Source organism: Salvia splendens, chromosome 15 (genome assembly GCF_004379255.2).
Source record: "Salvia splendens isolate huo1 chromosome 15, SspV2, whole genome shotgun sequence".
Classification (NCBI taxonomy): domain Eukaryota; kingdom Viridiplantae; phylum Streptophyta; class Magnoliopsida; order Lamiales; family Lamiaceae; genus Salvia; species Salvia splendens.
In genome coordinates this window covers 34,349,895-34,421,983 of record NC_056046.1, presented here as the reverse complement: position 1 = coordinate 34,421,983, position 72,089 = coordinate 34,349,895, and the positions used below count along the sequence as shown (strand labels likewise).

At 40.1% G+C, this 72,089-nt stretch overlaps 2 protein-coding genes across 2 annotated transcripts; both read left to right on the top strand.

Moving 5' to 3' along the window:
• Positions 1-15,122: 15,122 nt before the first annotated feature.
• Positions 15,123-16,931, top strand: LOC121766448 (probable 2-oxoglutarate-dependent dioxygenase AOP1). Its single transcript, XM_042162731.1, has 3 exons — positions 15,123-15,547; positions 15,875-16,205; positions 16,439-16,931. The coding sequence occupies exons 1-3, from the start codon at positions 15,186-15,188 to the stop codon at positions 16,685-16,687; spliced, it is 942 nt and encodes a 313-aa protein (XP_042018665.1). The 5' UTR covers positions 15,123-15,185; the 3' UTR covers positions 16,688-16,931.
• A 15,567-nt stretch (positions 16,932-32,498) lies between these two features.
• Positions 32,499-52,376, top strand: LOC121767081 (norbelladine synthase-like). Its single transcript, XM_042163282.1, has 3 exons — positions 32,499-32,831; positions 32,912-33,010; positions 52,207-52,376. Exons 1-3 carry the CDS (start codon positions 32,648-32,650, stop codon positions 52,374-52,376), a joined length of 453 nt encoding a protein of 150 aa, XP_042019216.1. The 5' UTR covers positions 32,499-32,647.
• The last annotated feature ends 19,713 nt before the right edge of the window (positions 52,377-72,089 follow it).

Genomic DNA, 72,089 nt, shown 5'->3' with positions numbered 1-72,089 from the left:
TATCCATTATTTCATTACATAAGATAAATTTCTAACTTAAGGTACGGGTGTTACATTCTACCCACCTTAACAGAAATTTCGTCCCGAAATTTACTCATTTCCAACGAAAAGTTCCGGGTACTTCTCCTTCATTTTATCCTCGAGTTCCCAAGTAGCCTCCTCGTGGCCATGGTGTTTCCAAAGTACTTTCACGGACGCGATCGATTTATTCCTCAACTCTTGCACCTTCCTGTCCAGAATAGCTTCGGGCTTCTCCTCATAACTCAAGTCAGGATTCAAAACCATTTCCTCTTGATGAACCACGTGTTTGGGATCGAACACGTACTTTCGTAATTGTGACACGTGAAAAACATTGTGCACCGTCCCAAAACTCGGTGGTAATGCCAACCTATACGCTACGGGTCCCACCTTCTCAAGGATTTCATAAGGCCCTACGTATCGAGGCTTCAACTTTCCCTTTACACCGAACCTCGTTATCCCCTTCGACGGAGATACCTTCAAAAACACCTTATCTCCCGTATTGAACTGTAAATCCGTACGCCGGACATCAGCATACGACTTCTGTCGGTCCTGAGCTTCCTTTATCCTTTGTCGAATTTGTCGCACGATCTCTATCATCTCCTCGACCGAATCCGGCCCGAGTATTCTTCTTTCACCCACCTCATCCCAGTAAAGTGGTGATCTACACTTCCTCCCATACAATGCTTCATACGGGGCCATATTTATCGTCGCCTGGAAACTATTGTTATAGGCGAACTCGATCAACGGTAGTACAACTTCCCAATTTTCCCCTCGGTCAAGAACCACGGCTCTCAACATGTCCTCGAGAGTTTGAATCGTTCTCTCGGACTGTCCATCGGTTTGTGGATGGAAGGCAGTACTAAAATTCAGTCGTGTTCCAAGCTCTCGTTGCAGACTTATCCAAAACCTTGAAGTAAACCTTGTATCCCAGTCTGACGTGATTGTTACTGGCACTCCATGTAGCCGAATGATTTCTTTCACATAAATCCGAGCTAGCTTGTCGGATCCATGTGTTATAGGGATAGGTATAAAATGCGCACTCTTGGTGAGGCGGTCTATAATCACCCAAATGGCCGTATTCCCTTGTCGGGTCTTTGGTAGTCCTGTCACAAAATCCATGGCGATATGTTCCCATTTCCACTCCGGAATCTCCAACGGTTGCAACTTCCCATAGGGTCGTTGATGTAGAGCCTTTACTTGTTGACACGCCAAACATCTCTCTACAAACGAAGCTATGTCCCTCTTCATTCCATCCCACCAAAATGATCCTTTCAAGTCCTGGTACATCTTTGTACTTCCAGGATGAGCGGTGTATGGAGTCTCGTGTGCCTCGGTCAAAATTTCATTTCGGAGTCCATCGTCACTAGGCACGCACAGTCTCCCCTCGTAGGTAAGAGCATTATCAGCTTCTTCTCTAAACTTTTCTTGTTCGCCCTTCCTCACCCTCAGTCGAATTTTCTCCAGATTTTCGTCATTCCGTTGCCCTTCTATTATCCTTGTCCGCAGGTCAGATGCAAGTACCAAGGTGGCAATCTTTCCCTTCACAGTCTCCGGAGCTCTTACCACCTCCAATTGCATCTTGCTAAAATCGCGAATCAACTCCGCTTCCTGAGTGAGAAAAGTAGCCAACTGCGGTTGAGCCTTCCGGCTCAAAGCATCCGCCACTACGTTTGCTTTACCCGGATGATAGTTGATACCACAGTCATAATCCTTGACTAGCTCGAGCCATCTGCGTTGCCTCATGTTCAAATCTTTCTGCTCAAAGAAGTATTTCAGACTCTTGTGGTCGGTAAAAATCTCACACCGAACTCCATAGAGATGGTGCCTCCAAATCTTCAATGCGTGCACAACAGCCGCTAGTTCTAAGTCATGAGTAGGGTAGTTCAACTCGTGTGGTCTCAACTGCCGCGAAGCATAGGCAATCACCTTACCATTCTGCATGAGAACACACCCCAGTCCAATCTTCGATGCATCAGTGTAAACCACATAGTCTACTCCCGGTTCCGGCACTGCTAGAACAGGTGCGGTGGTCAATTTCTCTTTCAACAACTGGAAGCTAGCCTCACACTCCGGTGTCCAATTGACCTTGGTCCCCTTATTTAATTGTTGAGTCATTGGCCTTGCTATTTTAGAAAATCCTTCAATAAATCTTCGGTAGTATCCTGCCAATCCAAGGAAACTCCGAATCTCGTTTGGGGTCTTTGGCGCCTTCCACTGTTGTACGGCCTCCACCTTTGCGGGGTCAACTCGAATCCCTTCGGCTGTCACAACATGCCCCAGAAAATTCACTTCCTTTAGCCAGAATTCACACTTACTGAACTTGGCGTATAGCTTCTCTGTTCTGAGTGTTTCCAGCGTGATCCTTAGATGCTCCTCATGCTCCTTTTCATCCTTCGAGTAAACCAATACATCATCTATGAACACCAGGACGAACTTGTCCAAGTATGGATGGAATACTCGATTCATTAAGTCCATAAATACCGCCGGTGCATTCGTCAGTCCAAACGGCATTACTACAAACTCATAATGCCCGTACCTCGTTCGGAATGCCGTCTTGGGTATATCCTCCCTTCGTACCCTCAATTGATGATATCCCGATCTTAAATCCATCTTCGAAAATACTCCTGCTCCCCTGAGTTGATCGAACAGGTCGTCTATTCTCGGCAGAGGGTACTTGTTCTTGAGAGTCAACTTGTTCAATTCCCGATAGTCTATGCACATTCTCAGCGTCCCGTCTTTCTTCTTCACAAACAACACAGGTGCTCCCCACGGTGATACACTCGGTCGGATAAAACCCAAGTCCAGTAGTTCTTGTAACTGGATTTTGAGTTCTTCCAACTCCTTCGGTGCCATCCTATATGGTGCCTTCGATACCGGTGCGGCTCCCGGTTCCAGATCGATAGTAAACTCCAACTGTCGGTCAGGCGGAGGGCCTGCCAACGCGTCGGGAAATACGTCGGGAAACTCACGTACCACTGCCACATCTTCAACCTTCCTCTCTTTCTTGTCATGTCCTTGCAGATACACAAGATAGGCCGGACGCCCCTTTCTAATCATCGTGGTTGCTTGAAGTGCCGATATCACACAAGTTCGTTGATTCATCGAAACTCCGTGGAAGGTAAAGGGCTCCTTCCCCGGGGTTTGTAACGAGATTTGTCTCTCTTGACATCGGATAGTGGCATAGTTTTCAGCTAGCCAGTCCATTCCCAGAATAATGTCGACATTATCCATCGGCATAACGTGCAAGTTGTGCGCCACTAAACTAAGTTCTCCCACCGTGAGTTCTATGTTCGAGCAAGATTGTGAAATTTCTACAAGGCCTCCTACCGGTGAGTTCACATTCATCTTATGTTCAAGTTCATCAACAGGCAGTCTTAAAGCATTCACGCAGGAGTGCGATATAAAAGAGTGCGACGCACCCGTATCAAACAGAACAGCAACAGGCATGTCAAGTAACGTTCCCATACCTGCCAGATTTTCTTGTTTTGGCTCTCCCTGTGGGGCTTTCGCTTGCTTGCGTCCCAAGGCATAGGCCCTAGCTTGAGTCGGATATGGCTGACGACGCTGCTGCTGCTGCTGATGTGATGTAGGATTTCCTCGAGGTCCATTCGGCATTCCCCCACCTCCAGTATGGTTATTGCTCGAGCACTCCCTGGCGAAGTGTCCGACTCCACCACACTTGTAGCACACGTTGGTCCCGACTCTGCACTCTCCCATGTGGTTCTTCTGACATTTGGCACAAGGAGGTGCTCTCTGACGGAAATCTCCACTTTGGAATGGAGCAGCTTGCTTCCCTTTTCCCTGGGAAGAGTTTGGGGTACCCTGGAACCTCTTGTTGTCGAAGGGTGCGCGGTTCCCGTCCCATTTCCTCTTATCCCGGAAATTCTGCTGTGAGGTCGGCGGTGTTGGGGTAGTGGGTGTAACCGTCTTTTCCCGTGGCATCGCTTCCTCCACGTCCAATGCACGAGATAAAGACTCGGCATACGAGAGTCTACCACGGCACGCCAACGCCATCCTGATTTCGTGCCTCAGACCGGCACAAAACTTCTCCGCCATCTTCTCGTCGGTGTTTACTTGCTCGGGTGCATATCGAGACATGTCACATAGGGCACGGTCATATTCTCTCACAGTCATCCGCCCTTGCTTTAAATTGTAGAACTCGGCCTCCTTTGCCTTACGGTAGCTCCTTGGAATGTACTTGTCATACAGTTCCTCCTTGAAGTCTTCCCACGTCAGAGTGTCCAACTGTTCCTGCGTCATTGTCCGTTGCTTCGTCTCCCACCAGAATTCTGCGGATCCGGTGAGCTGATAAGTCACGCACGATAGGCGCTCCTGGTCAGTGCACCTCAAGAACTTAAAGATGCGTTCTATGGCCCGAATCCAGGTCTCGGCCTTGGTTGGATCTCCCATTCCATCGAACACGGGAGGACGTTCCTTTCGGAACTCTTTCTCGATGTTCCGTTCCGGCTGTGGCGGTGGTGGAGGTGGTGGTGGTTGTCCTTCGGGACCCACACTGCTTTGGGTCTCGTTGCTTGCCCCATTCTCGTGGTGAACTGCGGCACGTCGGGGAGGCATTCTGTTCAACACATGCGTTAGTACGAAATCCAACTTTTACCATCACCACATCACACAACCTTTCCAAAGCGATAACACAACCTTCCATACACAACGAGGTAAAAACGAACACAACGATAAAACAACGAAAACTTCATTATCTTAAAACCAACAAGTACGTGTTTCCACAAGGTCTTTGAAACAGGGAAGGAAAACAAACGTCAAAGAAACTACTACATAGTTCGTCAAAACAAAACATACGAAACTAACAAAACAGCAAAAGAACACTACTCCTCGGGAGCTCTCTCATAATTCGCCCCTTCCTCGCTATCAAATGTCTAAGAAACTCTGTTATTTTCGTTATTGCCGAACTCTGCTATCGTTTACTTTGAGACTTGGGTTTTTGTTGAAACGTTGACCGGTTTAAATGAAACTTCATCCTTGTTTATTAAGTCGTATTGCCTTGGATTGTATGTTTTCCCCCTTCTTCCCCGCTTCTTAAATCCCCCACGAGTCACGATTTCCAGTGCTTTCTATCCCTAGGAAGTGCGGTCGTGACAGAGTGCTCCCCACGGTGATACACTCGGTCGGATAAAACCCAAGTCCAGTAGTTCTTGTAACTGGATTTTGAGTTCTTCCAACTCCTTCGGTGCCATCCTATATGGTGCCTTCGATACCGGTGCGGCTCCCGGTTCCAGATCGATAGTAAACTCCAACTGTCGGTCAGGCGGAGGGCCTGCCAACGCGTAGGGAAATACATCGGGAAACTCACGTACCACTGCCACATCTTCAACCTTCCTCTCTTTCTTGTCATGTCCTTGCAGATACACAAGATAGGCCGGACGCCCCTTTCTAATCATCGTGGTTGCTTGAAGTGCCGATATCACACAAGTTCGTTGATTCATCGAAACTCCGTGGAAGGTAGAGGGCTCCTTCCCCGGGGTTTGTAACGAGATTTGTCTCTCTTGACATCGGATAGTGGCATAGTTTTCAGCTAGCCAGTCCATTCCCAGAATAATGTCGACATTATCCATCGGCATAACGTGCAAGTTGTGCGCCACTAAACTAAGTTCTCCCACCGTGAGTTCTATGTTCGAGCAAGATTGTGAAATTTCTACAAGGCCTCCTACCGGTGAGTTCACATTCATCTTATGTTCAAGTTCATCAACAGGCAGTCTTAAAGCATTCACGCAGGAGTGCGATATAAAAGAGTGCGACGCACCCGTATCAAACAGAACAGCAACAGGCATGTCAAGTAACATTCCCATACCTGCCAGATTTTCTTGTTTTGGCTCTCCCTGTGGGGCTTTCGCTTGCTTGCGTCCCAAGGCATAGGCCCTAGCTTGAGTCGGATATGGCTGACGACGCTGCTGCTGCTGCTGAGGTGATGTAGGATTTCCTCGAGGTCCATTCGGCATTCCCCCACCTCCAGTATTGTTATTGCTCGAGCACTCCCTGGCGAAGTGTCCGACTCCACCACACTTGTAGCACACGTTGGTCCCGACTCTGCACTCTCCCATGTGGTTCTTCTGACATTTGGCACAAGGAGGTGCTCTCTGACGGAAATCTCCACTTTGGAATGGAGCAGCTTGCTTCCCTTTTCCCTGGGAAGAGTTTGGGGTACCCTGGAACCTCTTGTTGTCGAAGGGTGCGCGGTTCCCGTCCCATTTCCTCTTATCCCGGAAATTCTGCTGTGAGGTCGGCGGTGTTGGGGTAGTGGGTGTAACCGTCTTTTCCCGTGGCATCGCTTCCTCCACGTCCAATGCACGAGATAAAGACTCGGCATACGAGAGTCTACCACGGCACGCCAACGCCATCCTGATTTCGTGCCTCAGACCGGCACAAAACTTCTCCGCCATCTTCTCGTCGGTGTTTACTTGCTCGGGTGCATATCGAGACATGTCACATAGGGCACGGTCATATTCTCTCACAGTCATCCGCCCTTGCTTTAAATTGTAGAACTCGGCCTCCTTTGCCTTACGGTAGCTCCTTGGAATGTACTTGTCATACAGTTCCTCCTTGAAGTCTTCCCACGTCAGAGTGTCCAACTGTTCCTGCGTCATTGTCCGTTGCTTCGTCTCCCACCAGAATTCTGCGGATCCGGTGAGCTGATAAGTCACGCACGATAGGCGCTCCTGGTCAGTGCACCTCAAGAACTTAAAGATGCGTTATATGGCCCGAATCCAGGTCTCGGCCTTGGTTGGATCTCCCATTCCATCGAACACGGGAGGACGTTCCTTTCGGAACTCTTTCTCGATGTTCCGTTCCGGCTGTGGCGGTGGTGGAGGTGGTGGTGGTTGTCCTTCGGGACCCACACTGCTTTGGGTCTCGTTGCTTGCCCCATTCTCGTGGTGAACTGCGGCACGTCGGGGAGGCATTCTGTTCAACACATGCGTTAGTACGAAATCCAAATTTTACCATCACCACATCACACAACCTTTCCAAAGCGATAACACAACCTTCCATACACAACGAGGTAAAAACGAACACAACGATAAAACAACGAAAACTTCATTATCTTAAAACCAACAAGTACGTGTTTCCACAAGGTCTTTGAAACAGGGAAGGAAAACAAACGTCAAAGAAACTACTACATAGTTCGTCAAAACAAAACATACGAAACTAACAAAACAGCAAAAGAACACTACTCCTCGGGAGCTCTCTCATAATTCGCCCCTTCCTCGCTATCAACTTCAACCTCTCTCGCAAGGGGCTCTTCTTCGGGGTCTTCCTCATCCTCCATGGGATCCTCCTCGTCTTCAAGGGGATCTTCTTCCTCTTCCTCATCACTCTCCCGCACATCAGTAGCGTCGTTGATATGCTCATCGACCACAAGAACTTCCGTCGCGGGAGGTGCGGAGGTGCGCATCCCAAGCCTTCTCCTCTTAGGGCAGTTTGGTTGGGGCGTCTCACTCTCGTACCGACCCCCGCTGTAGGGACTGCGGCTCGATGAAGACGCCTCTTTCCTTGGAGGAGCATAGGGTGGCGGTCCATCACGAGCATCGACCAGTGCTTCCAGGAGAACCTTCACAAAACCATGCATGTCCCCTTGCATGCTGTAGTCGGGAAGCTTATGCCAGACGTATGACCGTGAAACCTCGTCGGCCCACCTATTCCAAGGTGCCGGTAGTCCATCAATCAATCTCTTGATTCCCTCATAGTGCCTCACTCCACAGCCATGGGCATCCCGCCATAAGGTCAAGTAATCGGCGACATAAGATATCAAAGGGGCCCTCGCGTCCCTCTCGAAGCCGCGGTACATCTCCACCGCCCGCAATCCATTCTTGACGTACCTTCCCCTTAGCGGTGCGTGGATCGTGATCGCCATCTACATAAAAGTAAGTCCCCTTAGTAACCACTCGTAGAAAAGAGTAAAGCAAGGTAGAGAAAGATAGAACGCATAAAGAACGTCATACGTACTACCGTGCATATACCTGTCGATTTCCATAAGGAAAAGTCGTAACAATTCTTTTTTCTTTTTTTTTTCTTTTTTTTTTCCTCTAAGGATAGATGTTTCGTATTTTATAAACGTGGTACTTTTGCAACTTCGTCTATCCTTCCATCTATCACAATCGCATTTCACAAGGTTATCCTTGTCTCGACATTTCATCGTCCTTTGGAATTCGCACCCTTTCGCACCCCATTCATTCTATCACTTCTATTATGCTTCGTTTCAACTTTTGCCTTCTTTCGTGTTGAGCGCGGTGAGACGGAGTGTTGAGTGTTAAGCGAATACTCTTTTAGTCTAGCGAAACGAGTCTAGACTAGATTGAATAAACGACTCTCGGTCCAGAGCGGAAGGAAAAACACGGCTCTGATACCACTCTGTCACGACCGCACTTCCTAGGGATAGAAAGCACGGGAAATCGTGACTCGTGGGGGATTTAAGAAGCGGGGAAGAAGGGGGAAAACATACAATTCAAGGCAATACGACTTAACAAACAAGGATGAAGTTTCATTTAAACCGGTCAACGTTTCAACAAAAACCCAAGTCTCAAAGTAAACGATAGCAGAGTTCGGCAATAACGAAAATAACAGAGTTTCTTAGACATTTGATAGCGGAAGCAATTTGAGAGTATAGTTACTACTACGTATGAAGACATAATAATAACCGGACCAGTTCTTTAAATCATCACTCAACATTCTCCGCCTCCCGACCTCGCTCAACCTGCACATAGGGAAAACATATGCAGGGGCTGAGTACTTGGTGCACCCAGTGAACTCACGCCCGAAAAACATTCATCGTTAAGATATGTCAAGCCATCATCGCGTGAATCCCGGGTTTTACTTTAAGAAGAACCGGGAAGCACAAAAATATTCAATTCCATAAAAAGTGTCCGCGCGGACTAACATCATCCCCCATCATATACCATATCTGAACCATCATGTGAAACGAGACTGTGGCCACAATCTCGATCACTGGACCGGCCGACCTAGGGGACGGCTCACGATCCCCATCAGTGCACTAGTCTAAGTAGGGCGTAGCCCTAGTTAGACCCGAATTCGTTAACCATCAAAGTCTAGTAGAGTATTATTCTAGTAGACAATCAGACAGGCAGTTTCAAAGCATAAACACGGCATGACATACTTTATAGAAACATCCTTATAACACCATAAACATATCAATTCAAGAATAAACATTTAAGAATAAAGCCCACCTCAAAAGCTTAAGATTTCCGTAAAAATTCCTCGTTCCGACTTTTAGCGTGCGTGCGAACCACCTTTTCGGAAAACACATAAAATCATATCAATTCCCGATAACAACGATAATTAGAATGCATGCACTCTAATTAAATTCTTTTAAAATTCTTTTTCTCGATTTCCGCGCACTTTCGGTTATTCGGCGGCCGCCAAGGCGGCGCGTGCGACGCCGGTCGGCCGCTTACGCTCGTTCTATCCTTCGTTGGCTCCTCGCATTTTCCATAACGTCGAAAATAATTTCTAAAAATTATTTAAGCGCTTACTTAAATTTTCCGTAATTATTTACCCTTAAAAAGAATTATCTCGAACCTCGGTAAAATATTCACTCGATAAAAAGAACTTACGGAAAATTAATTAAATAATTTCTCCCGATTAAATTTTAATTAACGGCCCAAGAGAATTAATTTCTTAGCCACTTTATTCCTCAAGATAATTAATTAGGAAGCCCATCGCTTAAAAGGAGAGTCCACGATTAAAAAAAGTCTTCCAATTTAATTATAAGGCCCTACTAAAAGATTTAAATCAAGGCCCAAATTAAAAAAACACATGGCCCAAAAAGCATGGCCCAACTTTCATCATCTTCTCCAACACACACTCTCTCTCTCTCTTCTTTCTCTCTCACCGTCGCCCTCTCTTTCTCTCGGCAAACACACACAGCCGACCACCACCACTGTCGTCGCCGTCGTTCTCCCTCCGGCTCGCCACCGTCGCGGCTGGAGCCGCCTGCCGCCACAGCTGGAGCCGCCGAGGAAGCCGCTGCCTTCGCTGCTCGCCGGCGGAAGCTGCTGCCGCGGAGGACACTCCACGTCGCCGCTGCCGTGCGGCTGGGGCTGCTGCCTCGCCGTCGCGTCACCAGCCGTGGTTGTCTACCGTCGCAAATGGAGATGCCAGCCGTCGGGGAGACGTCGAGCGGCTGTCCGCCGCTGCCCGTCGCCGGCGGTGGCCTCTCCTCCTCCGAAACCACCCCGAAACGTCCCGCAACACACGTTATGGTTATAAAGTTTCGTTCTTTCCTAGATTCGATTATGCGCGGCGATCGTTCGATTATTTCTACGTCGGTTTCTACTTAGTTGATTATGGAAGAAGGTCAAGCTATATGCATACAAAGCTAATAATAACTCATGCATTGAGATGGAGATGGATTATACCTCCTAAAAGAAAAGGTTGGACTTGATGGTGAATGAACAAAGATGTGAAATTTCCTCCTCTTGCTTCCTCTCTCGGCTTCTCTCTCTCGCCACTTTTCCTTCTCTCTTCTTCTTCTCCCTTTTTTTTCTTTGCAAAGTGAAAGTGAGAGGGTGGCTTAGAGGGTGGATATTGATGGGGAAGTGGGGAAAACCGATCGATCATGGGGAAAAATGAAAACCGTCGGCCATGAAGCAAGAAGGAAGAAGAAAATAAAGAAAAAGGAAAAGAAAAGGAAAAGACTTGGGCTTGGTCCAATAAAAAAAATACTTGGGCTTCCACAATTAAATTCCAATTGGGCTAAAGAAATAGAATACGAGCCCAAATTAGTGAAACCACTACTTGGTGGATTTAAAGAGTATTTAGACTCCAAGATTAATTTATTTTTTTAATTGGACTTCGAATTTATTTTGAAAAGTCCAAAATAAATTCATACATTATAATTTTGTATTTTTCCTTCGTTCATTAAAAATTCACGGGTCTTCATTATATTAGGTTTTGCTATCTCGTTCCCCAAAAATACCAATTAAAGTACGAGAAATCATACAAAATTAATATTTGGTGTTGTTCCAAATATAATATCCGTTCATCCGTTCCTCGCTTACGCGCGTCGTTGCCCATATATTTCCTTCCATTTAATACATTCGTCTTGCTAATGAATAGCAATTTCATCATCGATCTTTCAACGAGACCTTAAACGAGTCTCCATCGTTCATACTTAAAATAACATAAACACATTCTTTTTTCCACGTTAAACACATAAAACCATATTCTTTTCATATCACACCTATCGAGAGGCATAACATTTTAAAATAATTTTATCCATTATTTCATTACATAAGATAAATTTCTAACTTAAGGTACGGGTGTTACAAAAATAATACCAAGATATAACCTAATATTGAGTTGTGAGATTATTTTAGTCATAGGGGTTAGGTATGACTAATTATCTCATGATCCATCTACGATTGAGTTGTGGGATTGAATCTCATGAACCAAACACACTACAAATTTAATCTTAGATACAATCTTGCAAACCGAACAGAGCATAACCACAACCAAGATCTATAAACAGCCCTATAAAATGGAAATTATACCATAACCACAACCAAAATCATTTGAGTTTTACTACAAGAAGAGAGCTACCTAGGATTTTATTCATAAAAATGAGTTGTGTAAGCATGAAGCTCCCTTTGATTGATTTGAGCAACGTAGGAGAAAATTATTGATTATCAAATATTTTTGTAAAAAAATTATGTATTTTAAATAATATTTTTACTAAATAGTACGATAAATTAAAAAAATCTATATTTAGAGAATTAAATCATTTATATTCCTTTAATTTTAATTGTAGTAATGGATGATTTTCGAATAATATAAATTATTTGAGGGAATGTAATTTAAACAAGATTAAACTTAAAGTACAAATTATTAAAATAGTATAGAGTTGGTTATTGTAATTCCGATCTATGTTGACAAGTATTCATGCTTACCCATCCCTACCAAACAAGGACGGAGATAGCCTAGGCAAAGCCGCCGCTTCAGCGGGGGCTTGGCCGGTGCCATCCTCGTAGATTTCGGTTACAATGTTTTTATGCTTTATATTACAGAGATAGAAGCAATTGATGAAAGAAGATGATGGAGAAAGAGAGGGGAGAGGGGATATGATTATGACCTTGGGAATAGAGTTCCCGTTTATCACCATTTTTTTGTTTTGTGGGTTTAGGAAAATAGGATAATTTAAAAATCAACATAGTTTAACTCAGTTTTTAGCCAGCAATAAATTTGTTTTATTTAAGCACCAATTTTTTTATTAGTTAAATTAAATCCAATATATTTACATGGATATATTTTCAACCAAAAAGTATAATTTAAGAGTAACGATAAATTAACAAAAATTGTATATACAAAATATCCTTCAAATTGAAATTTGGATAAGACTAATTTAATTGATTTGGAAGCATCCTTAATTACATATATCTATGACTAATTTAACTCTATTCTTATTAATTTATATTGTTTAAAAAATATGTATTAATTGAATTTATTATTAAAAATATTCACCTTAATAAGTATTTTAATAAATAAGTATTTGTTCATTTTATTTAAACTATCACAATGATGTGAAGATAAATATATTGTTCCTTTTTCTACAAAGTAAAAATTAATCTAAATACTCTTTTATTTGTAAATTCTATTTAATTACGTAATATATATTTTTAAAAACATTGGTATTTTTCTATTAATTTCAACTTTTATATTCGCAAGTATTTACATATTAGTTAATCTTCCAAAGGGGAATAAATTATTTGTTTACAAAATAAATAAAAAAACGTGTCAGTTAACTTCTTTAATATATATGATTTGTCATAAACATTTTTTATATTTTTCAAATAATTTTTTTCTAATAATTCTTTATTTTATATAGAGTAATATATATACATTGCTAAGATATCATATATTGAAATCTTATGTAATTAAGAAACTATAAATATTACTTAATCGTATAATATAGGTCATTCGATGATGGTAGATTGTTAGACTCAAGCACATATAATACAATCTTCTAATGCATAGCTATTGGTGAATAAATTGATAAGATCATGAAAAATTAAACTTATACGATAAATCACTATATTTTCAAACTATTGAATTATTTTAATATTAATTCCTTAATTAATTTTGTAGTGCGTTAAAAAATATCACAATAAGGATGGGCCGATGATAGCAACATGTGGCACCTAACATGTGTTATACCTTTATACGTATAACTACCAGATATATTGATACAGTATATTGAAATTAAATAAATGAATTTTAGACTCATATTATAAAATTATTTTATAATTAATACTATTTCGATGATAGAAGGTCGTCGCACTCAACGACCACCGATGTCAGTGACATTCTTCACATGTATTAGCAACTAATATTTTCAAAAAATATAGTATTAGATAATTACTTTATTAATATAATTTCAATTTTCAACAATAGTATAAATGATCATGTTTTGATTTTTTTTTATGTTTCTCCATGTACTATACTATACATAAATTATTTGAAATACCAAGCTTCAAATTATATTCCAAATCACAAAATTTAGTAGTTGAAAAAAATGAAATAAAATATAATGTACATGAGAGATCCAAATAAAAAATGATATAATTTAATTAGTTATTAGAATATAAGGATAATTAAAAAAATTGATGAAAAATTAGTTTATACTACTAAATTGTTTTATGGATGAAAAACGTTAAATAATTGAAAGAAAGGGTAAAAAATATAATGCACTAGCAAAATTAATATATAAATAATTTTATAATATAATTTATTATCATATTATTTTTAAATTTTAAATTTGATTTAATAAATTTAATTTAATTATTAGTATATTCACAGTCTTTTTTTTATTATGTTTTTTGTATTTCTTTTAACATGTTCCCATATTTTATTTGTTAAAGCTAGAAAAAACTTAATGTAAAATATTTGTGTGAAATTTTGAAAATAAAACATTATTGTTAGAAAAAAAATATACGTTTATTCTTTTTGAGTTTTGGGTATTATATTCATTCTTGAATTAACATGAGGGGTTATAATGTAAAACTAAAGTACAATTAAAATCGGTAAGTTCCTTAATATTTGCATATGAGAAAATGACAAAAATACCCTCAATTTGTATATACAAATTTGTTAACTATCACTATTCATAATTTAATGGTGGAAAAATGATTAGTACTAATAAACAAGACTTGAGTGCTTTAAATTATTAATAAGTCTATTAGTTTAGGAATAAATTAATATTTGTTATTCTAACTACAAAAACGTTTAAACAATCAAATAGTACTACTTAAAGTTTTATTTTTATTTGTATAATAATATATTTTTTTATTAATCAATTTATTTATTATTTGTCCATAATTATTCAGTCTCATATTTCATTTTTGGTTTGTCTGCCAACACATATTCATTTATCTTTTACTAATTTTTAAAATAGGTCTCACATTCCACTTCTATTTTATTACTCCCTCCATCCACGAAAAATAGGACACATTATGAATGACACATGTTTTAATGTGGAATTGGTAAAGTAAGAGAGAAGAAAAAAGTAAGAGATAAGTAGTGTTAGTGGAATGTGGAGTCCATATTAATAGTAAGAGATAAGGGAAAAAGTAAGAGAGAAGTTGTTAAAAACTTTCCTTTTTTAGATGTGCTCTTTCGTGGACAACCAAAAATGACAAATGTGCTCTATTTTTTGTGGACGGAGGGAGTATAAGTTTATACTCCATATAAGTGGGATAAGTAATATCAAATGGATGAAATACCATGTTAGTATAAAATTAATATTAACAACTCAATTTGCGGACTCTTAGGACATCAAGATATCACTATCTGTGTTTCTTCGGATTCTCAAATCGAACAATCCTATATACACCGTTGCGGACCACTAGTACCATTAGAGAAGGCTAGTCACTACCACAGATTCAAGAGCATCGCGTGTTTTGCCAAATTTATTGTTAATTTTCAGCTCATTTCCATTTCTAGTTCAGTCCCTGCTACCAAATGAGCTTTTAATGCATATTAACCCGCCAAACTAGTTCATTTCGTGATCTATAAACAGACCGATAAAATGGAAATTATACCACAACCACAACCAAGATCATTTGAGTTTTCCTACAAGAAGAGAGTTACCTAGGTTTTTATTCATAAAAATTAGTTGTGTAAGCATGAAGCTCCCTTTGATTGATTTGAGCAACCTAGGAGAAAATGATTCTCCAAGGTGGGAATCAACTAAAATCCAAATTCGAGAAGCCCTTCAAGAATATGGGTGTTTTGAAGCTAACTTCAATAACAATATTCCTCTTGAGTTGAGGAAATCAGTTGGTGAAGGGATTCGACAACTTTTCGATCTCCCTTTAGCCATCAAACTACTTAACAAAAATCCACACAAACCTTTACATAGCTATGTTGGCCGAAACGATACCGATGGACTCGTAGAAAGTGTAGCCATTGATGGCGCCCTCTCGTCTCACGTAGTCGACACCTTCGCCAACCTCATGTGGCCTAATCAAGGCAATCCCACTTTCAGGTTTAATCCCTTTTTTGTTTAATTTATTAATGTTACCATTTTGATGACCATTTTTAATATATGAGGATATACTAAAAAGGTTAATGTTGCTAACTTTTGATGAATTGACTATTGAGATTCATATAATAGTTTCTCTTATGATACTTATGTACTAGTGTTCTACATAGTTTCAATTTCACATTAATTTTTGTTGAATATTGTTTGTGTTATTTGCAAACATCAATTGGGCTGCATTATATTTTAAGTTTTCATCTAACATTAAATTTTGACTAAAAAAAATGTGCATTAAGACATACTATTTCCTTCTTGATTGTACTATTGTAACAGCAAAGATATACTGTTATATTGTGAGAAAATGTCTGAACTGGACAAGATTGTGAGGCGGATAGTGTTGGAGAGTTTTGGACTGGAAAAATACATAGACGAACACTTCAACTCCACGGATTACGTCTGTCGTATCAACAAGTACGAGGCGCCTCGAACGCCTCACTCAATGCTCGGATTATTTTCCCATACAGACAAGAACTTCATCTCCACATTGCATCAGCTCAATCATGTTAACGGTTTGCTGATTCTTACCAAAGATGGGAAAACTTGGATCCCTGCAAATCCAACATCACCCGATTCATTCGTTGTCTTAGTCGGGACCACTTTCCGCGTATGTTACTACTATCCTCGTTTACAAAAAAAAAATCTTATTTTTGCATTTTATTACAACGTACTAAAAACATGTATTTCCTTCATTTCACTAATTTCTCATTAAAATACGTGTCATCTATTGTTGAGACTATTTTTTCATGAATGGAGATCATAATTTTTTTTAATAATTTTTTGGCCTTTTCATTTGTAATGAATCACGTATTTTACTTCACCGATACGCGTCATTTATAGGCATGGACAAATGGGCGACTGCATGATCCAACCCACAAGGTGGTGGTGAGCGGGGATGAAACTCGATACATGATCGGATTGTTTACGGTTGCAAAAGAAGGGTGCGTGATTAAGACTCCGGAAGAGTTGGTGGATGAAGATCACCCTTTGCTCTACAAGCCTTTTGATTACTATAAGTTCAATAAGTTTACCACCACAGATGCTGGTAGAGCTTTGCCGGATCCTCTCAAGGAATATTGTGGAGCCTAAATTCCATGATTATCAGCTTATATGTCTGCTTGATTGAGTGTTTAATTTCTTGTTAATTTACTGCTATAATAATAGAAGCTTCTGATGCTTCAAATAAATGTGATAGATAAGCTCATTTCCGGGTTTTCTTTGTCGGTTCTTTCTCGAATCGCGAAAGAAGAGTCTAACCGCATAGTAGATATATAGTATATATTTCGAGTTTGTATTCATTCATAATGTTGAAATACATCCTCTTACTCTCCAACTCTCTATCCTCTAAAAAATTATTTTTAACATTATTTAGTTTTTGATATTTTGTAAAAATAAATATGAAATGGTTCTTTGCTAAAAAAAAGAAATAGCTTGATACAACAGAAAGAGTAATATACTTCACATTTTAATATTTCATTTATTTTTAAAAGAATCACAATTAATTTGAAACTAGTATCATACCCATATATATGGATATATGGATTAAAATATTTTTAATATTGATATATATGAGACAATAAATTAATTAAATGAAATTAAAAACATAATAAACATGAAACAATTAATCATGACACAATATAATCACAAATTATAATGTTCCAATATTGATGCCACAATCAGTGGAACAAAATTCTACATTGGACCACATGAGATGAAAATTACACGGGCACATGAAAGTTGAACCCAACATCAATACGATATTTTTATTTTATTGGAAAATTAGCTGACTAGTTATCCACCTGACAAACTCATATTTTCATTGGTTTAATTGGTTTGTTGAAGTGCTAAATGCCGAGTTTATCACTCGAGATTGTCTATATCCAGCCAATTAATCTATCTTTTGGAGTTGTATGTGTTTGTTGAGTGTTGTAGGAAAAACAGATGAAAAAGAGGACAAAATGCGGCTGTTAGTGACATGAGGCTGTGAAGCATCGAAAAGCTTCACCCGGCCGGGTATGCTGGAAACAACGCTGAATTCCAGAGAGGTATCGAAAATGACTACCAGGCCGGGTGGATTTCCAGTGTAATAATCCTACCCGGCCAGGTACTTTGGTTTGACGCGTCTGTTAGCAGAAAACGCAATTTTTTACGTGGAAAAATCAGAAGAAAAGGCTAGGGTTGCAGGCTACGAAATTCATTCTACACCTACCGCCTCCTACACTCACACACACTCCCAAGAACACTTCGAAGAGAGATTTGAAGATTGAAGACTACAAATCGAAAGATTGAAGTTTCCATTCTATAGATCTATTTCACAAGAGTATCTAGTTTGCTTTATTATATATTTGATTGAATCCTTTGTGTTGGTTTTCATGAAGAACATGAGTAGCTAAACTTATTGTGGAGTTTTGGTGAAGACTACAATGGATGTTTGTGATTAATTCTATAACTTCTTTAGATTGCTTAGTTCTTGTGATTTCTTTGTTTACTCTTGTGCTTTTTCAATTCAATTGCTTAGCTACCAATTGGGTTTGTTTACCTAGATAGTAGTAATCGAGAGATACCTAACTAGGGATGATAAAAGAGTGAACATTACATTGATAATCTACACTCGAGAGAGGGGATCCTTTGTGAGTGCTTGGGTCTTTTGTTCCTTGGAGTTAATCTAAACAAATTAGAAGGAGACTTCAATATTAAGGGTTAATCAACGGGGTAAGTACACTCGAGAGAGGACTTAGCTTAGACTAGAGACTTTCCTAGTAATCCTAGAGACATAAAATGGGTAATCGAAGTTGTTGAACTAATTACATCACATTTCCATTGTAGTTGGATCCAAAACTCTACTTTTCTCTTTGAAAGACTTTTCTCTTGTGTTATACTCTCTTTGTTACTTTTGATTCCTTTTACTTGTTATATACTTTTAGTAGTGTAAAACAAAACCAATTCCTATTCGATTGTCTAGACAGTAGTCGACATTTGTGCGTGGTACTTGAGTTGATATAATCTTGTCTCTGTGGGATACGATACTCTTGCTTGCTAATTGATTCACTAGCCCCGTACACTTGCGGGTATTTCTTGTGTGAAAATAAGTTGAGTCACCGCCCTCTAATATAGCAAGCAATGACACCACCGTTCAAATTATTGGTGTTTCTATAGTTATATTTATGTCTAGTAGTAATGATTGCTGCAATACTCCAATTAGATCCTTGAATTTGGTGATGGATCGAGAAATGTTTTATGGGGGGCAGAATTTCTTTACCTTATGTACGTCTTTTGATATCTTCTCTAACTCGACCTGCTACCTTCAAATCTGAATACGACCCAAACCCGTTAACGATACGATATAATATGGGTTGACATGAAATGAGAACGACCTGAACCCAATATTACACGATTAAAACCTGATATTTGCTCGGATTTTGCACTGTTTTAATGCCTTTATTTTGTCCGTTTTTAATGTCAAAATCACATTTCATGTCCATATTTTGTATATTTTATCCATTTTGGTATTTTGACGTGTTTTGTGAGAAATGAGCAAAATAGAGCTGAAAAAGGGCATAAAAACATCAAATTCTGGAAGCTGGAACTGAAGCGCAACCCAGAGGCCCACTGGACCCAATGCAGCGATCGCTGCAACCATTCCAGAGAGTTATGGAGCTGTCCAGCGGCCCCAGTGTTAGTAACGACTTTGGTTATACAATTCTGTTCTCTATTCAATATTCGTTTGTTCTTACTTGGTTTCTTGCCTAAGTAATCGGATAATGCTTCACGTTGATTTAATATAACTTGCTACATAATCGTGACAGTAGGTTGGCGAGTTAGATCCACACTTAGTAGACACTTGATACGCTCAGATTTTGCACTGTTTTAAGGCCTTTATTTGGTCCGTTTTTAATGTCAAAGTTACAATTCATTTCCATATTTTGTATATTTTCTCTATTATGGTATTTTGACGTGTTTTGTGAGATTTGTGCTATTTGAGCCTAAAAAGACAGGAAAAAGTCGAAGTTGGAAATCTGGAGCATTCGAGAAGTCTAGCGGTCCGCTGCAACTTGCACAGCGACCGCCACGCCAGTAGCGGACCGCTCCGGAGAAAGTTGTGCTGAAACGAAGAACACGCCCAGCGACCGCTGGGGTGAGCGTAGCGACTGCTAGAAGAGTTCCCGAAGCTACTCGAGTATTCACAGCGACCGCTGCAACATTATGCAGCGACCGCTATCCAAGAGTCAGAGGCTACAGATAGTTGTGCAGCGACCGCTGGCCAAGGTGCAACGGCATGCTGCGAAAGAGCGGTGCACGAATTAACCTACTTTCTCCCCAAGATTTACCAAATTTAGCTATATTTTGCCATATTTCCTGCTGCTCGAAATTCCCACTATAAATATCCCCTCAAACCTCCTTATCCTAGAGCATAAAATTGAGAGAGTTCTTCATTGTGCAAGAGGTTGAAGACGGATTCAAGAGTTCATCAAGGCTACAAGGATTCAACCTTTGGGTTCCATTACTTTAGTTCTTATGTTTACTTTGTTTTCCCTTCATTCTATGTTTTTAGCTTATTCAATTATGTGTAACTAAATTCATAGGATTCTAGGGATGTGTTAGTAAGGACTTTGGTTTTACAATTCCGTTTGCTATTTAATATCCGTTTTGTTTTTACTTTGTTTTTTTCTTAAGTTGTTCTATAATACTTCATGTTTGAGTGACACATTTGATGATGATTTAATATAATTTCCTACATAATCGTGAGAGGAGGTTGGCGAGTTAGATCCACTTAATAGACACTACAATTAGCTTCCTTTAAAACTGCACTGTTAATTGAGAGTGGGGACTTTTCAAGGGTCTTCGGAGCTTTTAGAAGTTACCAATCTAGGATTGACAAAACTAGTGTTTGTAATCTACGCTTGTGCCGCATGGGCATAACTTGTGTGACTCGTTCTATCGAAGTATAAACTTTGCTAGGGTATTGTAGTTGGAACTTGTATAACCATAACTGTGAACGCACATCCCTGGAATTCTCTTATCTCTCATATTTTTACCTCTTTGATTAGTTGCAATTAGTTGTTTCATTGCTTTCAAGCTATTCTTGTTTTCAAAAATCTTCAAAACTTTCGTTTTTTTCCAAATAGTGAAAGAAGCTTAGTAGAAGGTAGCCAGTCTGTGATCTTATTCCCCGTGTTCGATATCCGGTACTGACCTTTAGTTATACTATATATACTCTGTATACTTGCAGGTTAATTGCTTTCAGGTTTTATTTCTTTGTTTTTTTTTGTTTTAGTTTAATCTTTGATTTGTTCTTTTCAGGCAGTGCATGCGAACACGTTCGAAGAATATCTTAGAGCCGCTTGATCTCGAACTTGAAAGGACACGTAGGAAAATAAGAAGTGATCGAACCGCAATAGAGGACGGAGCTAGAACTGTGTTGGAAAAGCTGCAGGATCAGGTGAAGCCGTTGATGGACGAGAAGATTGCTCGAGAGGCCCAAGAGAAGAAAAACAGGGAGATAGTTCTTGTTATGCAAATGTTTAATCACGAGAACATGATTACATTTCCCGAAGGCCCTCGTGTGGATGCTAATAATTTTGAGCTACGAATACCCCTTATACAAAGGGTTGAGCAGCATCCTTTTGCAGGTAGGGCCACAGAAGATGCAAACCGCCACCTCTCGAAGTTCGTGGATATTGCCAACACGCTGAAATTGAATGGCGTCGACGACGACGCCATTAGGGTAAGACTCTTTCCCTTCTCATTAATTGATACTGCTAAGGAGTGGTTTGAGTGTCTGCCTATAGAGCAAGTCGCCACGTGGAAGGATATTGTGGCAGCGTTTCTCGATAAGTACTACCCGCCGGGCACAATTTTTAAGTTGAAGAGTGAAATCTTCCAGTTCATTCAGGGCCCCAACGAGCCTTCTTACGAGGCAGTTGCTCGTTTCAAAGGCCTCCTCCGCAAGTGCCCCAACCATGTTTCACCGTGGACCACCGGGAAGGCATACTTTATAATGGGTTTAACGAGCAAATCTGTGCTATGTTGGATTCAGGGGCCAATGGAGGATTTCTCCGGAAGAGTGGACCAGAAGCGATGGCGGTGATAGAAGAGTTCGCCACCAACAGTCAAGGATGGTCGAAAGAAAGGTACCACTCCCGGAGGGTAGCAGCGGTTGAGGAAGTAGAAGAGGTTTCATTCTAACAACAATTTCTTGCAACCTCCTGCAAGTTTTAATGTGAGTAAAGGTGGGGTAGTTGAGCCCGTGAAGAAGGAAGAGAAGTACGAGCAAGGGATCATGAAGATCTTGGAGGTGCTAGTGTAAGACAGAAAGACCAATGACACCAAGATTGGAGTCGTTGAAGCAAGGTTTAACAACCTCGAGGCCGGAATCAACACCATTGCCACTGTCGTCACCAACATCAAGAATCAAATGGACCAAGTCCACAAAAAGATAGCGGAAGACAAGGTAGCAGCAGCACGAGTGACCGACATCAACAAAAAGTGGGTTGCAAAGCAGAAAAAGGGAGAAAGCAGCTCTGGGGAAAAATCTGGGGTCTGCCCAGCGCCCAGCGGGCCGCTGCAAGGTACGCAACGGACCGCTACCGAGCCGACAGAAGCCCTGCGGAAGATGGACTCGTGCGGGACAATGGGATTGTGCTCCCTTTTCAGCCAAATAGGAAGTTTAAGCTTGAAGAGCAATTCAAGCACTTTTTGAACATGTTTTGTAAGGTCCATATAAACATTCCTCTTGTTGAATCATTGCAGGAAATTCCTAGGTACGCCAAGCTACTTAGATAGGCCGTGATGAAGAAAAGAAGCCTACAAAGGCGAACCTCAAATTGCCTCATCACTGTAGCAAGATTATTCAAAGGGAGAAGGCTGTGAAGTGGAGGGATCCCGGTTCATCATACGGTGTTCAATTGGGCAAGGAAAGTTGGACAAAGCTCTCTGCGATCTTGGGGCGAGCATAAATATCATGCCATTGAAGTACTATGAAAAGCTCAACATCGGACCACTCAAGACTCGCGATGTAACTATAAGGTTGGCCGATAACTTCGCAATCAATGCAGTGGGCATGATCGAGGATGTGTTGGTAAAGGTTGATGATTTTATCTTCCCTGCCGATTTTACTGTGCTTGATATGAAAGTAGATAAACATGTACCTCTAATTCTAGGCAGATATTTTCTAGCCACGAGCAGAACTCTTATGGATGTAGGTAGGGGGGAGATCACGCTTAGCGACAATGTTAGCAAGTCCACCTACAAGATAGAGAGAGGTGCTCAAGTATGAAGAAGCACAAAGAGCAAAGATGGAGTATGAATGCAGGGTAGTGATGATGACTGATACGATCAGATTTTGCACTGTTTTAAGGCCATTATTTGGTCCGTTTTTAATGTCAAAATCACAATTCATGTCCATATTTCATATGTTTTCTCTATTTTTGTATTTTGACGTGTTTTGTGAGAAATGTGCAAAATAGAGCAGAAAAAGGGCATAAAAAGGTGAATTTCCGGAAGCTGAAACTGAAGGGACGCCCAGCGGGCTGCTGGACTCAACGCAGCGGTCGCTGCAAACACTCCAGAGGGGTCTGACTCTCTCCCGTGGCCGCTGGACCTGTTCGCCCGCGACAATGTCACTTCAAACTCGATTTTCCGTCGATCCTGAACTCCGATCAGAGCGTTCTACATATTATTCTCTTCGTCATGAAAATAGCTTCAATATGGTACCATGATCATCTCAATCGGAGTTATGTGGAGAAAGTTATGGCTGTTCTACCAAAGTCGTGCAAAGCTGCCATACTTAGGCGGAAATTTAAGGAAGGAGAGAAACTTTTGCCTTGTTAAGCCAAATTTTATGATTATTTTATTGATTATTCTTGATCGATGAGATAACGATGAAAGATTATTTTAAAAATTATTTAATTCATTAATCAAAAGATATCATTAAAATATTATTATTTAATGGAAATAAAATCTTCCAAACCTAGATTTTAGGAATATTTTTATTATTATCTATATCTATGGAAATAAATAATATTATTTTATTCCTAGATGATATGGATGAGAATAATTTAATAGTTTCCTAATATTTTCCTAATATTTATATATCTAGAATCCTAATTAGGATAGATATGTATGAATACATTAAATAATATAATTTCTCTTCCTAATCTCGAACATGGAAATAATTTGAATATAATATTTCATGTCTAATTAAGAATTAAATACTTTATTTATTTTAGATATATCTTATAGAAGACATGAACAAGAATTAAATTCTAGAATAATTATTTTCCTAAGATGAGATAATAAAATACATTATAAGATTTAATTATCCAGTCAATTAAATACTAATAGAATTTAATTAAGCCTTTTTCTGCCTTAAGGCTAAGGATAATTGAATAAAAACCATAACCCAAAATATCTAAGCTATAATTACGAACTCAACGTTTGTATATGGTCTCCATCAATTGGTCTGCAATTTATGAAGCTTTTTTCTAATATTATCGTCAACTGCTCTATGGGGACAATAATCCTAAGAAAATAGCGAGTTCGTAAGGGCGGACTTCTCAAATATAAATAGTATGAACTAGAATGTGGTTTCCAATATTATCGCCACCTGCTTTGTGGGGACAATAATCCTAAGAAACTACGAGATTCAGAAGTTCACACAGAATTTATGAGATAGCTTGATCTTGTTAGCAGCACATAAGCATTGTTATGTGAGTGTGTTGTAGGAATGAGATACTGTAATGCTAAATTCGGTGGTCTTGTTTAGGCAACATTAGGCGGTCATGCCACTCTGTGGTCTCTGGACTATTCGTCGATGATTGTAACAAGTAAAATTGTAAGATTTTAATGCGTATTGACCTCCTCTGGAGGGTACAAAATTATAATTTTGCAGTTGTAAGATTTTGAAAAGTTTTATGGTTAATCTAATCAAATTTCTTACATAAGTTTATGACAAATAAGTTAAAACTCTGTTTTGCAATGCAAATCAAATCGTCAAAATGTCATTCAATCCTCGTTCTGCAATTCTTAAAGAAAGTAAACTCGAGGGCCAAAATTACATAGAATGGAAACAAAATTTGGACATCGTTCTTACAGTTGAAGAGTACAACTTTATGCTCACAACCCCGCGACCTCCATTGCCGGTGGCTAACGCTGCGGCAGGAGTCAGAGATGCACACAAATGGTGGCATAAGGCGAATGAGATGGCTAAGTGCTACATGTTGGCTTCTATGTCTTCAGTACTCAAGCATCAGCATTCTGCCAGAAACTGCCTCTGAGATCATGTAGGATCTCAAGAATCTTTTTGGTACTCAGAATCGAACGGCCAAGTCTCAAGCCTTTCGGAGTATCATGTCGAAGACAATGAAGGAAGGCTCGTCTGTGAAGGACCATGTCCTCGAGATGATGGGCAACCTCAACCAAATTGAGGTTTTGGGAGGGACGATCGATCCCGAGTCCCAGGTAACAATTATCCTTCAAAGTCTTCCCCGTTTCCAGTAGTTCAAGCTCAATTTCGAGATGAACAAAAGGAATTACACCTTGGCAGAACTGTTGACTGAACTTCAGTCGGCAGAGGACCTTATGGTTCAGGCTAAGGCTGCCATGATGACTTCTGCGCCTCGTTCCTCTGGCTTCAAGCCTAGCAAAGGAAAAAGGCAGGCACCGAACTCAGAATCGGGCAAAGTGGCTAAGGGAAAGAAGAAGAAGAGGGCTAACAAGAAGCCCACGGGGAAGTGTTTCAAGTGTGGAGAGAAGGGGCATTGGAAGCCAGACTGTCCTAAAAAGGGCAAGGCTACAGGTATGCACCAAGCTCTAGTAGTTGAGTCATGTTTGGCTTCGACATCTACATGCACTTGGGTTATTGACACAGGATCAATTGATCATATTTGTTTTGATCCTGACTTAATGCCAGTGACAAGACGGCTACATGATCGTGAGATGGAAGTCCAGCTGGGCGGCGCTACAAAAGTGGCGGCCGTTGCAGTGGGAGACATTTATTTGCGTTTTAGTAGTGATAGATTTTTTATTTTGAAGAATGTTTTGTTGATACCTACTTTTAGAAGAAATTTAATTTCAGTTTCTAAATTAGTTTTTGATGGATATTCGATTTCTTTTAATGACAATTGCGTTATTAAGAAAGATGGTTCTTATATCTGTCGTGGTATCATGGAAAACGATCTGTACACAATCACATCTACACAATATAATAATCGCAAATTAGAACTCAATACAACAGCGAAAATTTCAATGAAACGAAAAGAACCTTCAAGTTCAATGAACGAAACGTACTTATGGCACCTTAGACTTGGTCATGCCAATGAAAGGAGGATCCATTCTCTTGTTCAACAAGATCTTATTAAAGGTCTAGAGGAGGAACCCTTTCATAAGTGTGAGTCATGCTTAGAAAGCAAGATGACCAAGAGGCCTTTTCAAGCTAAGGGCAATAGGGCCAAGGAAGTACTTGAGCTCGTTCATTCCGATGTATGTGGACCAATGTCTACTGAAGCAAGAGGTGGTTTTCGATACTTCATCACATTCATTGATGACTTCTCGAAAATTGGATACGTCTAATTGATGACCCACAAGTCATAGTCTTTTGACAAGTTCAAGGACTTTAAGGCTCAAGTGGAGAAGTATCATGCTAAGAGTATCAAATGCCTGCGGTCTGATCGTGGAGGCGAATACCTCAATGCTAAGTTTTTGGACTACTTATCGAAGTTGGGAATTCAATCCCAACTGACTGCGCTGGGCACGTCCCAGCAGAACGACGTGGCTGAAAGAAGGAACACGACCTTGTTAAACATGGTCCGATCGATGATGAGTTATGCACGGCTACCTACTTCGTTTTGGGGACATGCCTTGCTTTCTGCAAGCCATATATTAGACAACTTACCGTCAAAATCCGTACCTACTACTCCTTATGAGTTGTGGACTCGACGCAAGCCCAATCTAGCACATCTCAAGATTTGGGGTTGCCCGGCTCATGTATTGGAAAAGGATCCAACTAAGCTAGGATCAAGGACAGAGGTATGTTTGTTTATAGGATACCCCAAAGGAACGAAAGGTTATGAATTCTTTAGTCTACGAGATAAGAAAGTTATTGTGAGTACTCACGCAACATTCTTAGAGGAAGACTATGTAATGAATCATAAACCCAGCAGTGAAGTGGCTCTTGAAGAGCTAACTTCTGTTACAAATTCCATTAACCAAGAACAAGTACCAAGTGTACAAACAATTCCCGAAACATCAACTTCTACTCCAAGTATTGTAGTGCTGCGTCGTAGTGGGAGGGTCTCTAATGAGCCCGATAGATACATTGGTTTGGGAGAATCTATGGATCACTCCTCGGACAACAATGTATTAGATCCCTGGAACTTTGTAGAGGCGCTGGCGGATATCGATCATTGCGAATGGGTGAAAGCAATGGATTCGGAACTACAATCTATGATAGACAAAGACGTCTACGATTTATCCGTCCTACCCGAAGGCTGTACTGCCATTGGGAGTAAATGGATATATAAACGTAAACGTGGAACCGATGGACGAGTTAAAGTCTTTAAGGCAAGACTAGTGGCTAAGGGGTATACCCAAAAGGAAGGTGTCGATTACGACGAGACCTTCTCCCCGGTGGCCATGCTCAAATCGATTCGTATACTATTGTCTATAGCAGCTTATATGGATTGGGATGTATGGCAGATGGACGTTAAGACTGCGTTCTTGAACGGTAGACTTGAGGAGACCATCTACATGGAACTACCCGCAGGATATGCCATAAAGGGCAAGGAACACATGGTTTGGAAGCTTAAGAAGACTATTTATGGCCTTAAGCAAGCATCTAGATCGTGGAACCAGTGTTTTGATCAAACTGTTCGAAAGTTTGGATTCGAAAAGTGCCCAAATGAAAGCTGCGTTTATAAGAGGATTGAAAAGGGGAACGTGGTGTTCTTAGTTTTATATGTAGATGACATTCTTCTTTTTGGAAACAATAAAAAGATGTTGTCATCAGTACGAACTTGGTTATCAAACCAGTTCGAGATGAAGGATATGGGAGACGTGGTACACAGTACTTAGTCGTTTTAGCATGCAGGACGCCAAGAAAGGTTTCTTACCTTTGAGACATGGCATCCATTTATCTGAAGAGATGTGCCCTAAACGCCGTCTGAGATAGAAGCAATGAGAAGGATTCCATATGCTTCGGCGGTTGGAAGTCTCATGTATGCTATGCTTTGTACAAGACCCGATATTTGCTTTGCCGTTGGCATGGTAGCAAGATATCAGTCCAATCCGGGCCAAGGACATTGGACTGCCGTAAAGAACATACTCAAGTACCTTAAACGGACTAAAGACTATGCTCTAGTTTACAACGCAGTCGAGCTCTGTCCTTTGGGATATACTGACTCAGATTTTCAAGCGGATCAGGACTCGAGAAAATCTACTTCAGAGTTTGTGTTCACCTTAGGAGATGGAGCCGTAATTTGGAAGAGTGTGAAGCAGAAATGCATCGCGGACTCAACCATGGAAGCCGAGTATGTGGCCGCTTCGGAGGCTGCAAAAGAGGCAGTATGGTTCAAGAACTTCCTTATGGATTTAGGTGTGGTTTCGAATCTGCCCAAGAGCATCACTATTTATTGTGACAACTCTGGTGCTGTGGCAAACTCGAAAGAACCAAGAGCTCACAAAGCGAGCAAACACATAGAGCGGAACTATCATATCATTAGAGATATTGTGCAGAGAGGAGACATACAAGTGGTCAAGATTGCGTCAGAGAACAACCTGGCAGATCCTTTTACAAAGGCATTGGCGGTAAAACCGTTCGAGGGCCACGTTGAAGGGATGGGAGTTCGACTCATTCAAGACCTCAACTCGCTTTCAGTATAAGTGGGACAAATATATTTTTTTGACGTGTGCACTATCATTTTGTATACTCGAAAGCTGTTTTGAGTATAAGTGGAAGACTGTTAGGGTTTGTATACTAGAAATCACCTTTCGAGTGATTGAATACTGTAAAACTCTAATTATTCTTTTCCAAGTAATGCAACAGATTATTTTTGTCATAATGTTGTTATGTTTTACATTTAATGGATGTTTATTGCATATTTAAATGTATAAGCGAACATAATAAAGTCTAAGTCTTTGTTTTAGTAGACCGGTTGTAGGTTGCTCTCAATTTAAGGTACGCGGTCAGTTCTGAACAAAGAAAAATAATAATTTCACAACCTAGATAGGCCTAGACTACCTATCGTGAAAGGTTGTCATGTTAGTCCGATTATTTCTAAGCCTTATTGAAATAAGATGACGTTGGTGTGGTATAGCACTGAATGGATCTAATAGCAAGACGAGTCTTTATGCTATCTACTGAAAGACGAGGTCTTGATAAATAATTTCTTAATCAATGTACGTTGGCATTGAGCATACGATATTGAGTATCTACTACTTTGACTTACCAAAGGTGCGGGTTTTTCGTCACCCAACGATCCAGGTATATTGGGTAGTGGTGATCATTATCTAGTGTTGCTAGGATTGCTATTATGTTGAATCGTGCGCGAGGAGAGTCTCGTTTGATAACATCCACAAGAGGAGCTCGAAACGAGGTTTATTATTCGGAACCTAGCTAGTTGGAGTTTAATTAATCTATGAATAATAAATAAGATTTTCTTGCTAAGTCTACTCTTGGAGATTAAAAATATGTTAATTAATTAAGCACATAGCAGACATTAATTAATTAATGGATGTTTCTATTTTAAGCGCGGGAAATGAATTAAACAAATTAAAGGAAACCCGGAATACTTGTAATTTCGGATTTGGAAAGGCACTGCAATATTACTTCTGTAGTGGCTGCTCGTAATATTCCAATATAAGCTTGTATTAAATTGTGGGTTCAATTTAATTAGTAAAAAGCTAATTGGATGAGGTCATGTCAAAATTATTCCTTAGATCCCTGACTGGGCCCAATATGCGACTTAATATAAATAGGAGAAAAAAGGAGACAGAAGACAACTTTTTCATTATTGTTTTTACTCAAATTTTCGTCCCCCCTTATCCTAGAGGGAGTCGAAATTTTGCTCTCCTTCCGTGAGCAGAATTCTGTCTGTCTTCTTAATTTAAGTAATAGTATTCTGGTGAGATTTGCGCACACAAATATCAGTTTACAGTCCGGGACACCAGTCAGAAGATCCGAGGTCGAGTACTCAAGATCTTCACATGGAGAAGACGCAAGCCATCTTCGATTCTCAAGAAAATCAACGAGGTAATTTGGCTAACTCCGTAGTAAGCATGTTTTAGGAATTATTTACGCGAATAGAATTTATCTAAATAATCTACTAAATAGATCAGTTTATGAGATCCGTTACAAGCGCAACGCTTCCGCTGCCAACCCCTTCATATATACCTATATATAATGGGGTGTGCTAGGGTCCTTGCAGCATCTTAGTGTGAAACACAACACAAATCACAACCCTTGGATCATTAGATTGGATGATTGTGATTAGTTACATTATCATACTAAAAATCTACATTATTAGCCGAGGTACATTATTAGACTAGAAATTTACATTATTAGACTAAAACTGTACATTTTAAACAAAATGCTACATTATTAGCCGAGGAACATTATTAGGCTAAAAATCTACATTATTAGATGACGCGTGGCATTAATCTAACCGTTAGATCACAAAACCAATGAATTGCATGTGTTTTGTGTTTCACTTATACTTAGCGTTTGGATATGAATACATCCCTATAATATATATATATAGGGTTGGACTAGGGTGCTAACTATTTACAGTAATAACTAATACCTATCAATGCTATGTATTAAAATTATCAACACAAAGACATAATTATATCAATATAACATGTAAATTTAAATATCAATACAAAGACATAATTTATCAACACAAGAAAGATTGATAAATTTATGTCTTTGTGTTGATATTTTTAACATACAATATTGATATTTAGGTATTAGTTATTACTGTAAAAAGTTAGTATTTGATTACAAACATATATATATATATATATATATATATATATATATATATATGTGTGTGTGTGTGTGTGTATGAGAATGTAAATACAAAATATGGGGTGTTACAACAATTGATCTATGTCAGGAGGTGAAATAATTCTGCGACAATTTATGTCAATAATAATTCCGTTGCCATCACTTCGACCTGAGCTCGATTAAGATGGTTCTGTCAGGGGCGGTGCCACTGGGGAACGAGCTGGAAGTCGCAGACAGTTTTGGACAGGTGAAAAGTGAAAAATAACTTATATTCCTTCATTTTTCATGTCCTTTAAATGATCATTTAATACCGGAAACACTAAATTCAATTTAATTAGTCCCTACATTTGTGTAGAGATTATAAGAATTATACTACTAATTGATTAACTTTATTTTACTCTAAATTCAGTGTTAGGAAAATTAGTTGGGTAGGTGGAGGAATGTGAAGTTAAGTCGGATTAACTTGTCATTACTCCCTATTGATGTATTGCATATATAACTAATCGATTTGAATCCTTATTATGGTACCACTTGCATCTAATACTTTGTCAATTTTGATTTATAATATAACTTAATGCACCGTTCCTAGAGAGAGATATTGCACCGAATTTTCAACAAATTCAACATTTATTTATTGAACAATAGAATGTCATACTTAATTTGATTTCATTTTATTTAACCCTTTTTTTATAGTGATGCTCCCGTGTTTGTCGGGTAATTTCAATAAATTGTTTAATTAATTATAGAATGACTGCCAATCTCTGCAGTTGCTACCACGTAACATGCATGTTAAAAATTTGTACACGAAATTATGTACTTAGCCATGTATGATAATAATATTATTATCATAATTTATATCCTTTTTTATTCTAGGTGGGTTAGATAGACCACGAGGAATTCAAAGATATTAGACAAAAATAATAAATTCATGGGCCGACTAATAAACATAAACTTCCTAGCCCGTTTGTCCATTATTCTAGGTGGATTAGATAGACCACAAGGAATTCATGTTATTGGAAAAAAATAATAAATTCATGGGCTGACTAATAAACACAAATTTCCTAGCCTGTTTGTCCGTACTATATTTTTTCGTAAGTAATATTTAGTTATATTATAATCCAAAATTGTCAAAGTATTAGATGCAAGTGGTACCATGATAAAGATTCGAATCGATTAGATATATATGCATCACATCAATGAGGAGTAATGACAAATTAATCCGACCTAACTTCACATTCCTCCACCTACCCAACTAATTTTTCCTAACACTGAATTTAGAGTAAAACAAAGTAAATCAATTAGTAGTATAATTCTTATAATCTCAACACAAATATAGGGAATAATTAAATTGAATTTAGTGTTTCTGGTATTAAATGATCATTTGAAGGACATGAAAAATGAAGTTAGGTATATCAGGTTATTTTCACTTTTCACCTGTCCAAAAACCGCATGCGACACGCGGCTGTGCAGAGCCGCTTCCAGCTCCTTCCCCAGCGGCCCCGCCCCTGGCATAACCATCCTGATCGAGCTTAGGTCGAAGTTATCCACCAGCGGAATTATTAGTAACATAGATGTTTCATATTTTTATTAGTGTGATGGTTGAATTTGTCGCAGAATTATTTCACCTATGAAACATAAATCAATTATGTCTTCAACTAGTCTTTCAAGTGATGTTTCAAAACTAATAAAGATGATTTTTATATTTCTACGGCCTAGGGCTATATTTGTAAATTCTCTGTAATTTAAGATTGAAATAGTGTTTCACAATAAAACAATCATTTTTACCCATAATTCAACGGGGCCATCTCCCATTAAATGCTCTATGAATACCCCTATTTAACCAACAAATCAAACACTATATTGAGATAATAAACGAGTCACACAGAAAATTTAACCAACAAATCAAACACTATATTGGGCCGTTAAATGCTCTATGAATGCCCCTATTTACCAATTCAACCACACCCTTATTTTAATAAATAATAACCCCCTCAATCTCAACTCCTCTTTGTTGTGCATAATCACATCCGCCGCAACCGAAATCAAAGATGTACGGAACAATGTCCGCTGAGATGACGGTTGATGTACCGGCAACCGAAGCGTGGAAGCTCTACGGCACTCTACAGCTCCCCAAAGTGGCGGAGGAAGCCAACTCCGACTTTATCAGCCGGGTCGACGTCGTCCAAGGGGACAGCGGCGCCAGAACCATTTTCGAGGTCGTTTTCCGTCCAGGTACCATCCACATTCAGTTCAATCAACTTCCGCTAGATTTATGTAATTATCCTAATTAATTTAATTGATTAATTGAGCAGGGATGGGAGGGGGAATGAAGTCGTTCAAGGAGAAATTCATGGTGGTGGATAACGAGAAGCGTGTGAAGGAGGCAGAGGTTGTGGAAGGTGGATTTCTGGATCTATCGTACGAGATTCAATGTGATAGAGGTGAAGGGAAACGAGAAGCAGTGTATAACTCGATCTACGATCGAGTACGAGCTCAAAGAAGAAGCTGCAGCGAATGTTGAAATCGCTTCCATTAAACCATTCACTGGCCTCATGCTACTCTGTGCTAAGTATTTGCTCCGCAACAATGACAATTGATCAACTATAGCCGCAACAATGACAATTGATCTACTATTAACCTGGGACTGCGTGTTTTATTTTCATGGTTTCTAAAATAAATTTCTATCCTCCTACTATATATCTCTGTATTTCATTTTCTCTTTTTTCATGCTTTTAATAACAACAATCAATATGGATCTACATATTTTATCAACTCATAACTATGAAATCTTGAAAAAGCTGCCACAAGAAAATCCTACTCCCTACGTTAGCTATTAAAAGTCACACTCTTTGATACGCTCGGTTTTTGCACTATTTTAGGGCCTTTATTTGGTCCTTTTTGAGTATCAATGTTGCATTACATGTCCAATAATTACATATTTTATCTATTTTGGTATTTTGACGTGTTTTGTGAGAAATTTGCAAATTTGAGCCTAAAAAGATAGCTAAAACTCGAAGATGAAAATCTGGAGCATTCGACCCACCCAGCTGACCGCTGGCGGCCAACGATTGTTGAACAAATAGCAGTCCGCTTTGAAAAAGTTGTGCTGAAAAGGCTAGTTCAAGACATAATTGTAACACCCCAAATCAGGGTTTAGTTGGAAAATTCCTTTCTACACAAATTTGTCAATTTAGGCTGAAATTTTTATAATTTGTGCACAACACTGAATGTTATTTTATATAGAATTGGGGTTACACAAGTATCACGTCAGTCAGATTGAGCAAGAAAATAGAATTAAATCGGAAATTATATAGCGTATACAATAAAAGGGAGAAATGGTCATTTTGCATAAAAGATGCTATGTATATTTTTATCTCCAAAACTCTTCGAGAGGCACGATTTTTTTAGGTTTGTAATTATTTTTTTACTACAATCAAGACACTTATACATGGAATCATCTAGAAAGAATATGAATGATCAAAATAGTATCATTTGTCATTTATTATTCATAATTAATTAAATAATGTGGCTCTTGCTATAAAATCAAATATAGCTACTAGCCTACTATTCACCCCACTTTGGAGAATCAACCGATTAGTAATCAAAGGAGGAAGAAGAAGTTGCAATCTATAATAGTTTCACTTAATTTGTGTTGACGCTTTGAACCAGTCGAACCAACGTATGGTTATCAAGGTAGGGCTCTCTTTTATCCTATTTTTCTTTTATTTGAAACTTATGATAGGTTATGAGGTAAAAATTTTCTGACGTCGTTGGTTGTCAAATAAGGTGTGTGTTACGTTTTGAGTTTATCTATCAATCCTTGTCCGTAGACGTCGGAAACATAAGTTTTTCCATTGAACTAAATTGAGTTGAACCTATGTATGATTTTGGGTATGAACTAACTATCTTAGTGCATTAATCCATGAATCATAATTGGTCAAATTGTTGTTGAAAATGAATAATATATCTTATTTAGTGACTAAAATAAATTTATTAGAATTTATAATGGTCATTTGATATATTTTTGGAAATTGATTGGAATATTGAAGTGAAAGATGTTTTTTTAGTAAGGAATTGAATATGGTAATGACTAATAACTAAGTGTGATTATATGAGTGGATTAACCATAGAAATGAGACTAGAATTGATGATTGAAGCATATTCTAACGATTGCAAATAAATTGAAATTAAAGAAGTTTAGTTGATAAGGTTAATGAGTTTTATTTATAAGATTTGGTAAAAGAAATATGATTTAGAATGACTATGGATGTTAAACTAAATTTGAGGATTTACTAAGTAAGATTAGTAATTACGGAGTATAAAGTAACTAGTGGAAATAGTAACTTAGAATTTGATTAAGGGAATAAAAGACATGAAACAAACATGGAATGGATAGATAAAATGAGTAGTATATGGAATGCATTTAATTGATCTTGAAATTTATCTGTGATTATTAATATTTTTAAATTAGTATTAATTTGACGAACATAAAACTTTGAATAGGTAATAGAATATTTGGTGATTTTTTTTATTGGAGGATTTAATTAGGAGTAATTACTGCAATCTATATATATATATATACCTATATATAATGGGGTGTGCTAGGGTCCTTACAGCATCTTAGTGTAAAACACAACACAAATCACAACCCTTGGATCATTAGATTGGATGATTGTGATTAGTTACATTATCATACTAAAAATCTACATTATTAGCCGAGGTACATTAGACTAGAAATTTACATTATTAGACTAAAACTGTACATTTTTAAACAAAATGCTACATTATTAGTTGAGGTACATTATTAGGCTAAAAATCTACATTATTAGATGACACGTGACATTAATCTAACCGTTAGATCAAAAACCAATGGATTGCATGTGTTTTGTGTTTCACTTATACTTAGCGTGTAGATATGAATACATCCCTATAATATATATATATATATATATATATATATATAGGGTTTTGATCTATGCAAAACCATATTTAAATAACTCAAAGAAAATAGCGATGACAATTCCTCGGCTTGGCAAACAGATTTCCTAAACTAGCTAAACAGCAACAAAGCATGCAGTGGATACCATTTTCCTAAAACAGAAAGGTACGGATGAAAAGCTGCAACAACGAAACTCTGACTCTCCAATGATCTTCATATCTTTCAACATTCCAAACATAAACATGTAGAAAACAGAACATTAAACCAGTTCGGAACAGAGCATGACGATTCGAACGTCAGAAATTACGATTAGCCATAAAATAAGCAGAACTACAACTACTAGACGAAGCAAATAAAAGAACAAGAACTAAACATCCACAAACATGCAGAATTCAACCAATATGCTCCAGATCCACACGTCGAAAGCTCAATACACTCCGGATCCAAGCAATCTGAATCCAACTACAATTAAACCCAACTCCATCAACGCCGATTCAACAGATTCACTCTGATCAACTACAATTCAACCCCAATCCAAGCACCACGTCGAAATTCACTCTGATCACTCTGATCAGGTGCGAAAAGCATCCAAAAACAAGTAAATCAACTCCAAACATCAAAAATCAACATCCAACATCAGAATCAACTCAACGATAACAGAAAATAACACTTCCATAACCATCAGAATCAAGTTTCAACAAAAAGTAAGAAAAGCCGAGCTTCGAACAGTGAAGTCTCTGTCGGAATTCAAATGGAAATTTAATTAAGAAGCAGTAAAATGTTTCTTCGCCCTTATAAGGACGGTGTTACACCACGTCGAACGTCAAAAACCCGATGAAACCCCCTATATTACCCTATTTCTGTACAGTGTGTAGAGAAGTGTGTATGCGAATGCGTGAGCTAAGAGCGAGAAGGTGTGATGATGATTTTTCTGCTGTGTGCTCCTTTTATAGACGGGGAGTTGATCTTCTAGATTCTTCTTTGAAATTTCCAATTTGCCCTCCTTCTGGGGATTTCCTCTGTCTGGTAAATAATGCTCTTTTTCTCTCTTTCCTGCTTGATTCCTTCGCCCTGCAATTATCTTCCTCCACTTCCTAGCCCTGGCGAATTTCTCTACACAACTGGTTTAAAACATGTGTTAGACCCCTGGAAATTACTGAATTTACCCCCATAACCGATGCGTGAAATTAGCCTTATCAAACCGCTCACACTTAAATCATACTTGTCCTCGAGTATAAAGACAAGAAAAAGAAATAAGGCGAATTTCAATGCCTGGTTATCCTACGACCGACCCTAAAATAAAGAGACAACAAACTCCTAGACCTAGACACATAAAACTGACCCAAAAAAAAGAAAAACAAAACACATATGCATGAACTAGTTTCAATTATTAAGCAGTCGTCCCCTCAAGCTTAAGGTCAATGCGATTGTCTACAGTCTCCGAATCTTCCCCTTCCCTTTTTCCACCTAGTCGGCTTGTCAGTTTGTCAAGATAGCCTATGACTTCACCAATTGTTGGATTCGCTTGATCACTCATTCATCACCAGGGATGTTAGGATCGTTCACTCTTTATATTGCTATACCACTGATGCCTCGAGTTATGAGAATTCTCTTTTGATAGCTCCTACTCCCTTTAATTCATGGGTCAGGTTACTATTGCATCCTGCCCTTGGATTTTTATTCTCCCATTCCATCTGGACTTCGTCCAGCTTATACCTCCTAATCTTCCTAGACGTCGTCCAACTTATACCTCCCAATGTAATTTTTTTTATATATATCCCCCCTGGACTTCGCCAGCTTATACCTCCTTTTCCTGGACTTCGTCCAGCTTATACCTCCAGTACCCTTTTCCCAGGCCTGTGAAGCTATACTTATCCGCCTTAGAATTTCCTCCTTTCTAACTTCTCTCCCTAAGCATCATGTGGCAACCCCTCTCTTTATGTGTGTTAGAATAAAGTGTTTAGGCTTATAACTCACTTTATGGAGGGCTTTAAAACTAGATCAGCTAAGGCATGTTCTATCGTCCTTAATTCATTCAAACCGATTCAGTTTATTAAGGAAAGAGGCCTCAAGGTTGACGTGCATCCTCTCTTCAGTTACTCTCACTAAGGGAATCTTGCTTTATTATTTCACCAGCTCATGCTAAACACATAAATCATAAAAAAGAAAAACTGACTCCTAGACCTAGCAACTTCTACGCATGCTGGACACAGACTGCACTAACTTCCTCTTCCCTCCCACTTCACTCAAGCTTGTCCCCAAGCAATCCTAGTGAAGGGGGGAAACAGGGCAGTTGGTGCACACATACACCAAACTAAAGCAATAAAGACATACTTCACGAAACACATATGTACAAAATAAACTTCTCACACTTAGACCGGGCACCGGGCTAAGTGGGAGAAGATATTACTTCCTAACAGAAACATAAGCATGCCATATTAACGTAAACTTCTCACACTTAGACCAAGGATTGAGCTAAGTGGAAGAGAACACATGTACATAACTAAGCATGCTAATCACAGAAACACATATTCACAAACTCAAGACACGAACATGCACTATAGACAAAAGGAAAAATGAAAATGCTGAAATATAAATTTACTTGGTCTTGGGGGGTATCAATTCTGAGTCTGGCCCCCACGGAAGCCAGACTTTGGTGGTACGTTGGGGCGGTTCATCTTCACTTTCTTCTTAACCGGCGACGCCGGTTCCTCTTCTTCAATCTCAGCTTGCTTAGATATAGGCTTTCTCACAGTCAGGGTTGCCACGGGTTGGGACACGGACAAAGGGTTCTGGAGAGATGAACTTCCTTGACCAGGCTACATGGTTACACTGCTTGGTTCAGGAGGCAGCTTCCGCTGGGTCGGTGGAAATTTTTTCTTCAGCCAGTCGACCATCTTCATCATAATTCTCACCGCGTCCGCCATCCGATCATTCTGCATGAACGATTTCCCTGCCAAATCATTGATGCTCCCCTTGAGCGCCTGTATCTCTCCGCGAACTTCACCAAGTTCTTTTCGAACTTCCATCATCTCCTTCTTCAAGCTTTCACTGTCCACACTGGTCGACGCCTCCACTCCATCCAACTCACGCTTCACCGGGGCCTCTGCCTTTTCTACCTCATAAAAACACACATCCATGTCGTCCATGTAAAGGAGACCCTTGTTGAAGAAATACTCCACGTTGAACAGCTCCGGAGCCTCACACATGCGCACGTCAGGTGCAGACTTGGCAATCTTCATCACTATGTTACGCTGGAGGTAGGCACCGAGGATGTGGCAGGTGTATAGGTGGTGAGAAGGGTTAGAGGTCATCAGATGGCACTCTTGAGCCAACCAGTAGCCCAGGTGGACCTTGATCTTTTTCGACATACACCAGGTGAAGTAAAGCTCAGGAGTTGTGAGGGCAGAGCTTGCTGTTCCCATTAAGTTGTATCCGATGAAGACTTGAGCAAATCGGAGGGGGTGGTTAGAGATGTGGAACCCCATTGATTGGCTTGTCTTGAAGGTCCCAACCCCTTTTGTGAGTAATGAACTCCCACGCTACCTGCGGCCTGAATCCCGGGGTGTACTTAGGGGGACCGACCATGCGTTCATTCCATATTCCTTCCTCGTCCTCTGCATAGGTAAATAGACCCATTCTTAAAGACCCCTCCTGGATACTCATTTCATACTCCACATTGAACATCCTAAAGGAGATGGAGTTAGCGTCTAGATCAACTGCGGGCCTAAAGGCGATGGAGTCAGCGTCTAGATCAACTGTGGACTTGAGTCGGAAGATAGAAAAGAATTCTCTGGCTAAAGCAGTGGGCACCTGCGCCGTGATGTGTTTCAATAACCATTCGAACCCAATGTCTTGTATGTGCGAAAGGAATTCCTCTTCCGAATCAATCTCCCGGAGTGCCTCCGGATCATATCGCTTCCCAGATTTTGCCAGTTTCCCACTTGCTCCTCGCTCCTTGTAAGTCTGGGCCCTCCTCGGATTAACAAATTCTCCCATTTCTTTCAGCAGCTTCTTTGTCACCCAGACTTCTGTCCTTTCATAGTTAAGCTCCTCTGCTTGCACATCCTCATCGTCATCGTCTATTTCACTATTTGTACTTGGGCCTTCCAATCCCTTTGTGAACGGCAGCTTAGTGGCTTCCAGTAATAGCTCCTCAGTTAGCTCGGCGGCTGGAGTTTCTCTGGACCGTTTAAGTGGGACCTGAGCTTCTTGCTTCCCTTTGCGTTTGCGCTCAGCAGCCAAGCGCCTTGTCTCTACTTCCCCAAGCTCGTCCCCCGGTCCCGGAGCATCTTCTTCTGCTTCAACTCCTGCCCCTTGAGCATCGAACTGAAGTTTCCTAGCCCTGGGTGTCTCCATCAGTTCCTCTATCCTCCTACTTTGCCTAATCATCCTTCTGGCTGTCCTATCATCGACCGGCGTCATCTCCTCCTCGTTGTCGAGGTCCACTATCTCCTTCTCTGTTTCTTCTTCCTCGTCGTCGCCATCTGCGAATTCCTCCTCCATCTCCTGAAGAATCTCTTCCTCAAAATCAACAGGGGCTTTCCCCTCCTCATCATTCCCAGCAAAAGGGGTTTCCCCCTCCAAACTCTCACAAGGGGTTTCCCCCTCCACATTCTTCACGGGGTTTCCCCCTCTATACCCTCCATAGTACCAGGGGTCTCCCCGTCAAGCTTATCAACACCAACATTGGGTTTCCCCCTCAACAGTCTCCATAGGGCTAACACCAACACCTTCCCCTCCGCCTCCCTCCTCCGTCTCTGATCCCTCTACATTTTTGCTCTGAGCCGCTGCTGCATGTGGTTGATTTGGGGCAGGGGCTTCGGCTGAAACTTGGGAACTTTCGGTGGGGAAGGTATCGGTAGCTTTGAGATTGGACGGTTGTGGTGGTGCTTGGAATGTGGGTTGGGTCGGCTTTCTCCTTTCACGCGGCGTTGAGAAGCGGACGAACAACTCCATCGCCGCCTCCTTACTCCTGAATTTTGTGATAAATTCCTCCATAATATCCTCTGCGTCGAGGTTGGTGGTCGTCTGGGCGGTGGTCGACTTTTCGGTAGAACTTTCCAGAACAGAATCCGGTCACCTCACGGCTTGTGCCTCGGGAACAGGGTTTCTTTTTTCTGTGGTGGTGTTTGTGGTTGTCTTCTTCATGACTTCTTGACTGGAATTTTGTGGTGGTTTGCGGTGGTTTTCTGGTGGTTTCTTGGGGCTGCACTTCAACGAAAACAAAGAAAAGAAAAGTAAAGGTTTGAGAGAAAATAATTGGAAGAGAGAAGTTATAATTTGGGGAATTATTTTTTTATGAAGGAAAGCCAATACAAAAGGAAATACAAAAAGAAAGGAAATAAAATTAAAGGAAAAGAAAAAGATATTAAGGGAGAGAGACGGTCGGCAACTGACGCAATGCGTCAGAAACCGTACACCTCCTGATCTTATCCTAGAATTTGAAATTCAAATTTTGAATTTTTTTTGTACTAATTCCCCCGCTTCTTCTGAACTGCCTCCCCTATCACAACTACTAGAGATAAAACGAAACATCAACCTCCCAGGTCGAGGAGATCATGAGATTTCCCAGGGCAAGTTGGTGTTTCAAAAATATTTTTGGAAGATTAATTAATATTTTTTCCTTTGTTTAGTGTTTTTTTACTTTTAAAAACATATTTATATTATTTACACTCGTGTCTGAGTATTCTCGGGATCCCCAGGTTCAGTGCATAGACTTAGCATTAGATCCCCATTTACCTGACCCAAGATTTCTCGGAGAATACTCAAATCACTTCACCGCTTAGGCAATGACAGGGAGTGCGCGTAGTGGCACTTCCTCCACTACACACAACTCTGACCCATCCCTAAATATCTTAACTCTATGACCATTAACATGGAAAAGAATAGAGTTAGAAACGCTTCCCTATATCTCCAAAGCTCCGTTTGCTCGAAGGCCAACAATGGTGTAAGGTTCGATCCATTTTGACTTCAGCTTACCAGGCATCAACTTGAGCCTGGACTGGAAAGGAGCACCTTCTGACCCACCTGCAATTCCTTGACCCGGAGGTTTTTATCATGCCACAACTTCGTTTTCTCCTTATACCACATTGCATCATCATATAACTCAAGTCTCAATTCCTCCAGCTCTTGTAACTGCAACTTCCTCTCTTCTTCACTGGCCTGGGGCTTCATGTTTATCTCCTTGACTGCCCAATATGCTCTATGCTCCACCCCGACGGGGAGGTGGCACATTTTTCCAAAAACCAATCTATAAGGCGACATTCCTATCGGTGTCTTGAATGCAGTCCTGTAGGCCCAGAGCGCATCATCCAACCGCTTGCTCTAATCTTTCCTTGACGTGTTAACCATTTTTTCCAGAATGCTTTTTATCTCTCGATTGGAGATTTTTGCCTAGCCATTTGACTGGGGTGGTAAGGAGTGGAAAGTCTATGGTGAACTCCATATTTTCTCATCAAGGTTTCTATAGTTCGGTTACAGAAGTGTGTTCCCTGGTCTGATATGATGGCTCGGGGCACACCGTATCTGTTAAAAATGTTAACCTTTAAAAACTTCGCCACTTCCTTTGACTCACAGGAGCTCGTAGCCTTGGCTTCTATCCACTTGGATACATAATCCACCGCGACCAGTATATAGGTATTGCCATAGGATGATGGGAATGGTCCCATGAAATCCATACCCCATATGTCGAAGATCTCGCAAACGATTACTGGGATTTGTGGCATCTCATCTCTCTTCGAAATTCCTCCAGTTTGCTGGCACATCTCACAATTTTGACAGAATTCAAAAGAATCCTTGTTTAGCGTGGGCCAGTAGAATCCACTGTCTAAGACTTTCCTTGCAGTCTTCCTTGGTCTAAAATGACCTCTACATGCTAATGCATGGCAGTGATTAAGTACATCCCTCTGCTCCCATTCTGGGATACATCTTCTTATCACCTGATCGGCTCCCATCTTCCACAAGTAAGGATCGTCCCAAAAATAGTACTTTGCCTCGCTTTTGAGTTTCATCTTCTGGGCCCGGGAAATTTCCTGCGAACTAGGTACCTCTCCTGTGACTAAGCAATTTGCCAGGTCAGCGAACCACAGTTCTGCGTTCAGCGGATATTTCCCTATTTCAGCATCTCCTGGACCTATTGCTGCCATCACTTCTTCCCATCTGATGGGTCTAGGAGATTCTCCTATCCAGTAAAGATGTTCCTCCGGGAATGCATCTGGTATAGCTTTCTCGGTATCTCCTTGAAACTCTTGTAAAAGCAACACCCATCGGATTAACCTTGGCTTAGACTCCTTCTTCGCCAGTAAGTACTTGATAGCTGCGCGGTCTGTAAAAACAATCACCCTTGACCCAAGCAGATATGGTCGGAACTTCTCGAATGAATACACGACAGCTAACATTTCCTTCTACATGGTATCATAGTTCTTCTGGGCTTGATTAAGGGTTTTTGAGGCGTAGAAGATCACGTAGCTCTTCCCATCAATTCTTTGACCTAGTACTGCTCCCACTGCAAAATCACTTGCATCGCACATGACTTCAAACGGATGAGTCCAGTCGGGTGCTCTAATTATGGGGGCCGACACAAGCTTATCCTTCAGAAGTTGGAAAGCTTTTTTAAAATCTTGGTCGAAGACGAATTCCACATCATTATGCAAGAGGTGGGTAAGCGGCTGCGCGATTTTCACGAAATCTTTGACAAACCTTCTGTAGAACCCTGCATGACCTAGGAATCCTCTGACTTCTTTCTGATTCGTAGGGTAGGGCAACTTCAAGATCACGTCCACGTTTGCCTTATCCACCTGAATGCCTTTCTCTGAAACCACATGACCTAGGACAATTCCTTCCAGTACCATGAAGTGGCATTTCTCAAAATTGAGAACCAAATTCTTCTCTTGGCATCTCTTCAGTACAAGGTCTAGATTGGCTAAACTGGAATCAAAAGAGCTCCCATACACGGTAAAGTCATCCATGAAGATCTCAATACATACCTCCAGTAGGTCCGAGAAGACACTCATCATGCAACGTTGAAAGGTGCCCGCGCATTGCACAGAACAAACGACATTCTTCTGTATGCGTACGTCCCGAAGGGGTACGTAAACGTCATCTTCTCTTGATCCTCGAGATCTACATAGATCTGGAAGAATCTGTTTTATCTATCTAAGAAACAAAAATACTGCTTCCCAACCAATCTCTCCAGCATCTGGTGGATAAAGGGTAATGGGAAATGGTCCTTCCTAGTTGCTTCGTTCAGCTTCCTGTAATCTATACACATCTTCCACCTGAATCCCTAACTTCTTAGGCACCATGTGAACAGGGCTGACCCACTCACTATCTGGGATCGAATAGATAATGCCCAGAGATAGCAATTTCAATACTTCCTTCAGGACCTCTTCCCTCATGTTCGGGTTCAACTTTCTTTGCGGATCCTTATGAGCTTTTGCACCTTCCTCCAAAGATCAGGGCTGATCCCCACTAGGTCTGAGAGAGTCCATCCAATGGCCTTCTTGTTCCTTCGGATGACTTCCAATAACTCCCCTTCCCGTTCCTGGGTCAAGTTGCTGTTTACTATCACAGGGAACATCTCGTTCTCCTCCAAATATGCATACTTCAGACCAGGTGGAAGTGTTTTCAGTTCTTTCTTGGGCACACTCATTGCTTGGGGCAAGGGATTCTTCTCCATCTCTGGCCCTGGTAAATTTTCCATACTCGCAACATGGGCTGATCTCCTTGACCTGACAAGTTCAAGATTTCCGCAAAACTCCACGATCGCTTGCACAAGTTCCTCATCGGTCAACTCGAAAGTGTTCATGGCTTCACACAATCCTGCAACTTCTCTGTCGATGTTGTGACTCAACTCTGAATTGTCGATCTGTTACTGCATTAATTGAGTCTCAAGATATTCTTGGACCAGGGGGTTAATGACATCTATGGCATGCAAATTTTCTACATCTAAAGGTTTCTTCATGGCTTCATCTATGCTGAACGTGTATTTTTCCCCATGATAATCCAAGCATATGGTACCATCAAAAACATCAATGATTGTCTTAGCCGTGCGTAAGAAAGGTCTCCCTAGAAGTACCCCGCTAGACTCGGCAGATTCATTTTCACTCATCTTTATCACATGGAAATCGGCACGGTACAGGAAATCATGCACCTTGACTATCACATTTTCTAAAACCCCCTCTGGACAAATGCACGACCTATCCGCTAACTGGATTACCACTTTCGTATCCACGATTCCTACTCCTACCAACCTCTTATAGATGGAAAGCGGTAAAACATTTATTGACGCTCCTTGGTCACACATAGCATGCTCAATTCTGATATCACCATTAGAAATGGGTAGAGTGAACATACCCGGGTCCGTGTATTTTGAGGGCATCCTTGGCTTCTGTATCACTGCCGACACGTTTTCCCCGATCAATATCTTGTCACTGGGTTTAGTCTTCCCAACGATGAACTCTATGAAGAACTTGCTGAAGATAGGCAGCTTCAAGGCCTGCAGGAACGACAAGTTGATCTCCAGCTTCCCAAAGATGTCCATGAAGTCTACCGGTTCATCCTTTTTCTTCTTGGCCTCTCCTCCGTAGGGAAATGGCTTTACTTGCTTCACCATGCTAGGGGAATCTCCCTTAGAGTATTCTCCAGTTTCCTTCATCACCTTTTAAACCTCTACCTTGGGCTCCGGGTCTAGGAAGAATGGGTCAGCCATCCGGGGTAGTGGTCTTCCCAAATCACCAGTCTGAACGTCATCCTCTGTTCTGGTCTCCCCTGTTTCAGTATAGCCTTTATAGGAACTTGGGTTCTCCTTCTCCTTGCTCATCGCGAGAGGTATGTTTCCATCCACTTTCATCGTAGGACCTTCATAACCATGTCCGGACCTCAGAGTGATTTGACTGATGTTTTCCCTGTCCGGTGGCTTGACTGTGGCAGGGATTTTCCCTTCGTTCCCTCGCAGCACACTTAGGGAGGTTGCGATCTGAGATAACTGTTTTGCCATCATGTCCATCGCAGCCTTGTGTTCCATCTGAGCATCCTGAAGTTTATGCACCATGTCATTGTTGGACTACAAATTGCTCTTCATGCGCTGCTGCGTACTGACTAGGTCGTGTACCATGTCATACATGCTTCTCTGTGATCTGGAATTCGGTTGACTGGTACCTGATCCTTGACTGTGATTAGGTCCATTTCCCTGATTCGAGCGAAAATTTCGTTCACCTCTTGAATTGTTGTTGTACTGATTTCCTGGCCCCTGGTTCCCCTGGTAATTGGGTTGGGAGTTCTGATAATTTCCTGGGTTGTTCCTCTGGTGCGGTGGCACATAGGACTTCCCTTGGTTATTCTGGTTCCTATTGCCCCAATTAGAGTGGTCTCCTTGATTCCGATTGCCCCAGTTGTTCTGCCCCTCCTGGTTTCTCCCTGACCAGTTAGACTGCCTCTCTGGTGGGTGTGCATAATTGGTATTCTGCTGTGGAGGTGGCTGGGTTGGATCGTTGTCGGACCATCTAAAGTTTGGGTGAATTCTCCATGGAGCCTCCTTCTGTTTCCCTTAGTTCCAACTCCCATCTGGATTCCAGCTTCCCATCGAATTCACCTAGGCCTGGTATTCTCCCTCTTGAGGGCCATAGTACTGCTGGGGTGGAGTTTCTTCTGGGCCTGGAGTTTTCTCTATTTCTTGTGAGGCAGGGCTTTTCTCAATCGCATTCAGAAGTGCTTTTTCCAACCTGTCAATCCTGACCTCCACTCTCTCATCACCCTGTTCCATCACCGCATTGGCTGAGCCTCTCCTCATAATGTTGCGTGGGTTATCATATGCCTTCTTTGCATCAATCAACCTTCCCAAAGTTTCTCTAGCTTCACTTACTTACTTCTTTGTAAAATTTCCCCCACTCGAGGAATTCATCAGATCCTTTGACTCAGGGTTTGCTCCCTCGTAGAACAGATAAAAGGTTTCAGCCTCTATCATCCTGTGATTTGGACAAGCATCGAGCAACCCTTTAAAACGTGACCAATAGTGACTCAAGGACTCATCATAATCCTGCTTACACTCCAGAATATCCTTCTTGAGGGCATTGATTTTGTTCGAAGGGAAAAAGTAGTCTAAGAAGACCAATGTGAAAACTCCCCAGGTACAGATAGAATCCTGTGGCAACCTTAACAGCCATGTGTTGGCTTCTCCCTTCAAAGCGAATGGAATTGCGCGTAGGCGATAGTCCTCATCCGTTGCATAGTTGGGCCTTTTCTGAATACTGCACAGCTTGCTAAACTCGTTCAGGAACTCATATGGACACTCGTTCTTTCGCCAAGAGAACATTGGTAGAACGCCTAGCACATTCGTCTTGATGTCGATGGACCTCTGACGCTGATTTGTAAAAATAGCCTAGGCTGGCTCACCATCTAGATGGGCAGTGAGTGAACCGATCTCAGGATCGGGATCGACTACGTGTGCCATGTCACCGATCTTTTCTTCCTCTGTATCTGAATATGACTCAAACTCCTCTTTGACTGACGATTTATGATCCTCGTCACTATCTGAACTCAACGGTTCTGGATCTCCTGTTGTTAGCCCTGATCTGGTGGTAACTGGGAATGTTGTTTCCTTGAACTGCCAACTAGACTGTGTGTAATTCCAATGTCCGAACCTTGAGCCCTTCTCCAACCAGGTGTGTAATTCCAATGTCCGAACCTTGAGCCCTTGCGCATAAACTGAACTGGAAAGAAAACAGACAATTTAAAATGAAACTACATACGCCAAAACCTCTAAACACAAACATACACAACGTCATCCATCCCCGACAACGGCGCCATTTGAAACTATGGGATTCAAGGACTGTGTGTACTTTGTTATGTCAAGTTTATCGGGTCCAGAGAATTCGCTAGATGACATGGTCTAGGAACTCAGAGAACCTTCAAAATTCAGGTCGTCGGACACACAATTTCCTGTTTCAAAACCCTCAACCCGCTATACTATTGGCTAGTACAAGGAAGTAGGGATCGATCCCACGAAGATGGATGTGTTTGCATGCATTTGGAGACTTTGGAAGGGGTTTGGCTGCCACCACGGAACTTGGGGTTGAGAAATTAGCTACTAGACTGGGAAATGAAATTTACCTGACAGCTAGACCTAGGAAACGGAAAATACACATGCATACATTAGGACTAAACTTTCTTAAATAACTCAAAGAAAACAGCGATGACAATTCCTCGGCCTGGCAAACAGATTTCCTAAACTAGCTAAACAGTAACAAAGCATGGAGTGGGGACCATTTTCCCAAAATAGAAAGGTACAAAGGAAAAATTGCAACAACGAAACTCTGACTGTCTAACTAACAACGATCTTCATATCTTTCAACATTCTAAACAAACATGTGGAAAACAGAGCATTAAACCAGATCAAAACAGAGCATGACGATTTGAACGCCGGAAATTACGATTAGCCAGAAAATAAGTAGATCTACAACTACTAGACGAAGCAAACAAAAGAACAGGAACTAAACATCCACAACCACGCAGAATTCAATCAATCTGCTTCAGATCCACACATCGGAAGCTCAATCCACTCCTGATCCAAGCAATCTGAATCCAACTACAGTTAAACCTAACTCCATCAACGCCGATTGAAATGATTCACTCCGATCAACTACAATTCAACCCCAATCCAACAGATCAGGTGCGAAAAGCATCCAAAACAAGTAAATTAACTCCAAACATCAGAAATCAACATCCAACATCAGAATCAACTCAACGATAACAGAAAATAACACTTCCATAACCATCAGAATCAAGTTTCAACAAAAGTAAGAAAACCCGAGCTTTGAACAGCAAAGTCTCGGTCGGAATTCAAATGAAAATTTAACTAAAAAGCAATAAATTGTTTCTTCGCCCTTATAAGGACGGTGTTACACCACGTTAACGTCAAAAACCCGATGAAACCCCCTATATTACCCTATTTCTGTGCAGTGTGTAGAGAAGTGTGTGTGCGAAAGCGTGAGCTAAGCGAGAAGGTGTGATGATGATTTTTCTACTGCGTGCTCCTCTATTTATAGACGGGGAGTTGATCTTCTAGATTCTTATTTGAAATCTTCAATTTTCCCCCTTTTGGGGATTTTCTCCGTCTGGTAAATAATGTTCTTTTGCTCTCTTTACTGCTTGATTCCTTCGCCCGACAATTATCTTCCTCCACTTCCTGGCCCTGGCGAATTTCTCTACACACCTGGCTTAAAACATGTGTTAGATCCTGGAAATTACTGAATTTACCCCCATAACCGATGCGTGAAATTAACCTTATCAATATTTCTATCCAATAGATCTGCCCCCTTCAAAATGGTATGCTAAGGGGGTTTTCGGTTGCCAAGATAAAATCTCATGATTAAAAATGTATGTTTGGTTCATAAGACTGACCCCTACAACTTAATCCTAGATGGATAGTCTCATGATAATTAGTCATAGCCTCTCCCTTCCAAGTAAAATAATCTCACAACTTAATCCTAGATGGATAGTCTCATGGCATTGTCAGGGCAACCGAACGCCACCTTTGTATTTGTGCTTGGTTTCTTTTCTGTTGTGCAGATTTTTATATCATAAAAAAAAACAATTGTGAACGCACACTAGATCAAGGGGTATACCGGTTTTTAATCAGCTCACATATCATAGAAGAGTACCGAGAGGCTTGGGGATTGAGAACTATCCGGGTTACCAAAGTCCAATCGAAGAGAACTTCATGTAGTATAGCCTTGCGTAGTATTTCCTATTTTTAGTTCAAGTTCAGAAAGTTTGAGTGAGACAGAAGCATAATCGATGGCTGAGAATGAGTACAATGACGCCCCACCACCTGTGGGAAGGTTTGGAGATATCCTTAGATCGGGAGTTGAACACCCGGGGGAGTTTGCTTATGCAAATGACAATGTCAAAGGATATGCAGTGTATTAATCACTGTAGGCAACATAAATCAAAACCAAATTTACCCTGTTCATTGTGTAAAGGGCCTCCACCATCAATGGAGAGCGATTGCTCACAACACTTGTAGTCTGTAGTGAAACACAATCCATCAGGATCTTATAAGTTTTCTCCCCTGTGGTGAAACACACATCCCTCAAGATCTTATTGTCTGTGATCACCCAAAGAAATTGGGAGTTGCATCAGTTGGATGTAAAGATAGCCTTTCTACATTGTGATTTGGAAAAACCATATACATGGAGCAGCCTCTCGGGTTTCAAGTTCCTGGGCAAGAAAGTAAAGTTTGTTTGCTAAAGTAAAGCTTGTTATGGGTTGAAGCAAAGTAGCCGCCAGTGGTATAAAACTTTTGATGCACATCTGATGAATGTTGGTTTTGTCAAGTCTGCCTATGATAGTTGCATGTACATCAAGTCACTGAATGGAAAGGCAGTGGCATACTTGGTCTTGTATGTTGATGATATGTTGGTGGGAGCTGAGAATCTTACAAAAATTAGCACTATAAAGCAAGAACTCCAAAAGGACTTTGAAATGAAGGATTTGGGGGAAGCCCGGAGGATACTAGGAATGGACATTCATAGAGATAGAAGCAAAGGGAAATTGTGGCGGACTTAGACTGATTACTTGACAATGTTGATTCAGAAGTTTTGAAGAATTCTAAGAGTGTCTATTCCATTGGGACAACATTTTAAGCTATCACTCGAGCAGATCCCGAAGAAAGAGGTCGAAAGATTAGAAGTGCAAGATATCCCTTATGTCAACATTATAGGAAGCATTATGTACTGTATGATATTTACAAGGCCTGACTTAGCCCATGGGATAAGCGTGACCAGTAGATATATGAAGGAGTTTGGTAATGATCATTGGATGGCCTTGAAGTGGATTCTGAGATACATCAGTGGTACTAAGAATACTGGGATCTTGTTTAAGTAGCAAGGAAGTAGTGAAAATCCATTATTGGGGATTTGGAGTATTGCGATTTGACTCAACTTATTTCAACACAAGTAATACCCGCAAGTGTACGGGGCTAGTGTAGCAATTAGCAAGCAAGAGTATCGTATCCCACACAGACAAATTTGTATCAACTTAACTACCACGAACAAATGTTAACTACTATTTAGACAAACGGGAAAGGTTTGATTTGTTTTAACGCTAATAAAAGCATATAATAAGCAAGTAAACAAATGAAAACCAGTAAACAAGTTGTGAAAAGATAATATGGAGAAAATTGTAGAACTCAAGGATCCGATGCACAATTCCAAGCTCTTATCCAATCTATTTGCCTTACCTTTTGGTGTCCCTAGAGTTATTAATTCGATCACAATTATAGATTAAACCCCATCCCAAGGTGAGAAACCTGTAGATTAGGTGTTAGGTGCTAGAATTGAAGTCCACTTCTAATCCTAAACCCCTAACTCCCAAAAGCACGATAAGATCAAAGACCTCACTCAAAACCTCAAATCTCCCGAGTTCTATTGTATTAAGGTGTGAATTATTCTTATTTCCAGATTAATTATTTTATCTCCCGATTAATCTAATTAATCCTACACAATCAAGTGGTGATCAAGCAATTGAAAGGAATAAATCCAAGAATAATCAAATAACTACAAGAGCAAGGTAAGAACGAAATTGATTGAATAAAAACTATGAAATTAGTGCATCATCACCAAGAATTCTACAAAAAGTGTTTAGCTACTCATATTCATGGAGAAAACCAAGTTTAACACAAAGGAATCCAACAAACACATGAATAAAAGATACTAATTACTCCCGTGAGATAGATCTATGGAGTGAAGCTTCAATCTTCCGAAGGTGTTCTTGGGGTGTGTATGGAGTGTGGAGACGGTAGGTGTAGAATATGAATGTGTTGACTGCAACCCTAGCCTTTTTCTTCTATTTTTCTCCTGTCAAAAATCATGTTTTATGCTAAAAGACCCGTCAAATCAAAGTACCCGGCCGGGTGATATTAATGTTAGAGTTTGTATACTAAAAATCACATTTCGAGTGATTGAATACTGTAAAAACTCTTATTTTATTTTACAAGGAATGAAACAAATTATTTTTGCCATAATGTTGTTATGTTTTACATTTAATGGATGTTTATTGCATGTTTAAATGTATAAGTAACTTAACAAAGTCTAAGTCTTTGTTTTAGTAGACCGGTTGTGGGCGACGTCAACTTTAAGGTAACACGGTCAGTTTTGAACAAAGAAAAACAAGAATTTCACAACCCAAATAGGCCTAGACTACCTATCGTGAAAGGTTGCAATGTCAGTCCGCATATTTCTAAGCCTTACTGAAATAAGATGACATTGGTGTGGTAGAGCACTGAATTGGATCTAACAGCGAGACAAGTCTTTATGCTATCTACTGAAAGACGAGGTCTTGATAATTATTTATTTCTTATTCAATGTACGTTAGCATTGAGCATACGGTTTTGATTATGCACTACTTTGACTTACCAAATGGTTTGGGTGTTTCGCAACCCAGGACGGCGGCGCCGGAACCATTCTCGAGGTCGTTTTCCATCCAGGTACCATCCACATTCAGTTCAATCAACTTCCGCTAGATTTATGTAATTATCCTAATTAATTTAATTGATTAATTGAGCAGGGATGGGGGGGGGGGGAATGAAGTCGTTCAAGGAGAAAGTCATGGTGGTGGATAACGAGAAGCGTGTGAAGGAGGCAGAGGTTGTGGAAGGTGGATTTCTAGATCTAGGGTTCACGCTGTATCGTATGAGATTCAATGTGATAGAGGTGGAGGGAAACGAGAAGCAATGTATAACTCGATCTACGATCGAGTACGAGCTCAAAGAAGAAGCTGCAGCGAATGTTGAAATCGCTTCCATTAAACCATTCACTGGTCTCACGCTGTATCCATGAAAAAGGATACAAATTATGATAATATTATTATTATCATACATGGCTAAGTACATAACTTCATGTACAAATTTTTAACATGCATGTTACGTGGTAGCAACTGCAGAGATTGATAGTCATTCTATAATTAATTAAACAATTTATTGAAATTATCCGACTAAGGCAGGAGCATCACTATAAAAAAAGGGTTAAATAAAATGAAATCAAATTAATTATGCCATTCTATTGTTCAATAAATAAATGTTGAATTTGTTGAAAATTCGGTGCAATATCTCTCTCTAGGAACCGTGCATTTAGTTATATTATAAATCAAAATTGACAAAGTATTAGATGCAAGTGGTACCATAATAAGGATTCAAATCGATTAGTTATATATGCAATACATCAATAGGGAGTAATGACAAGTTAATCCGACTTAACTTCACATTCCTCCAACTACCCCACTAATTTTCCTAACACTGAATTTAGAGTAAAATAAAGTAAATCAATTAGTAGTATAATTCTTATAATCTCTACACAAATATAGGGATTAATTAAATTGAATTTAGTGTTTCCGGTATTAAATGATCATTTAAAGGACATGAAAAATGAAGTAAGGAATATAAGTTATTTTTCACTTTTCACCTGTCCAAAACCGTCTACGACTTCCAGCTCCTTCCCCAGCGGCACTGCCCCTGACAGAACCATCCTAATCGAGCTCAGGTCGAAGTTATTCACCAACGGAATTATTATTGACATAGATGTTTCATATTTTAATTAGTGTGATAGTAGAACGTGTCGCAGAATTATTTCACCTACTGACATAGATCAATTGTTGTAACTAGGCATGCACGAGGGTCGAAAACCGCCGGTTCAGGGTCATGAACCGGCGGTTCAAGGGTCGGGGAATGTATGAACCTAAACCGGCCCGCCTAGCTCCCGGAGGTTCCGGTTCCGGTTCAAAAAACCGGCGGGTTACGGGGCGGTTCAAAACCGCCGGTTCCGGGCCGGTTCGACGGTCCGACGATTTTTTTTTTTTTTCCATTTTTCAACTTTTCAATTTTAATCAACTTACATTACACTTTTCAAGTTTGTTTTTTTTATGAAATGTGAGTAAATAAAATTGAAAAAATACGGATAATGTTGCAATTTTATTGAAATTGCATGTTTACAAATTACACGTTACAAGTTACAACAATTACAAATTGAAAACATATGGCGGTCTTGAAGTCTTAAACAAAATTTAAATATAAATGAGACTACTAGTGAAGAACTAATTACAAAAGACAAGAAACGATGTTGAAGTTCTTAAACGTATAAGTGTATTATATATATACTCTTAACCGGCGAAGAAGATCTTTCTACATAACTAAATTAAGGACACCTTTAGCAATTCAACTTTAAATGTTGAGTTTCGTCTAACAATCAACAAATATAGTAGAATTGTCAAAAGTTTCCCTCATTTAGCCGTATAGAGAAATATATTTCATCGACTAGAGTATATACAAATACAATTATGTAATTGTTTTTGCATATACAAAAACATATGGCGGTTCAACCCTAAACCGGCGGGTTGTCCACGGTTTCCGTCAGAAAACCGCCGGTTTCTGACCGAAAACCGGCGGTTTCTGACCGATTTTGCAGGCCTACATACTGACCCTACGGCCTAGCCTCTGAAAAGTTGCCGGAACCGTCAGAAACCGGCTCCCGATCCGGCGGTTTACCCCGACAAACCGGCGGTTTACCCCGCGAACCGCCGGTTCCAACGGCTATACTAAACCCCTACGCGAACCCTACGAACCCCTAACCTACGAAACACTATTTAACCCTTTGAACCGGCGGTTCGAACCGCCGGTTTTGAACCGCCGGTTCAGGTTCAATATATTGCCGAACCTGAACCGGCCCTTCTGACCCTTCAACCCTTCTGCCGGTTCAACCCGCCGGTTCCGGGCCCGGTTCCGGTTCATGAACCGGCGGGCCCGAACCGGCGGTTAACCGCCGGGCCGGGTCGGTTTGTGCATGCCTAGTTGTAACACCCCATATTTTGTATTTACATTCACATACATACATATATATATTATAGGGATGGGGTCCTCTTCTATTGCTTATAGCATCATAATCCAAAATCAAGACCAAATCTCAACCTTAGATTTTAAAATGAGTGGATGAGATTAAATCTTACGGATCTCAATAAATAGTAGACAAAATATCAACAAAGTTTTATTGAGATTTTACATGTATTATATTGAAATTTTACATGCAATATATTGAGATTTTATATGCATTATATTGAGATTTTTTTATGTATTTGTTGATAAAAAATATACTTATCAACATATACGAAAACTTAAACAAAAATCATCAAATTTCATCATCCGAACGTCGTCGGAACATATGCATGTGAGATCTCGTTAGAATCCCTATAAAATTACCTTTAATTTGATATATTTTTCGTGAAAAAATAATTTAAATCGAGAGAGTTACGTAAATTTAATGTTTTCGGATAATTTTAATAAAAGGGAATTGACATTAATGTCCTTTAATTTTATTTAATACTCATTTAAATTTTCCAGTTGACATTATATCAACTACTAGTTCTCATAATCTAATGGTTAAAAATTGGTCTTAGTTTTGGATTGCTAATTAGTTAGCAATTGATCACATCCCTATAGGGATGTATTCATATCCAAACGCTAAGTATAAGTGAAACACAAAACACATGCAATCCATTGGATTTTGTGATCTAACGGTAGATTAATGACGCGTGTCATCTAATAATGTAGATTTTTAGCCTAATAATGTACCTCGGCTAATAATGTAGCATTTCGGTTAAATAATGTACATTTTTAGTCTAATAATGTACCTCGGTTAATAATGTAGATTTTTAGTATGATAATGTAACTAATCACAACCATCCAATCTAATGATCCAAGGGCTGTGATTTGTGTTGCTTTTTACACTAAAATGTTGTAAGAACCCTAACACACTCAGTAATTACTCCTCATTAAATCCTCCAATAAAAAAAAGTCACCAAATATTCTATTACTATTCACAGTTTTATGTTCGTCAACTTAATACTAATTTAAAATATTAATAATCACAGATAAATTTCAAGATCAATTAAATGCATTCCATATACTACTCATTTTATCTATCCATTCCATGTTTGTTTCATGTCTTTTATTCCCTTAATCAAATTCTAAGTTACTATTTCCACTAGTTACTTTATACTCTGTAATTACTAATCTTACAGAGTAAATCCTCAAATTTAGTTTAACATCCATAGTCATTCTAAATCATATCTCCAAAGAGTCTTCCAAAAGAAACTCTAAAACTTGACATCCCGATCACTCACAATTGTCTTTGGAATCCCATGTAGCTTGACCACCTCCATAAAGAACAAAGTGGCAATGATCTTAACATCATTTGTCTTCCTACATGGAACGAAATGAGCCATTTTGGAGAATCTATCTACCACCACAAAAATGCTATCATTTTTTCTAGGAGACATGGGTAGACCAAGCACAAAGTCCATGGAGATATCTACCCAAGGGTGTGTAGGTGGAGGAAAAGGAGTGTAATGCCCGAAATTGTTAGACTTAGATTTGGCTTGCCTACACTCTATGCATTGCCCACAAAACCTCTCAACATGTTTCTTCATGCAAGGCCAAAAGAAATGCTCACTCAAAATATCAAAGGTTTTCAACACCCCAAAATGTCCCATCAAACCACCCAAATGAGACTCCTTAATCAACAAGTCACGAAGAGAACAAATAGGGATGCAAAGCTTGTTCTCCCTATACAAATGTCCATCCAATCTATAGTACTTATCAAAGGCACCTTTTTCACAAGCTTCAAACATAGAAGCAAAATCATGATCATGATCATGCAAATCTTTAAGAAATTCAAAGCCCACATACTTGGAAGCGCACAAGGCAAGCAATTGTTTCCTCAAGCACATAGCATGATTCTCATTCAAAGCATTGTCAAGCAAAAGATTATGAGGCTTTCTAGAAAGAGCATCGACAACTACATTTTCCTTACCCTTTTTATACTTAATCACATAAGGGAAGATTTCTAGAAAAGCACTCCACTTAGCATGCCTCTTATCAAGCTTATGTTGTCCCCCAAGAAACTTGATGGAATCATGGTCGGTGTGAATTACAAACTCCCTATGCATGAGATAATGTTGCCAATTCTCAAGGCACCTCACAATGGCATACAACTCTTTATCATAGGTGGGATAGTTCAATTGGGCTTGGCCAAGCTTCTCGGAAAAATAGGCTATGGGCATCCCTTCCTGCATGAGCACACCACCAATTCCTACCCCACTAGCATCACACTCCAACTCAAAGGTTTTGTCAAAGTTTGGTAGGGCTAGCAAAGGAGCATGGGTATGGTCATATTTCAAGGTGTTAAAGGCTTTCTCTTGCTCTTCCCCCCACTTAAACTCCACATTCTTGTTCACAAGGTGATTCAAAGGGGAGGTCTTAGTAGAAAAATCCCTCACAAACCTCCTATAGAAACTTGCTAGGCCATGGAAAGATCGAATTTCACTCACATTCTAGGGTGTAGGCCACTCCCTAATCGCCTTCACTTTCTCCTCATCTACCTTCACACCATCCCTCCCCACAACAAACCCAAGAAACACAACTTCATCAACACAAAAAGTGCATTTAGGCAATTTGGTATACAAAGCATGCATTCTCAACACTTCAAGATGGCATGCATGTTCATCCACACTCTTACTATAAATCAAGATGTCATCAAAATACACAACCACAAACTTTCCAATAAAGGGACGAAGCACAGGTTCATTACACTCATAAAAGTAGAAGGAGCATTAGTCAACCCAAAAGGCATAATAAGCCATTCATATAAGCCAAACTTGGTCTTAAAAGCCGTTTTCCACTCATCTCCCTCTTTCATGCAAATTTGATGGTAACCACTAGCTAGGTCATTCTTAGAGAAGCAAGTAGAGCCACATAAGTCCTCAAGCATATCATCTAGTCTAGGTATGGGATGCCTATACTTAATGGTGATCTTGTTTATGGCCCTACAATCAACACACATTCTCCAACTCCCATCTTTCGTAGGCACCAAAATAATGGGCACGGCACAAGGTGAAAGGGATTCTCGAATCAAACCTTTGGCAAGAAGTCCCTCGACTTGCCTTTGAAGCTCTTGAGTCTCCTTTAGGTTTGCCTTGTAGGCCGCCCGGTTGGGTAGAGACGACCCTCGGCATGAAATCAATTTGATGCTCAATCCCTCTCACGGGTGGTAGCTCATTGGGAAGCTCTTCCGGGAAGACATCCTTGAAACCTTGCAAAACACTTTCAATCTCCAAAAGACAAGGGTTAGTATTAGCATTTAAACATAAATCGTTCCGGACCATGAGGAGAATGGTTGAACGGCTTTTTAATGCCCACCCAAGGTCGGCAGACTTAGCTAACAAGCAACCTTTTCCCTCCCTTGCTTGTGGTTTTTCTTGTTTTGGTATTGTGGTTTTGTTCTCACCACCCTCACTCTCACTTGGCTTTTTTAGCTCACCCTCTCTCACTAGCCTTTTCTCTCTATCCCTTTCCCTTTCCCTTTGTAGATGTTGGTGTGCCTCAAATACATCCTTAGGCAAGAGAGGCTTCAACCTAACCTTCAACCCATTCACCATATAGAATTATTCATTGGTGAAACCATTCTTATACACTCTCCTATCAAACTCCCAAAGCCTTCCCAACAACACATGACAAGTCGTCATTGGAATAATATCACACATCACCTCATCCTCAAAGACACCATTCTTCAAGGGTACTAAGCATTGAGCCTTCACCTTTAGTTCCCCGAACCCCCCTAGCCATTGAAGTTTATAAGGATTGGGGTGTTTGTCCATCTTCAACCCCAACTTGGCCACCAATTGTTCACTAACCACATTAGCACAACTACCTCCATCAATGATCACTAGACAAGTTTTGGTTTGTACCTTACAATTAATATGGAAGATTTTGCACCTTTGCTCTTTATGCTCCTCAAGATCGGGTTGCACATTGAGCATCCTTAGCATCACTAGCGCCTTCGACCCCTCATCTTCTTCTTCCCCACTAGAATATGACATGCGAGGTTCCACACTTGCCTCCTTGTCTTCTACCAACCCGTCCTCCTCTTCCTCACTATACACGCTACCATCTTGCCTAATAACCATAACTCTTTGGTTAGGGCACTCACGCGCATAGTGTCCATACCCCTTACACTTGAAACATTGTACCTTGTTACTTTCCATGGGAGAAGGATTCTTGGTAGATTATGGGCTTGGGTTCGGTGATGCCTTGTATGGTGCTTTGCTTTGATTAGTAGGCGAGCTCTCCATCTTCTTGGGAGGGGTACTCCACTTGTTTCCTCCCATCCCAGTTTGACTAGAGGCCATTTTTGCCTTGCTAAGAGCCACCTCTTTGCCTTGCCTCTCAAAGGTCTCGGCAAAACTAAGCACTTCCCCCAAAGATATCCCCCTCAAAGCCTCAACGCCTCCTAAACCTATCCCCATAAGGTTCCATCCCTCCATGTTGGTTTCCTACCCCAAAACGACCATAACCCCCATTTCCTCCTCCAAACCGCCTATTGGCTCCATTACCCCCCCCCCAAACCGTCCATTCTCCAAGTTTTTGACCCTATCCCGAACATTCGTTCCTTGCCACCCCTCATATGCCTCCTCTTCAACAAGTTCCTCCGGGGCCTCATGGGGTATGGCATTGCCTATGGGAGTGGGAGGCCTCGTCCTCCGTTCTTCCTTCAAGGCATTGAACTCCTCCATCAGAGTATTTTGGACGGCTCGTGTGCGACCTTCGGAGGCTTGGATATCTTGTTGGAGATCACGTCTAAGATCCGCCAACATTTGGGACATCATGCTCACTAAATCTCCTTCGGGTTTGGAACTACTTGAGCCCGCGCCCTTCCCTACCTCCTCCTCATGGATGTCCCCCGTCTTGTTGGATCGAGTGATGGGAGGCATCAAGTGTGCCTACAAGAAATAATGAAAGCTAGGAACTAGTCCTAGAGGTTAGTAAAATAAGAAAGAGAGAATTAAGAAGCTAACTCACCCCAAAGTGTTATCCCAACCCCCCCAAGTCACTCACCAATGTCACTCGGTACGTTTAGAATATAGTGGGGCAAGTATCACACACTCTCGATCCAATTCCAACTTGTTGGTGCCCGGACAATTCAATCAAGGTATACACCTCAAGAAAATATAGACGCCAAGTAGTAAACACCAAAGTAATAATGATTAAACATATGAAAGCAAGGAAACTAGGCCTAAGGTAAACACACACATCAAAGAAAACAAGACATGGGATAAACTTTTTGCCTGAAATTTGGCTGATCTTCACGAATTTTTTGGTATTGATCCCCACGCCCAAATTGGATGAAATTTTGTGTATAGCTTCACTTTTTAGTTTATTTCAAGGATAAAATAGCCCCAACAAGTCAGATTTTGATAAGGTATGATATTTGGTTTTTTTCCCAACTACGCAAAAACATGGCAATGATGTAAATCCACACAATTATCTAGGCAAACAAAGGAACTTTTCGATGAAATTTTTTAGGATGATTGGTCACATAACATAGATCATACACACCAAATTTCAGCTTAATCTAAGAACATTTGATCAATCCGATCATCCCAACAAAAACAGAGCAAAACAAGGAATAAAAGAAAACTCAAGGAAACAATAGATCAAACACCTAGTGGGTATTAGGCTCTAGATACCAAATGATGTAGATCCATGTGATTTAAGATCCATCTCCTAAGGAATTACCCATTTGTGATCCTTGATCTTGATATTTTTGTGAGATTGATTTTCCATTTGACAATAAACACCAAAGATAACAAAAGATCCAACCACAAAAATTGAATCGAACAAGAAAGGATGGTAGATTAGAGATGGAAAGCATGTGTATAATAATGAGATAAAAGAGCTACAACCATAGGTAACTTTCATTATCTCCATCATCCCTTGGCTCCACTACTCAATGGATACACTCCATTGATGCATACCTCTACTTGAATTAATCTAGGATGGAAACAAGCAACCTTCAAGGAAGGAATTTGGATACAATCCTCAAAGAGGAAACTCTGTAGGGTAGAAACAAGCAACCTTCAAGGAAGGAATTTGAACCCTAAACCCTAAACCCTAAACCCTAAACCCTAAATAAATTACATCAAAATGTATTTATACAAGGTTCCAATTCCCAAGAAAAAGACGCACAAAATCTGGCCCGCATCACTCTACCCGGCCGGGTGGAATATTAGTGTGTTAAACCACCCGGTCGGGTGAAACCCTCTGGACTCCTCATGCCTTCGTTGTCGCACCCGGCCGGGTGGAATTATTGAAGTGCTAAATCACCCGGTCGGGTGAAACCTCCTTGACTCCTCAAGCTTTCGGAAATGCACCCGATCGGGTGGCCTTGGTGTGACCCGTTCGGGTGGCACAACTTGAACTGGACTGCTCCAGAGAGTTGTACCCGGCCGGGTGACTTGGGCGCCAAATTGCACCCGGTCGAGTAGCAGCCTTCCTCCTTCATTTTTCAGCACGATTGAAACGCGCTTCTTTTAGACTCTAACTGTGTGTACTTTGTTATGTCAAGCTTATCGGGTCCAGAGGATTCGCTAGATCACGGGGTCTAGGAACTCAGAGAACCTTCAAAATCCAGGTCGTCGGACACACAATTTCCCGTTTCAAAACCCTCAACCCGCTATACTATTGGCTAGTACAAGGAAGTAGGGATCGATCCCACGAAGATGGATGCGTTAGCATGCATTTGGAGACTTTGGAAGGGGTTTGGCAGCTGCCACACAACTTTGGGGTTGAGAAATTACTACTAGACTGGGTAACGAATTTTACCTAGCAGCTAGACCTAGGAAACGTAAAATACGGATGCTCGCATTAGGACTAAACTTTCGCAAATTACTCAAAGAAGAATAGCAATGACAGTTCCTCGACCTAGCAAACAAATTTCCTAAGCTAGCTAATCAGCAAGAAAGCATGCAGTGGGGACCATTTTCCAAAACAGAAAAGTACGAATGAACAGCTTGCAACAACGAAATTCTGACTCTAACGAACAACGATCTCCATATCTTTCAACATCTCAAGCATAAACATGTAGAAAACAAAGCATAAAACCAAATCGGAACAGAGCATGACAGATCGGACATCAGAAATTACGATTAGCCAGAAAACAAGCAAATCTACAACTACTAGACCGAGCAAACGACAGAATAGAAACTAAAATCAACGACCATGCAAAATTTAACAACTCTGCTCCAGATCCACACGTCGGACTTTTAATCCACTCCGGATCCAAGCAATACGAACCCAACAACAATCAAATCCATCTCCTTCTACGCCGATTCAACCGATTCACTCCGATCAACAATAATTCAACCACGATTCAACTCCAATCCAACAGATCATGTGCGAAAAGCCTCCAAAACAAGTAAATCAACTTCCAACCTCAAAATCAACTCAGTAATAACACAAAATAAAACTTGCATAACATCAGATTCAAGTTCCAACAAAAGCAACGGTGCCGAGCTTCGATCAGCGAAGTCTCGGTCGAAATTCAGATAGAAATTAACTAATTAAAGCAGTAAATTGTTTCTTCACCCTTATGAGGATGGTGTTACACGACGGTGAACGTCAAAATCCCCGATAAACCCCCTGAATTACCCCATTGTGTGCAGTGTGTAGAGAAATTATGTGTGAGTAGTGAGCTAAGAGTGACGAGTGATGATCCTGGCCTCTTGCGTGCTCATCTATTTATAGTTGAGGCTCAAACTTCTAGGGTAAGTCTTCTCTTGCATTGTCCGTTTTGCCCTCCTAGAAATCCTTCAAAATATCTGCTCAAAGCTGCTGCACCAAAACTCCCAAGTCAGGCTGCGGCTAGCTTTTTCGACTCCATTTCCTCCAGTTTTCTCCGCCTGGTGGATTCTTCCTCCAATTCCTGGACCTGGCGGATTCTCTACACACCTGGCTTAAAACATGTGTTAGATCCTAGAAATTACTGAATTTAACCCCATAACCGATGCATGAAATTAGCCTTATCAAACTGCTCATACTTAAATCATACTTGTCCTCAAGTATAAAGACAAGAAAAAGAAATAAGACGAATTTCAAGGCATGGTTATCCTACGACCGACCCTAAATTAAAGACTCCAGACTCCTAGACCTAGACACATAAGACTGACACGACAAAGAAAAATAAACACCTAAACAGAATAAAGACATATGCATGAACTAGTTCCAATGTTTAAGCAGCCGTCCCCACAAGCTTAAGGTCAATCCGATTGTCTACAGTCTGCAAAATCCTACCCTTCCCTTCTTCCACTTAGTCGGTTTGTCAGTTCGTCAAGATAGCCTATGGCTTCACCAATTGTTAGATTCGCTCGATCACTTATTCCTCACCAGGAATGTTAGGATCGTTCACTCTTTATATTCCATACCATTGATGCCTCGGGTTATGAGAATTCCTCCTTTAATTCCAGGGTCAGGTTACTATTACTACATGCCCTTGGATTTTATTCTCCCATTCCCTCCTGGACTTCGTCCAGCTTATACCTCCGAAATTTATATATATATATATATATATATATATATATATATATATATATATATTTTTCATCCTCCCCTGAACTTCGTCCAGCTTATACCTCATTTTCCTGGACTTCATCCAGCTTATACCTCCAGTACCCTTTTCCCAGGCCCGCGAGGTTATACCTTTCGCCTAATAATTCTCCCTTCTATATTCTCTCCCTAAGCATCAAGTGGCAGCCCCCCTCTTTTACATGTTAGCTCAAAGTGTTTAAGGCTTATAACTTACTTTTATGAGGACTTCACAACTAGCTCAGCTAAGGCATTCTCTATCGTCCTAACTTCATTCAAACCGATTCAGCTTGTTAAGGAAAAAGGCCTCAAAGTTGACGTGCACACTCTCTTCAATTACTCTTACTAAGGGGATCTTGCTTTATTATTTCACCGGCTCATGCTAAACACACAAATCCTAAAAAAAATTGACTCTTAGACCTAGTACTTCTATGCATGCTGGACACAGACTGCACTAACTTCCTCCCCCCTCCCACTTCACTCAAGCTTGTCCCCAAGCAATCCCAGTGAAAGGGGGAAACAGGTAATTGGTGCACATATAAACCAATTAACGAAACACACATTACGAACGTATATGTACAAAACAAATTTCTCACACTTAGACCGAGCACCGGGCTAAGTGGGAGAAGATACTATTCCTAACAGAAACCAAAGCATGCCATATAAACACAACTTCTCACACTTAGACTAAGGATTGGGCTAAGTGGAGAGAAACATATATATACATAACCGAGCATGCTGGCATAAACACACATACTAACACTCAAGAATACCAACATGCATTATAAAAATAAAACAAAACAAAATTACTGAAATATAAATTTACTTGGTCATGGGGGTATCAATTCTGAGTCTGGCCCCCGCGGGAGCCAGACTTCGGTGGTACGTTGGGGCGGTTCATCTTCACTTTCTTCTTAACCGGCGACGCCGGTTCCTTTCTCTCGATCACAACTTGCTTATTATTGGCTTCTTCGCAGACAGGGTTGCCACGAGCTTGGACACGGACGGGGGCTTCTGGAGGGATGAACATCCTTGACCAGGCGGCCTGGTCACACTGCTGGGACCAAGAGACAGCTTCTGCTGGGTCAGGGGAAATTTTTTCTCTAGCCAATCAGCCATCTTCATCATTATTCTGACCGCATCCTCCATCCGATCATTCTGCATGGATGATCTCTCTGCCCAGTCAGTAATCCTCCCCTTGATCGCCTGTATCTCTCTGTGGACTTCAACAAGTTCTTTGCAAACTTCCAGCATCTCCCTCTTTTGCTCTTCACCGTCCACACTAGCCGACGCCTCTACTCCATCCATCTCGCGCTTCATCGTGGCCTCTGCCTTCCCTACTTCATAAAGGCACACATCTGTGCCATCCATGTAAAGGAGACCCTTGTTGAAGAAATACTCCACGTTGAATAGCTCTAGAGCCTCACACATGGGCACGTCAGGTGCAGATTTGGCTATTTTCCTCACAACATTACGCTGGAGGTAGGCACCGAGGATGTGGCAGGTGTACATGTGGCGGGAAGGGTTAGCGGTAATTTGATGCATCAACTTGAGCCTGGACTGGAACAAAAGCACCTTCTGACCTACTTGCAATTCCTTGACCCGGAGGTTTTTATCATACCTCAGCTTTGTCTTCTCTTTGTACCACATTCCAGCATCATATGACTCAAGTCTCAATTCCTCCAGCTCTTGTAGTTGCAACTTCCTCTCTTCTTCACAAGCCTGTGCCTTCATGTTTATCACTTTGACTGCCCAATATGCTCTGTGCTCCACTCCGACAAGCAAATGGCACATTTTTCCGAACACCAGCCTATAAGGCGACATTCCTATCGGTGTCTTGAATGCAGTCCTGTAAGCCCACAATGCGTCATCCAACCGCTTGCTCCAATCTTTCCTTGACGGGTTAACCGTTTTCTCCAAAATGCTTTTTATCTCTCGATTGGAGATTTCTGTTTGGCCATTCTATTGGGGGTGGTAAGGAGTAGATAGCCTGTGGTGAACTCCGTATTTCCTCATCAAGGCCTCTATAGTCCGATTACAGAAGTGTGTTCCCTGGTCTGATATGATGGCTCGGGGCACATAGTGTCTGTTAAAAATGTTAGTCTTCAAAAATTTCGCCACTTCCTTTAACTCACAGGAGCTCATAACCTTGGCTTCTATCCACTTGGATACATAATCCACCGCGACCAGTATAAAGGTATTGCCATAAGATGATGGGAAAGGTCACATGAAATCCATCCCCCACACGTCGAAGATCTTGCAAACGATTACTGGAACTTGTGGCATCTCATCTCTATTTAAAATTCCTCCGATTTGCTGGCACCTCTCACAATTTTGACAGAATTCAAAAGAGTCTTTATTCAGCGTGGGCCAGTACAATCCACTGTCTAAAACTTTCCTTGCGGTCTTCCTTGGTCCAAAATGACCTCCACATGCTAATGCATGGCAATGATTAAGTATATCTCTTTGTTCCCATTCCGGAATACATCTTCTTATCACCTGATCGGCTCCCATCATCCACAAGTCCCAGAAATAGTACTTGGCCTCGCTCTTTAGTTTCATCTCTAGGCCCGGGAAATTTCCTGCGTTCAACGGATATTTCCCTTTTTCAGCACTTCCTGGACCTGTTGTCGCCAACACTTCCTCCCAACTAATGGGTCTAGGAGATTCTCATATGTAGTACAGATGTTTCTCCGGGAATGCATCTGGTATCGCTTCCTCTGTCTCTCCTTGAAAAATCTGACTTAGATGATCAGCCACCTTCTTCTCAGTGCCCTTCTTATCTCTCACTTCCCAGTCGAAATCTTGTAGCAGCAACACCCATTGGATTAACCTTGGCTTGGACTCCTTCTTCGCCAGTAAGTACTTGATAGCTGCGTGATCTGTAAAAACAATCACTCTCGACCTAAGCAGATACGGTTGAAATTTCTCGAATGAGTATACGACAGCTAACATTTCCTTCTCCGTGGTATCGTAGTTCTTCTGAGCTTGATTAAGGGATTTTGAGGCGTAAAAGATCACGTAGCTCTTCCCATCAATTCTTTGACCTAGTACTACTCCTACTGCAAAGTCGCTCGCATCACACACGACTTCAAACGGGTGATTCCAGTCGGGTGCTCTAATTATGTGGGCCGACACAAGCTTATCCTTCAGCAGTTGGAAAGCTTTTTTACAATCCTCGTCGAAGACGAATTCCACATCATTATGCAAGAGGTGGGTAAGCGGCTGCGCGATTTTTGTGAAATCTTTGATGAACCTTCTATAGAACCCTGCATGACCTAAGAATCCTCTGACTTCTTTTTGATTCGTAGGGTAGGGTAACTTCGAAATCACGTCCACCTTTGCCTTGTCCACCTGAATGCCTTTCTCAGAAACCACATGACCTAGGACTATCCCTTCCGGTACCATGAAGTGGCATTTTTCAAAATTAAGGACCAAATTCTTTTCTTGGCATCTCTTCAACACAAGGTCTAGGTTGGCTAAGCACGATTCAAAAGAGTTCCCATATATGGCAAAATCATCCATGAAGATCTCGATACATACCTCCAGCAGGTCTGAGGAGATACTCATCATGCAACGTTGAAAGGTGTCTGGTGCACTGCACAGACAAAACGACATTCTTCTGTATGCGTACGTCCCGAAGGGGCACGTGAACGTCGTCTTCTCTTGATCCTCGGGATCTACATAGATCTGGAAGTATCCACTGTATCCATCCAAGAAACAAAAATAATGCTTGCCAGCCAATCTCTCCAGCATCTGGTCGATGAAGGGTAATGGGAAATAGTCTTTTCTAGTGGCTTCGTTCAGCTTCCTGTTGTCTATACACATCCTCCACCATGTGACAAGTCGGGTAGGCACCAATTCATTCTTGTCATTCTTGACTACCTCCTGACTTCTTCACTGTCTGGGATCGAATAGAATTGGTATACTGAAAAGCATATTTCGAGCATGTTGCACGGATAGAATTGCTTGTATACAATAAACTCTACAATCCACTTTTATCCCAAGGTGAGAAGAAGTAATTTTGTCGCATTGATGTTTGCTTGTGCATTTATAAGATGTATCTCAAACATTTAAATGTATAAGAAGCAAATAAGCCTAATTCTTCTGCATAGTAGACTGGTCGTGAACGACGTTCACAGAAGGTGACGCAGTCGGTCCTTTGTAGAAGAGAAATAGAATTTCACAACCTAGATAGGCTTTGGCTACCTATCGTGAAAGGTTGCAGTGTCAGTCCGCATGTTTCCTTACCTTAGGAAATAAACGACACTGGTGTGGTATAGCACTGAAGGATCTAATAGTTGAGATAAGTCTTTCTTGCTATTTACTGAAAGACGAGGTCTCGGTGATTGTTATTTCTTAATCATTTTTGATATAACATTGAGCATACGATATTGATTATGCACTACTTTGACTTATCAAATGGTGCGGATTTTTCGCAATCCAAGAATCCTGATATCTTGGGTAGTGGTGATTAATGTCTAGAGGTGCTAGTATTGTTATTGCAATGAATCGTGTGCTGGGTGAGTCCAGTTTGATAATATCCTCAAGAGGTGTTCGAAAAAGGTTTTATTATTCAGAAACCCGGCCTGGTTGGAATTTATTCCAGAATAATAAATAAAGATTTTGAACTAGACAACTCTTGGAAAAAGATATTAATTAATTAAAGTCAAATAGCAGGCTTAAATTAATTCATGGAGGAAATAATAAATTAAAGAGGTAAAGCCCGGATTACTCATAATTTGGGATTGGACGGGCAGTCAATATTATTATACTATAGTGGATGATAATAATATTCTGTTTGGATTTAAATTAAATTGGGGCTCAATTTAATTAGTAAACGTCCAACAGGTTTGGCCCAAGTCCAACCTCCATGGATCCCTAATCTGGCCCATTATAACTCAATATAAAAGGAGATTATAAAGGAGATTATTAATGAATTAATCATCAATTTTCGTGCTCCCCTGTGGGAGTGGACGAAAAATCGGTTTTTGAGAAAAAACTGATATTCTGTCTTCTTTCTAATCAAGCCCTTTTCGATTCTGACAAGCTTTGCCCACCCAAAGGTCATTATCTGAGTTCGGGATACAGATTAGAAGATTTGTGGTTGAGTACGAAGAACATCACGTGGAGAAGGCGCAAGCAATCGTCGATTCTTTGGAGAATCAGGTCGGTAATTCTAAACCGTAGGAATTCATGTTTTAGGTTTTTATTCCTTTTACATGAATTATGTGCGTTCTTGGATGCAATTCTGTGTTTAACATATAGTTAATTAATCTCATAATCGGTCAAATAGATCCGTAGATCTGATTTATTTGTGAATGCATGACTTCCGCTGTGCAAGGGGCTCCAAACCCCAGCAATTGGTATCAGAGCCAATTTTTGGCTCTGATTATGTGGATTAATTTCATGTTGTGTGCATTGCTTGATCGCATGAGTTTCGTGACATATTTGTCGTTTTATTTGTTCTATAACATGAAGTAGAACGACTGAAATATGATTGTTTTAATCTCAAATTGCGTGATTGCATAACTGCCGGAAAGATGGAATTCTTGTTACGTGTATTACTCCAAAGTTATTATTCTATTAGTAATAATTGCATATTATATTATGCGGATTCAATTGCGGTGATACACATAAGAATTCATTCGGTTTGTTAATTCAATAGTTTGAATTGTGTGAAGTTTTGCTTTACGTGAATATATATTCCAAGTCGGCAAATCGGGAATTGTCGCGGTAGCGATTCCAAGGGCGATCGGGCAGCAGCGGGTGCGACGACGCAGCGTCAGCAGCGTCGGTATCCCGCAGAGCGACCCCGGCGGTGGGACATCGACGCAGCAGCGTCGGAGATGTCCAGCAGCAGCGGTGCGCGATGCAGCGGCGCTGGCGGCTGGAGAGACAGCGATGTCCCAGCAGCAGCGAGCAGCGCCGGTGTGCAACGGCAGAGGTCCGGCGAAGTGACGTCGAAGCAGCAGCGTCGGAGGCGTCAAGCTTGGCGAGCTCGCGAGACGAGTGGGAGCCCTTTGCGGGATGCTCCCGGACTCGAGACGTGATTGCGAGCTGCCGGAAACAAGGCAGCGGCCATGGATTCAGTGGGAGTCCAGCCGAGCCATGCAAGGTTCGGTTAAGATTCTTTCCAAATTTTGATTAGGATTTCGAAATCCTTGGAGTTAATTTTGGAGAAATTTCCTAATTTTGTTAGGGTTTCCTAAACCTTTGTAACTAAATTTGGAAATAATTCAAGATATAATTTGGAATAAGTTTTGAATATACCAATTTAACTGGATCATCTAAAATTTAATTTTCTAATTAAATTATGGATTAATTGAATTTTTATCCTTATTTTATGGATTTAGATATATTTAATTATATCTAGAGAAATCCTAGATAAATTTGGATGAATAATTAAATTTATTTCTGTCATATGGATTTAGATAGATTTTATTCTATCTTGTTGAATCCTTGATTGACTAAGATAAATATTAATTAAGTTTATCCATATCTTGTAGATATTGATAGATCTATATCTATCTAGAATATATCTTAGTAGATTTGGATAATTAAAATCCATGTTTATCTTTATCTTGTGGATATTTATAGAATTAATTCTATTTAGAAAATATCCTAGTAGATTTAGATAATTAAATGTATCTCTATCTTATAGATATTGATAGATTTATATCTATCAAGAATATATATCTTAGAAGATTTAGATAATTGTTAATCCAGTATTGTAAATATCTTTTGGATTTAAGATAGATTTAGTTCTATCTAGTTAAATCCTAGTTGAATTAATTAATATTAATTCTAGTTTATCCTAATTTTACGGATATAAATAGATTTATTTCTATTTAGAAAATATCCTAGATAAATTTGGATAAAGATAATACAAGATAATCCTAATCTAATTGGATTTTGATAAAGCTAATTTTATCTAGAATAAATCCTAATAGATATGATATATTCTAGTTTCTTATTCTAAATAATCTAAGATTGTTTAAATCTTAGAATGATTGGATTTTATCTTCGTCTTATGGATTTGGAGAAATTTGTTTTTATCCTGAAATATCCTGGTAAGATTTAGATAATAATAATCCAATGTCAGTTTTATCTTGAATTTTAGGATTTGATTTTATCCATATAAAATCTAGAATAATCCTAAGAGGATTTAGATAGATTCCATTCTATCTAGATAAATCCTAAATTAATTTGGATAGTCATTATCCAAATAAATTTATCAAATCTGAAATTCATATTTTGGATAAGATAAGGAATTAATTATTTATTTAAATCTCCCTAGATTTATTAAATAATTTCAATAATTATCCAATGTGATTAATCACCATGAATTAAATGGATTTATCTATTTATTTGGTGTTAATATGTTTTAAGTGGATTATCTGTCTTATCAACTTATGTGATAATTATCCAAAAACTATGTTTAAAATGACTAAGCGATAATTACAACAGTGCGTTGTATATGGTCTCCTTAAATTGGTCTATATATGAAGCAGTTTCTAATATTATCGCGACTCACCTTAGTGGGAGCAATAATCCTACGAAATAGCGAGTTCATAAGATTAGACTTCTTAATGGTAAATTGTTTAAACTGGAAGCATGTTTCTAATATTATCGCGACCCACCCTAGTGGGAGCCGTAATCCTACGAAATTACAAGTTCATGTGTTTAAACATATTTATTAGATAGCTATGGAACTTTGTTAGTGGCGTACGACCTTCCCTAGAAGGAGTATCAAAACAGAAATGAAATTCCTAAATGCAAATATTTATGGTAAATGCTTAGGCAATATTTGGCGGCCATGCCACCTTAGTGGTCTCTAGACTATCCGTCGGTATTGTGATCAGGAAATTGTTGGAATCCAAATTTGTATGACCTCCCTAGAGGCGTACTTATTTTGGTTTTCACGGTTGCGAGATACATAAATTGTTTTGTGGTTGTTTGCGATTATGTATTAAGCATAGTATGTGATAAATAGTTTTATTTCTTCTTAGCCAAATTCTTATTAATGTCTGCGAACCTTAAAGAAATCAAACTCGAAGGCCAAAATTATGTAGACTGGTAATATTAAATGGATAAGATTCTCATTGCTGAAAACTTAAAGTTTGTACTCACCAATTCACGTCCTCCATTTCCTCGACAAAATTCTAAAAAGAAAGTTTGAGAATGCATTTTATGCATGTACTCGATAAGTTCTTTGAGATAGAAGGTCAAACTACTTTCTTTTAAGTAGTAAGACACGTCTTGGTTTATATTGATGAAAGAGGGATATCCAATGAGGACGTTGTCCAGATTCTATTGGAATATCCACAAGAGATAGAATGTTTTGAGGAATCTTCTGATTCAGTTACTCAAATAGTTTCTACACTCAGTTCATCGCCAAATATAATAGGAAGTGATTATATGAAGGTTGGTACTTAAAAGTTGGAAACCTTCTACATGATATTCACTTTATTACTAATAGGGGAAGATAACATGATAGATGATAAATTCGTTAAAGCTGCATCTTTCCTATGTCTTAGTTCAATCAAACAGAAGACTAGCAATGGAAAGAGGGAAGAGCTGAATTGTCATCAATGCCTGCTGAAAGCAAGAAAGGCAAGAAAAATTTGGTGAAAAGGCAAAGAGAAGATGCATTGTAAGTTGGATTGACATCTTATAAAGAAGGACAATGACTTAGATAACAATGCAATTTCTAAAAGAGAGATCTAGATCCAGTTGGGCAGTTGTTGCAGTGGGAGCTATTTATTTATGCTCACTTTATTATTTTGTTTTGATGTTAGAGATTTTGTTTTATTGGTACAGTCTTGTTTAGAATGAATTTATATTCAGTTTCTAAACTCATTTATGATTCTACGATGTTCAATTTCATTTTATAATGCTTGCATTATGGAGAAATGTGGATTGAATATCAATCATGGTACCATAGAAAAACAAATTATACATCATAGTATCTAAACAATGTAATTGCAACAAGATTGAGTTTAACACAACAGTTCAACTTCTTATACAATGAACAATAAAGTATTTATGGCACTTAGACTTAAGGCCAAGAAAGTACATAGTAATT

What these genes read in the sequence shown, in the direction of transcription:
- LOC121767081 (XM_042163282.1), top strand. Translation starts at nt 32,648, where the DNA reads ATGTACGGAACAATGTCCGCTGAGATGACGGTTGATGTACCGGCAACC. An exon ending in CGAGGTCGTTTTCCGTCCAG is followed by an intron (nt 32,832 to 32,911) that starts GTACCATCCACA and finishes TTAATTGAGCAG; the next exon opens with GGATGGGAGGGGGAATGAAG. An exon ending in TGTGGAAGGTGGATTTCTGG is followed by an intron (nt 33,011 to 52,206) that starts ATCTATCGTACG and finishes GTGGATTTCTAG; the next exon opens with ATCTAGGGTTCACGCTGTAT.
- LOC121766448 (XM_042162731.1), top strand. Translation starts at nt 15,186, where the DNA reads ATGAAGCTCCCTTTGATTGATTTGAGCAACCTAGGAGAAAATGATTCT. An exon ending in CAAGGCAATCCCACTTTCAG is followed by an intron (nt 15,548 to 15,874) that starts GTTTAATCCCTT and finishes CTATTGTAACAG; the next exon opens with CAAAGATATACTGTTATATT. An exon ending in TAGTCGGGACCACTTTCCGC is followed by an intron (nt 16,206 to 16,438) that starts GTATGTTACTAC and finishes CGTCATTTATAG; the next exon opens with GCATGGACAAATGGGCGACT.